The 63,238-nt window shown below is 40.0% G+C and overlaps 2 protein-coding genes across 2 annotated transcripts in view; one reads left to right on the top strand and one right to left on the bottom strand.

The window, feature by feature from the left end:
- Positions 1–4,268: 4,268 nt before the first annotated feature.
- DNAJC15 (DnaJ (Hsp40) homolog, subfamily C, member 15) lies at positions 4,269–22,853 on the top strand. The gene is made up of 5 exons (XM_010000852.1): positions 4,269–4,314; positions 6,208–6,281; positions 14,323–14,399; positions 19,599–19,669; positions 22,783–22,853. The coding sequence occupies exons 1-5, from the start codon at positions 4,272–4,274 to the stop codon at positions 22,851–22,853; spliced, it is 336 nt and encodes a 111-aa protein (XP_009999154.1). The 5' UTR covers positions 4,269–4,271.
- A 40,151-nt stretch (positions 22,854–63,004) lies between these two features.
- ENOX1 (ecto-NOX disulfide-thiol exchanger 1) overlaps positions 63,005–63,238 on the bottom strand; it is a 146,989-nt gene continuing 146,755 nt past the window's right edge. The window contains exon 14 of the mRNA XM_010000871.1: positions 63,005–63,238. This exon is cut by the window's right edge and continues 718 nt beyond it. The gene's annotated coding sequence lies outside the window, so the exon portion shown is untranslated.

The following is a 63,238-nucleotide window of genomic DNA, read 5'->3' as shown; positions in this document are numbered from 1 at the left end:
GAGAAAAGCCTAACTCCATATCCCTGACACTCACCTCTTACATATTTGTAAACATTGATGAGGTCACCCCTCAGTCTCCTTTTCTCCAAGCTAAAGAGACCCAGCTCCCTCAGCCTTTCCTCATCAGGGAGATGTTCCACTCCCTTCATCATCTTCATAGCTCTGCGCTGGACTCTTTCAAGCAGTTCCCTGTCCTTTTTGAACTGAGGGGCCCAGAACTGGACACAATACTCCAGATGCGGCCTCACCAATGCAGAATAGAGGGGGAGGAGAACCTCTCTTGACCTACTAACCACACCCTTTCTAATGCACCCCAGGATGCCATTGGCCTTCTTGGCCACAAGGGCACATTGCTGGCTCATGGTCATCCTCCTGTCTACCAGGACCCCCAGGTCTCTTTCACCTACACTACTCTCCAGCAGTTCTTTCATAATTGAAAGGAAGTATTTATGTATTTTTTAACCAAAATGGGAGCCAAAAATAGATGTGGTAGTAGTTGTATTACTGTGCAGTAAATAAACTGATCCCTTCCACAATGACAGTGAGTTGCCCTCATTTAACACTGACACAAAAGGATTGTATTTAGTTAATTTTTTTGCTCTTTATACTGTACATTTCAAAGCATCAGATTAACCTTGACTTACTCTTCTTAATAATGAACTGGATTAAGTGAGCAAGGAAGAGGAAATTGAGTCAAGTTTTACTTAAAGATTTACTAGTTAGTACTTGAAGTTGCCACTAGTTTTAGAGAGGCTGTGTCAGTAAAAGAGAAACCATACAATCTTTCTTGCATTGTTTCTGTTTTCATCACATGCTTATATTTAGGATATATCCACACCATAACAAACCTTCAGGGTGCTTTGGGATGACAAGTTATCAATTTTTATTGCTTCTATGTGGCAAGTGACTCTTCTCTAAACTACTCATAATGCACATAAGTTGAGTTACTGTAAACTAGTGTTTCTCAGCTTTTCTGGTGGTTGTACCTCACTTCAAAACGTGGGCAATCTCTCATGCCTCTCTGCCTTGACCTTTCCATCACTTTCACCTAGTTTTCTGGCTTGTCTTTATACTCTTGTGAATCCTGTGTACTGCTCCTATTCTAGAGCTCCTGCTATGCTTTTTCATCTGTTGTTTTCAGGCAGCACTAGCTTTCCACTAACTGCTAGTGCTTTCCACTGAGATTGAAATAATGCATCCCAGTGGACGCCACTGACTCCATCAAAGACCCTCTGGGGTCTCTACATTGTGCTCCCTGGCTACTAGGCAGAAAACACTTAAACTATTTCTGCACTGAACTGACAGAGTCCAGGTATCATTTCTTAGCCTGGTTTCTGTGCTTGTCCTTACCTGTCATGAGGTGTCTGCTGCTAGTGCATTGTTGCAACCTGCATGCCTTGTAAACTGCTGACTTAAACCACCTTTTCGGTGGCAAAACGAGTGTAACTTCATTTAGACAAGCTAATAAATATATTAATTTTTTTTGCAAGTGCGATCTATTTCACACATTGTCAAACTCTTAATTGACTGTAATCACTTACTAAAAGATTCTCACTGTCACTCTGAACACATCAAGGGAAGTCTCTTGAGTATAAAACCATGGTCACAAACCATAGAATGCTATAAAAATTTCTCTAGGGTTATGACATTTTCAGAAATGTTGTGGCTGTTTCTAGTTAGTGTCTAAATAGAAGAATTAGGAGTGTTTTAGATGGCTTGAATATTGTAAAATTGGGGAAAAAATTAAAAAAAATTGGGAAAACCAATTTGTGAGAACAAATGAAAAGAGTTTTAGTTTTGTGAGGAGATAAACTATTCTTTTATGTGTTCTACCATTTCAGGTAATGTACTTGCATTTTGTCATGGTCTAAAGATGAGGGGAAATTTTGTGGAACTGAGAGGATCAACAGACATAAAACTAGTACATTATTTTTACATTTAGAAATGAATGGTAATATCCAGACTGAAGACTACACTAAAATGGAAGAATTAGGTTACTGAAATAGGAGAGACAGGCAGCTTTTTAAGGCCAAAATTTCCCCAGTCTTAACTTCGGAGCTCCACTTTCAGTCTGTTTAGAGAATGTTTTTTTTTCTACTTGAAACCCCTAGGCAATTGTAGTATTATGTTATGCAAATAGCTAGAATAGCCCCATCCAGGTAGAAGAGAAGTAGGTACTTCATTAGAATGTATAGGATCCAGAAGCTGGATACAGAGGAATACAGCTGCTTCTAGGTGAGCCCAGAGAGGGCTGCCCCTTTTCTGTACTGAGCTCAGTACTACAGGCAGTGGCCACAACCACTTGCCTTCTGAGCTGAAGCTGTAGCGGGAGCCACTGGGTGTGATAGCAGTGCCTACACCTTGTACGGCGTCCCTGTTTGCTGGGAGAGTTAGTGACCTGTGTTCTAGTGCCTACAAAGCCAGCTCTAGAAGGCTTTAAAAATGGTGTTTCCCAACTCTTCCTTTACTCCCTCGCTGTCCAGAAATGAGATCAGGTACAATCAGGGAGAATTTTAACCCCAGGAGTCTTAGTAGCAAAGGCAACTTAACTCCAAATCCAGTTACTAGGGCACTCACATTGAAATTTGGGGTTTAAGTCCTGCTGTCAGGCTTGTTTGTAGGACATGTATAAACCATTTATTGGACAAATGTGGAAGTAAGACATAGATACAAGTCTGGTGATAAATGCACCTTCATTCCTTCATTGTGATTATGTTTTGAATTCAAGCTAAGCAGACCTAATCTGTTTTCTTTTGTTTTTTGGGGGAAAGTTCAAGACATTATTTAACCATCATAAAATTAGGCAGGTACTGTCACAGATTACTTTGTAATTTGTTTCAAAGATTACATTTAGGCTTTTCAGAAGCGGAGAGATGCCTCCAACCCTTGCAATGCTTGTTACCCTTCTTGAATTCTGCAAACATGGGACAAGTCAGTCCCTACTTCAAGGTTTACTACATTATCTTTCAGCAGCTTCTTGTTCAACATGGAGATATTTCTTATTTCTTCTTGAGTTGCCTAACTTTCTTCAAGCACTGTATAAGAAAATACACACCTAATCTGGGGGTTTTGAGCTAGTAAAAAGTAGGAGTTACTATTGTCTAAATTAGATATTCAGGTCTCTTTGGTGGGTTCAGTTCCAAGGGCCAAATTAGACTTAAAGCAAATTTTAGCTGATAATGTACAATGTCTGAAATCTATCCAAAGTCTGCCTACTTACAAATACTTGTACTGTAAGAGTCCATTCAGTGATTGACACTAAGTAATGGAAAGAGGTTACTGGGCTTCTTGTCTTGCCTGGGGCTTCCGTGAGTCAAAGCCTGGAAGGTGGAAGACACTAACGTATATTTGTGGCCATAGCATTTAAGTTAATATTCCAATATAATTTTCAGCCAATGTCATTATGAGATTTCCAGTGAAGGACTTTGCAAAACAAAATTCTTTTAGCTCTCCAACGGAGGGCTACAAGGATGATTAAGAGACTGGAACATCTGCCATATGAGGAAAAGCTAAGAGACCTGGGGCTGTTTAGTCTTTAGAAAAGAAGACTTGAGTGGTTTATAGACATTTATATATGTATAAATATCTGAAGGGTGGGTGTCAAGAATGGGCCAATCTCTTCAGTGTTGCCCTGTGGTAGGGCGAGGGGAAATGGCACCAAGCTACAACACAGGAAGTTCCACCTCAACATGAGGTGGAACCTCACCCTCTTTACAGTGAGAGTGACATAGCACTGGGACAGGCTGCTCAGAGAGACTGTGGAGTCTCCTTCTCTGGAGACTTTCAAGACCTGTCTGGATGTGTTCTTGTGTGATCTGCCCTAGATGTTCCTGCTGCAGCTGGAGGGTTGGACTCAATCTTCAGAGGTCACTTCCAACCCCTATGATTATATTAGTAGATGGATACTTTCTGGTTTGTACTGTATTGAACTAGTCTGTACAAATAATTTCAAGCATTCCTGAAAAGCTGCCTGCCTTGTGTGTTTAGTTCTCTATACTCTGAGTTTCCTTGTCAGCATTTGTTCACTGATTTGCTAATGGGTGGTTCCAAATTAAACCTGATCCATTGGCATGGGTTAATGGGTCTGAACTGTAAAATCTAAATGTAGCCTGTGGAATACAGAACTTACTTTTATCTTTCTTGTAAATTATATATGAAATTTTCATGTCATACATCAGAAATACTTGCTTTGCTCTTAAAGCAAAAGGTGCATATCAAATTAGAATTTGTATGTTATTCTGACTCCTGTTTTTTTGCTTTAGGCCAGAACTATGATAGCAGTTGGGCTTGGTGTTGCAACTGTTGCATTTGCAGGTAAGCTAAATTACCAGCTGCATGTGGAACTGTCATGTGTGACCTGCCATTTCCAGAAGGGTTAGTGTAGTTTTTAGGAATAAACATAGTAGAGGGATCGCTTGAGAGTACTATGGAAAACTGTGTCCAGTTGTTGTTCCTATCCCTTCAAAACCCTTGACATATTTTCCAAAATTATTTTTGAAAAGTCACAGCTGGAGAAACTAATTTTATGGGCAGCAGCTAAAAGGTTCCATCTGCTTTTTGTCTGCAAAATGTAATGTGAAAAGTTTACTTTGTTTATTTAATACCATATTTCAAGATGGAGGCTCTTTACTACAGAGAAGTGCAACAGGATCTTGTGATGTGGTGATGCTCAGCAATCTCACAAGCTCAAATAGAAGCTTTTAGTAGCTACAATAATTTATCATACTAAACATTGTTTGTTAGCTGAACTCTTTGAATCTAGACTGTCTGAAAAATAGATTCTAGTCTGAAAACAGACCACGGGTTTAACATGATTTATACTCTGACTAGATAACTGTGGCCTGTTCTGGTTTTGAAAGACACAAATTGATTTCCATTATTTTAGCACACAAAAGCAACAACCGTGGTCAGCTGTGTATAAATGCATACACCAAGAATAGATGAACAAGTTGCACCGAACTTCAGCAGGTGTTTGCTGAGTACAGTTGTGTTAGTTTTAACTTTTTTTTATTAGGGGAAGGAAAGACAAGATCTTCAGTGATGCACACCAATTAAGCAGATGGCGTATCTATGTGTTTGTGTAGAATCAGAATAGGAAAGCTTTTAGAATTTCTTTTACTAGTTGAGCTGAATAATTAATAGCAGCTAGCAAAGAAGTGATGACAGAAAACATTAAGAAGAAGGTGAGGTAATAGTACATCAGAGGATATCAGCAGTCATACTCCTAGCAGTGGTTTAACTTCTGTGTTAACAAAATCACAGGTTTAGATGACAAAAATAAGCAACGGACACATGGCGTATTTTAAGAATAAAAGCAGGATGCTATGTGAATGAAAAAGAACCACATTTTAGAAAAAGTTTTTCAATTTATATAATAGTAAGTTATATTGATAATGAGTACTTAATCAAAACACTAATTGAGAAGAGGGGACTTACAGGGAAAATCCTCCAGTAACATTGCACAAATCTTGTTTCTGAAGTGGATAGAGTTGATTTGTACTTAAGAGAATGCATTCTAATAAGAGTTCCCTCCAGCCTTTCCTAGCTGTAGATGTTCACTCCTGATGGGGAGTTGAATGGCTCTGAGTCCCGTAAGATCCTCTGTTTGTAACAAAATAAAAAATGCAGTACTTCCAAAATGTGTAATTAAGCATACAACAACACACATGTAGTGCATAGATTTATTTTTTTTAAGGCATAACATCTGAGCAGTATTTAATAAGTAATGTATACCCAAAGCTTATGTTTCATACTTCCCTTTTTCTTAAAGTTCACAAAGCAGGTACCTTCATTTATCGTATTGAAATACATTTAAATCTATTTTGTGAGCAGACACAGTAGATGTTTGCAGTTTGTGATTAGATTTTTACATGACCTGACATATACTAAACTTCTTCCCTGCCCTCCCCCATTAGTACAAAGATTGAAAAATGTAAACTATAGCAAGTTTACTGTGGGACCTTGGTTGGGAAGGATCCAAAAATAGCTGTTGAGGGAACACACTGAAAAGCAGTAAAGTCCAGTGCTTCTGTGCAGCAGATAAATGAGACAGGAAGATAAACAAGGAAGGATTGTAATTTATTTATTTTTTTAAAACCAAAATTCTTTCTGCTGTAAGCTGCTAAGCATAAGCTGAAGCTTTTTTTTTTTTTTTTTTTTTTTTAGTGAATGTTGGTTATAATTTCATTTAACTTTAATCTTTTTCAGGTCGTTATGCTTTCCGCCTTTGGAAACCATTGGAGCAGGCAATTACAGAGACAGCAAAGAGGATTTCAACTTCAGTAAGTGTAGAGGTTACTTTATGTTAAATTTATGATTGTGTATTTTCTGATGAATACAGCAAGTGCCAGTTAGATTATCTTTTTTCCACAATAGAGGTGCTGCTTACTGTGCAGGTTCTGGCATATTATCTGGTATATCTTAAGTCCCTGTGGATGAAGCTCTATTGCAAGATGTTTGTGAGCTTGAGAAACAAGTCTCATTTTCCTGGTGATGTTCCATATTTCAGAGGTCTTTGCTAGTAAGCATATGAGAAGTTGTTGAAGTGCATGTTGAGAAAATAGCTAATTCCTAGAGATGAAAAAGTGATAACATGCAGTTTTATTTCAAGAAGCTACAAATGAAAGAATTTAGTAATTTTTCCTTCAGATACAGTGTTACAAATCAAGAACACAAATTGATAAACTCCTCTGAGAGGTTGCCATACAGCTGGGAGAGTTTGTTTTCTTGTTCTTATGTGTTGTCTTTTTTTTTCTTCCCCAGCTAATTTGAACTTTTTACCAAGTTTTTGTTCTTGTTTTGCCCTGCGTAATTAAAAATATAATGAGGTAAAAAATCAAGAGGGTAGGGTGTTATGAGAGAGGCATTTGCAGGAAATACCTCATAGCAGCCTTCCAGCATCTGACATGGGCATATAGGAAAGCTGGGGAGGGACTTTTTAGAAGGGCTTGCAGTGAGAGGACAAGAGTGAATGGCTTCAAAATGGAAGAGCTGAGATTTAGGTTAAGACATCAGGAAGGAAATTCTTCAGTGTGAGGATGGTGAAGACACTGGCACAGGTTGCCCAGAGAAGCTGTGGATGCACTGTCATTGGAAGTGTTCAAGGCCAAGTTTGATGGGGCTCTGAGCAACTTGGTCTAGTGGGAGGTGTCTCTGCCCACGGCAAGGGGGTTGGAACTAGGTGATCTTTAAGGTCTCTTTCAGCTCAAACCATTCTATAATATGATTCTGTGAATTTTAAGAGCATGTACTTTTTGCCTCAGTGGCTTTACTCTCCACTGGTAAATAAATAAATGCATTCCATTCCAGTTTGACTAATGTAATTCCAAATGGGGTAGGTGTGTGCCTGTGGCAGTGCACTCTTTGACAGTTCATAGCATGTGAACACTTACTCACAGTGGAAGAAATGAAATTCCCGTCTTGATGCTGATAGGTAAGGATGTTAATGTTTTTGCAGATTATTATTTTCTGAAAAGTGTATTAAAGACAGTCTTTTTTTTTTTTTATATATGATAATTAGCATTGTACCTATTAATGTGAGGTTGGTTGCAACACAGAGCCTGTCTACAGTATTAAAACACATGCTGGAGGTCCAAAGTCATTTGCCATCTGTACTTGTGTTCATGTGCTGAAGGTGCCTCAGGAGTGAAGGACTGTAGGCGTGGGCTGGTCCACACTTGTTCTTCATTATGAAGTGTATCAGCCAGAAATGGTGCTCCTGGATCAGTTTTTGCTCTTTTGAGAGCAACACCAATATATTTTTTTTCATTTTCACAGTAGATTTTTCAGAGGTTCCCTATTTAACTGCCAAAACAGCAGCAGAGACTGGGTACTGTGAATTAAATTGCTTTCACATGATGTGGATACAATCTTGTAGGCTTGCTAGAAGTAGCTGGCAGGAAGGACATGTGGCTTCGTAACAGGGAGTGCTTCAGTCTTCACTCTCCCTCCCCAGCAGTTCTACTCCAGCATTTCTTCTATTCATTTGTAGATATAGCTTAGCAAATCTAAATTCAGACATGTTCACATGAGAAAGCAAGCAGTGATTCTTTTTAACACATTGAAATATGACATGCTACTGCACAGAGATGTGTCTGTTCCTAGGAAACTGTACTACTCCTCAGTACTGGCATACTGACTGAGCCAAGCTCATTACAGGCGTATCTTTTTTTTAGCACAGTCACAGTGACTTTCAGAGTCCTGCAGAATTCATGAGCAACCATAAAGAAAAACTCAGGAGTTTCTGCATTCTCATTGTTCCTAGTCCCTGTAGCTGCATTCTCTTGTCTGCTTTGAAACCCTGCCTTACAGCCCAGAATTGTTTGTTGATTTCCAGTATTCTGCTATTCTGTTTCTGAAATTGAAAAAAACCCCACAAATTTCCAATGTAGGACAAGATCTGCTGAATACAGTAAAAACCTCTCTTCCTGTTTGCCATTAACTGTATGCATTTGTCAGCTTTCCATTTGTGAGAATAGTGATAGTATTTTTCTTCTACAGTTATTAACCAAATTTAAGACCCTTGTATAATTTTTAGCCAAGATTATTTATTTTTCACTATTCTATAGCTACTACTTTATTGTATTTCCATGTTTTTTTTTCTTTTCCCATAACAGTAATTTCCTATTTGTAATGTTTCTTTAAGACAATAGAGAAAACATGAAGAACAGAGATCCGATGTAAGTGCTTGAACAATAATAGTCCAAGCTTCTTATTTTAGTGGCTTTACATTATTTTTGTTTGGGGAATTCAAAGCTGCTGAGTATAATCTGTAGATGAGCACTTTCATCATGTTTCTTTTCAGCACATATTGGCCTCTAAACTATACTTAGAAAGGAAAGCAAGCAGTTAGAACTTCTACCTATGCTTACTGAAAAAATTATCTCGTGATATTTAATGGCTAGGCTTAGTGTTACTTTGCTGGTTTTATGTGGTGTTTGAAGATGCCTAACTTGGTCACTATAATTTTCAGTGGTTACTCTAGCTTTCTGGAATCAAACACTGTCCCTCATCACCTTTTTTTTGACAGAGACTGTGAAGCAGCCACCTGTTTTAAAAGCTAGCTTGTTTTCTCTGTAAGCCCCCACTCTTTCTCCTCCCATTTGCAGTTCTCTACTCCTTACTCTTGTTTCAATAGAAATCACAGTTCATGTTGGTTGCAGTCACACAAGGTAATTCAGATGCAGTTTATCCTTCTTCCTGCTCACTAATATATGACTTGGGTAAGATCACATTGAGCAATTATGATGTGATCATTTAACATGCTGGTTTACTGTTGAGTATCTTGAGTATCTTGAGTATATGACACTTTCTATTTACTTACCTAAATAAACAGCATGTACAGTCAACAACAGCATTTATTGTTTAGTCAAAAATAGTAAGTAAAGGCAAGTAAAGGTGTTATATTTTATTAGGAATTTCTGCCTCTCATTTAGCTTCTAACTCATTCACACCTCAGAATATGTATTCTACTGCTGTAAAGTGTAAATACTGCTGTCATTTAGTCCTGAAATTTTCTACCATCTTTTCTTTTTCAGTGGAGAAAGACATGAGTGGAAACATTGTTATTTCCTCTCTATGATGAGGCATAATGTTCATTTTCAGAGAAACCCTTTTTTAATTTGAGCCCGGTTTTGTTACTGGTGTCAGTCTGTTGTCTGTAGAAGGTGCACAGCACTAGGTAGTAAGTTGGCTTTTTTCCCTCAGACATTCCTTGATGCTGTTAATTATCATGTTAGTATTGCCTTAAAATGTGAATGAAAGAAGTTTTTCAGTAGCATTCATTACCTTTTTTATTGAATCAATATTATTGAAGGTTCAAAGATAGAAGATGTTAAAGATAGAAATTAAATTCTAGGCAAAATGAACTGTGAAAATATTCAGATCCCACAATCCTGAAAATTCTTCGTTACAGCAGAAAAAACTAATCTGTAGCAGTTTATTAGACATTTTTGCACTGTGTTTCTCTTATTGGATCTGACTCTGCTCAGAGTCATGGAGTTCTGAATTGAGAGTTAAGGGTAGCAACCATCTCTCTTGTCCTTCATTGAAAAGAAAGTTTCCACAGAATAATGCAAATTTGCAGTCCAGTTAGAAAAAAAGAAAAATAAAGTTAGGGAAATGAAAGTTCATCTTTGCAAATTATACTTTATATTAAAATAGAGTTTCTAAATAATTTCTTATTGTAGTTCATGTGTTTTCATTTTTACCTTCTCAATAGAGACTGTGTTGGTGGTGGAACAACATACAGACTTTTCAGAAAAATTCAGTACTTCATGTAATGTGATAGATGGCCTCAGTTACAGAGTCTCTAATTTCTAATTTCTAATTTCTCTAATTTCTAATTTCTGGCATGGAAATAGTGGTTATGCTTTCTTTCCCTGTGCTATACTAGGAAAAGTATCAAGGGTCAAGAGAGGTTATTCTCTCTGCTCTCATGAGGCCCCACCTGAAGTACTGTGTCTTGTTCCAGAGCTTCCAGTGCAAGAAGAACATGGAGCTTCTGGAGTGAGTACAGAGGAGGGCCATGAAGATGATCAAAGGGCTGGAGCACCTCTCCTATGAAGACAGGCTGGGAGAGTTGGGGTTGTTCATCCTGGAGAGGAGAATGCTCTGGGTAGACCTTGTAGCAGTCTTCCAGTACCTGAAGGGGCCCACAGGAAAGCTGGGGAGGGACATTTTACAGGGGCTTGTAGTGATAAGGGGTAATGGCTTTAAACTGGAAGTGAGTAGATTTGGGTTAGATGTTAGGAGGAAATTCTTCACAGTGAGGATGGTGAGACACTGGAACAGATTGCCCAGAGAAGCTTTGGATGCCCCATTCCTTGAAGTGTTGACGACTAGGTTGGATGGGACTTTGAGCGACCTGGGAGATGTCCCTGTCCATGCAGAGGAGTTTGAACTAGATGGTCTTTAAGGTCTCTTCCAACCCAAACCATTCTCTGATTTCATGGTCCAAATGGTTTGGATTTTATTAGCTGACAGCTTTTTTTTAAATTTTTTTTTTAATTTGGAAGAGTAAATATGCATTCACAGAACAGGTCCAGTGTTTTCTGTTCCCCTTCCTGCCTCACCACCCCCACCCCAACCTATTAATAGCATTTATTTAGTAAGCAGAATTTGCTTACTCAATTTGCTCAACAGTAACAACATGCAAATAAATGAAATAAATTACATTATAGCCCCTTCGCTCACCCCAAATAGTAAGGAGAAATGGAGAGTTTATTTTGATGATTTTTTCAGTATGGAATTTCTTTGCAATAGATGAGGTTAATAAATAATCATGTGTCTAGAACTGCCTGCTCATCAAGGAGTTCTTATAACAGAAAAATTTCTTGAGTATTGTTTCATTTCACTGCAGCCATTACTCAGAATTTGCAACTAGGGAAAAAAATTGCTTTAATTTGGGTAGCATGCAAAAGCTGTTTCATTAGGGAACTAGAAATTTGCCAAGATGTTTCCTAAAATGAAGATTTAAAGTTTCTTCCTCTTATTTTAACCAATGGGGAAAATGGCTTTTATGTCTAACTTCATTTTGCATTAAATTCTATTTAGGATCAAGATCTCAATTTAAGAATTGATTATTCTTCCTATGTGCTTCACTTCTGAGAAGAAAATGTTTTTTCTTGATGACCAGTTCAACAAACTGTTTTTGTTTATGTGCCAAAGAAGACAACACAATTTCTATTTTCGTTCCTCTTGAAAGTGAACCAAATCAAGGCTTCCTGAGGTTAGAACAGTGCCAAGGAAGTAGGCTTTAAAAACATGAAGAAGTATTTCAGAATTTAAGCCTATAGCCATCCTTCCCTATTCTCTGATTTCAAATAGTATTTTAGATTAAATCTATGAAGAACGGAGACAGGCCACGTTAGAGAGAACTCAGATATTGCTCTTCTCTACACAAATAGTGAACCAGAGTCTGTTGAAGGGCAAGGAAGAATTAACCTTTTCAGAAATCCATCTGCACCTAAGCTGCTTTGGGAGAAGTTGGGGGAAATCTTTCAGAGGACATTAAAGTGTGCATTTCTCTCCTGGCTGTAGTAATTGTTTGGCATCATTGCAAATGTCTATGCAGTCCTACCTCCTCAAGGATGTTATCTGGTAGCCATTAAATCATTAGCATCATTTCCACTCAGAGGACTGGAGATGCCCTGTGTGTTCCCTTACTGTTACATACTCTAACCTGTAAGGTTGATGTGCACTATTAGAGACTTGTTCTTTGTTACCCTGTAGCTAATAGTGGTGGGTCCTCAACAGGTATTTGTTGTATGCATGACATGTCCACAGTTGCTTCAGCTTTGATACCTGTAGTGGTTCTTTTGTGTATGTTTTGAGGTGGGAAGAAGGAAGACAAAATTAACTATAGATCATAGCAGCACACCAAAAAATCTTTGCTTCCTGGTGACAGCAGGTGAAGAATTTCTGAACCACGCTTTTGGGTGAATGTTGCTCTACAGCTTAATTAAAGGCTTTGCTTAGATGTAGACAGAGCCCTTTAAATGCTTTAATGCTTCTGAAATTACATGAGAAAGTTTCTGTAAACATAAGGCGAAATTCTTACTGAATATGAATGGATATATTTAGTTTTAGAAGCATTTCCTTAAGGGTCTGGCACATACTTACTTTGGGGTAAAATGAACACTTAACAGTTATATTGGTGCTCAGCCTGTTTTCCCCAGTTGATAGGTTTTGCATTAGCTAAGGAGCTTTAGTCTTTTTGAGTGATTTCTGTGTGCCAGTTCCCCAAGTCAGGCTGTCTTGGAGCTACATCTGCTGCCTCTGGGACTTGTACAGCTTAGACTATTATTTGTGTAGCAATGAACTAGTCCCTAATTCTTCTTATGACAACATTTGCATTGAGAATATCACTGCTAACCATCGGTGCTTGTTCAGTAATTGTTTGGTTTAGTTTAAAATCTATGGTTGACAAATATATGTTCAACCCATTCTATATGACAATTAATCATCATAATGATTTACTGTCATCTACATCTCCTTTTTAATGTTCTTTTCCCACTCGTGTTTTTCTCCCATTCTTAAAACAGTGGCTAAAGTCTCACATGCCAATGAGTTTAAAAAAATCTAACTCCATATCCTGTATTTAATCATCATCAGTCATTGGTGTCTGGGGAAGGATGTAAAGGCAAAAGTTGGTTAGGATTTCCCCATATGCTACTTCCCGGTCTTCTCCATCTCTGTGATTTCCTGAATCACAGAATTACCAAGGCTGGAAAAGACCTTTAATCAGGTCCAGCCTATGACCAACACCACCACATTGGCTAGACTGTGGCACTAAAGTGCCACATCCAGCCTTTCCTTGAACACATCGAGGGACAGTGCCTCCACCAGTTCCCTGGGAAGTCCATTCCAATGTCTAATCACCTGCTCCATGTGGAAGTACTTCTAATACCCAACCTAAACCTCCCCTGGAGCAGCTTGAGGCCATGCCCTCTTGTCTTGTCGCTAGTTGCCTGGAAAAAGAGCCCAGTCCCCACCTGACTACAACCTCCCTTCAGGTAGTTGAAGGTACCCCTGAGTCTCCTCTTCTCCAAGCTAAACAACCCCAGCTCCCTCAGCCTATCCCTATAAGATTTGCCCTCTAGTCCTTTCACCAGCTTTGTTGCTCTCCTCTGGACCTGCTCCAGCACCCCAATATCCTGAAGTAGAAGTTGTGTCTTTATGCTAAGCCTTTTTGTTTGGTTCAGGTTTTTTATTTATTTTTCAGGGTTCGTTCAAAGAACTTGTTATATTTTTTGAACTAACATTCCCTTCATATGAAAAAAAAAATACTGACTCTTCATCATTATATAGTATTTAGCTTATCTTTAATATTTGTATTGCTGTTTTTGCCTACTTTATTTGTAGAAATAGCTGGACTTCAGAGTGATTGACCATAATTCCCTGGATGGCAAAACACTGTGACTTTTGCCATTTTTCATTGCAATGGTGCCAAAGCTGTTCTGAGAAAGGTTTCCCTTTTCTCTCCTGTTTTCTCCTCAATACATGCACTGTACCACTTGATGCTAGTAAGTACTTTGATTCTGGACTGTTGCCTGAAGGCAGGATTTTAATGGTTGTAGCCATTAATACCTCTTACTAGCAGTAGAAGATTATAAAAACACCGTTAGTTATTTTTAAGTCTGTTTCTCTATGTGTTAACACTCAGAAGTCCTTTCCTATTATCTGGTTTGTAGTTATTCCATGCCTTCAAAATAAATTATAGATGAATTTAATGCTCCGAATGAGGTCATATAAATATGATTTAGGTCCTGGCACCTTGTATATCAAATTAATTATTGCTTGTTTTTCCCTTCTTCTTTTTAGAGCCTTTCATCATACTATAAAGGAGGATTTGAACAGAAAATGAGCAGGCGAGAAGCTAGTCTTATATTGGGTGTAAGGTAGGTGTGTTGCATTCATGTGATTTTGTTTGGTGAGTACTGAATGAGGAAAATGCATGTTGTGAATACTCTTGCCAAAACCATAACTTTTTGTAGAAGACTTCTAATGGCTTATAAACCATTTTAATATTCGGCTTAAACTAAAAAGTAAACAATAAAATGCTAATAAAACATGCAACTTGTGTTTGGCTTAAAGGCATGGTAACATATTGCAGTGGAGAATTTGTGCTCTAGAAGTAATCAGAACAGCACATACTGTGCTAATTAGTATGATCACATGGCCTGGTCTCCAAAACCCCCTAGAGATTAGTAATATTGTAGATTATATTAATTAACGAGCAAAACAAATCAATTTTGCTCATTTTTTTCATTTCAGTTAAATTAATTTTTTCTTTCTCCACTCGAATTTGTTTGGATTTAAAAAAATGCAACATATGCCAAGCAAAAATACTTGGGAAAAGTTGTAATTTAGAGTAGGAATGGGAAATTATTTCCAGACTGAGTATTCCATGGATATTTCAGTGGATTTTTTAAAAAACATTTGGGTGGCCAATGGTAGAACATACGTTAGTGTTTTCAGTAAAGCAAGCAGTGGATTTGATGGCTTTTCAGATGAGAGGAGCAGATCTGACCTTAGGTAGTAGATTTCTTAGTTATGGTTTAAGAAATTTCTGAATTTAAGGTTAAAAAAGATGAATAAATTGTGAGGTGGATGGTTTTAATTATCCCCAAAAGAAATTATTTCAGATAGTGAAAACTGGGTTTCAAAATCTTGTTCAGTGTGCTGTGTTTGCTTCAAACATAATAGATACTATGCAGATTTATCATTAACTTTAAGAAATTATAAAATAAAAGATTACACTTATTTGAAATATTTCAATGCTTGCACACTTAAGATAGAATGGTCTTCAGAAATAATTCCTTTTGCCTGTAAGTTTGAGGATATATTAACATTTTCACTTTTTAAGGGTAAGTTCAATGATATTCCAGAGAAGCACATGGCAGCTCATTAAAGTGTGTTTACAGTGGAAAGGCCTGGCCCGAATAGTGCTCATGTACATGTCTGGAGTTCCATCACATGTGGAATTTGTCCCCTTTAATTCTAATAGCTTGAGTCTGCACTGGCAACAGTGATGCTGCTTGTTGTGTTTGCAAGACTGAGTCTGAATGTGAGCCAGCAGTGTGCCCAGGTGGCCGAGAAGACCAACACCATCCTGGCCTGCATCAGAAACAGTGTGACCAGCAGGACCAGGGAGGTGATCGTGCTCCTTTACTCCGCCCTGGTGAGGCCACACCTCAAGCACTGTGTGCAGCTTTGGGCACCACACTATAGGAAGGACATTAAGGTGCTGGAGAGGGTGCAGAGAAGGGCAATTAGGCTGATTGATGGTCTGAGAACAGGTCTTATGAGGAGAGGCTGAGGGAAGTGGGGCTGTTCAGCCTGGAGAAGAGGAGGCTGAGGGGAGACCTCATTGCTCTCTACAGCTACCTGAGAGGAGGTTGTAGTGAAGTGGGTGTTGGCCTCTTCTTCCTAGTGACTAGCGATAGGACAAGAGGAAATGGGGTCAAGTTGCGACAGGAAGTTCAGGCTGGATATTAGAAAAAATATTTATTCGCAGAAAGAGTAGCAAAGCATTGGAACAGGCTACCCAGGGGGGTGGTGGAGGCATTAAAAAAATGAATGTGAATGTGGTGTTTCAGGAGGTGGTTTAGTGGTTACGGAGGTGAAGGGCACCTTGATTGTTGGACTTGATGCCCTTGAAGGTGTCTTCCAATCTTGATGGTGGTTCTGTGATTCTATGATTTTTGCAAATATCAAGACTTTATCAGATTTGAGGAAAGGTATTAATGCTTAAAGGATTGAGCCTTTAATTGCATAGAAGCATGGCTAACTTTTTTATAGCAAATTTTCATGTTACTTTAACATGCTTTACTAGACCAGTTTTAAGTCACTGCTTATTCTATTTTCTATATAGGTAAAAATGCCAACAAAAAAACTCCTAGTGAGTTTGAAGGTGTTATGGAAAATGCCAGGATATGCACAAATACACAAACTAGATCTGTCTAGGCCCTGATCATCTTATTGTGACACTTGTCATCTGTGTCATCACTTCCAAATAATATTAAATTCTGAGGCAAAGATTTTCCTCATTATTTCAAGTGCTGAGTATGCATGGGCAGTATCAGTAATAAATACAAGCTGTGATAAAGGTGAGAATTTAATTGTAGCTTTGTAATTTCAAATATATTGGCCCATTAAACATTCCAAATGTTATTATCTAATAACCATCTTGTAAGATTGCAGGGGTTTTGGTAGAAATGTGCATGTGCATCATTTAAACGATGTAAAAGGTATCCAAAGCTACAAAGTACTGTATTGGAAATATTGACTAATTTTTAAGTTTTAGTGTTCTTACATCAGTTGTTATGAGGCAGCACTGATTACTGGCATTCAATATAAACATAGCAGTAATATTGACAGCTCTGTGCTCTGTAGAAAGAAATGCCGATAGGAGAGATGGGGCAATGTCTGAGGTGTCACAGAAGATGAAAATGTCAGAAGTGTTTGCTGAACATTAGACCAAATAGATGCTAGCAAAATATGGCTACCAAATCCCTAAGGCTGAACTTCTGAAGTTAGAAAATATGCCTGAAAATAGTAAGGTAAAATTCTAGCTAAAAATGAAAAAATTTCCTTAATTATATAGTTTTCCCTATGAAACAATGTGCATACTTTTTCTTTCCATATTAAGTATTTGTTTGTGAATGTACAAAAATATATATAAATTAGTTAAAAGTGTTTAAATCACAATTCTTAAACATAAATGACACAACAAAACCAAAAAGGCTATTATATAAAGGAACATATAGCACATTTGTAAAATGTAGAGACAGAAAAATGTTTAAGGTTTCATCATTGTGGCATCTGTTTTACGTTTTTTAACATACATTTTATTTCACTTTCAAACACAGCTTACTGCACAGGTTTATTATATGCTCATAAGACCACTCAAATTTGGAGGGGTCTTAGGATGTCTTTATTCCTACCTGCGGCTCAAAGCAGGACCAACAGTGGGGTCAGGTCAGATTACTCAGCAAGTTTCAAAAAACTCCCAAGGATGGAGAATGCACATCCTCTCTGGGCAACCTATGTCACTGCTGGACTGTCTTTGGGGTGAAAAAGCATTATGTCCAGCCCACACCTCCCTTTTTAATTTTTGTCCATTTTCTCTTGCCCTCACACCAAGCATGACCATGGAGATCCTGGACCCATATTCATTATGACCTCCCTGTAGGTACTGGGGAGGCTGTCAGGAGGTCCCCTTCTTTTTTAGGCTTAACAAGCCCTGCCCCCTCAGCTTCTCCTGAGGAGGCTGAGAGCTCCAGCATCCAACCATTCTGGTGGCCTTTGCTGGACCTGCTGCAGTTGGCCAACGTCTTTCCTGTACAGAGATCCCAAAACTGGACACAGCAGCTCAGTGTGGTTGGCCAAGTAGAGAAGAACAGCTGCTTCTGTTGAGATAGTGACCGTGCTCCTGTTCATATGGCCCAGGAGGTTGTTTTCCTTGGCTGCTGCCAGGACACGCTGCTGGCTCTTGTTCTTGCTGTGCCTCAGGTCCCTTTGAGCAAAGCCACTTCCCAGCCTGGCAGTCCCAGCCTGTAGCACTGTGAGGGCTCCTTCCCAGGTGCTGGGCTCTGCATCTGTTCTTGTAGACTTTTGTGAAGGCTTCCTGTCAGCACATTCCTGCAGCCCCTCAAGTCCCCATCAATGTCAGCCCTGCCCTCTAGTTGGTGGTTTTAGGAGGCAGCATGATGTTGGTATGAGTGAGGCTATGAGGCTCTGTCTGTTCAACAAATATGTGATATTAACATGAAAGGTTTTTTTCATAGCAATTAAGAATTTTTAGGGACTGGTATGACTGTGGGATAAGCAATACTAAGCAAATACGGTATAAAACACCATTTTCAGAGTTACTTCTTGGAGCAGAGCTGCATCATTTTCTTTGATATGCAACTGCAACTTTTCCACATCAGATGCGGAAAGAAGCTGTGGCTTTGGCCATCTGAATTTCTAAATGTTGTATATCAACTTCCCTTTTTATTAAACAACAGCTTTATATATAAAAATATAAATTATTATTTTTAGCTGTCTGATAATAGTTTTGTTTTCCAATTCACATAGTCAAGGCCTTTCACCCACTGTTTAGTTCTTATTTTCTGGGTTACTTTCTGTTCCACTGAAGTATTTTTTTCTTATGCAGTTCCATGAACTGTTTTTGCAACACACCCTGATTTCCCTGTGACAGAAGAATAATTGGAGGTTGTTTACCTCAGGAGTGTAGTTAGCCTGATACCTTGCATTCAAACTCTATCTACAAAAAGATTAATTAATTGAATCATCACTGATTAAGAAGTCACCTGAAGTGGAAAACAGTGCTTCATTTCTGCATGCTAACAAATTAGGGGAAACTAAACCATTCAGACTGTCCTTCTGCATACAATAGCTTTATTTGGTTGGCATACTGCATCTGTAAGTGGTTATTTGTCTGGTAAGGTACATATTTAATTTAGGCCAAGTACATATTTTATGTATCTGTCATTGAAGGAAACAACATTATGTAGCTGTTGTAAATCAGCATGTCCCTGAATGTAGCACATGGAACAGCTTTGCAAAAATAACAAATGCAGGGTTTTTTTCCAGACTCCAACAGAAAGATTTATTTATAGCAGCTATAAATACATTTACAGTAGAAGAAAATGTGATAATGTTAAATATTTGTTGTTTTGTCACTGGTCATACAAATACCTATTTTCTAGGAGGAGAAACAAAATGTTTTCTGCTTTTAATGGTAAGAATAAGAAGCTAGATACAGCCTAGAGCTGCTGGTGTTCTCCTTTTTTTTCCAGAATAATTTATTTTAAATGAGCGGATGTATTGCATTTTAAAAAAAACAAACAACAAAAAACAACCCTGAAAGATATTTTTGTGTCAAATGCACAGGCTTTTTAAAAATGTCCTTCTTAGTGTGTCTTAATGTGCCTTTGTCATTGTTACTTCCTCAGAGATGCAGTTTTATATTTTGTCCACAAGATGGTGAAAATTTCAAGTTTTAATTATTTTTGAAGCCAGTATAAACTGTTAATTTATTGCCTGAGTGCAGTGGCATTTATGGTAAGCACTTCAATTTCTTTTTGCAGTCCATCTGCTGGCAAGGCCAAAATCAGATCAGCCCATAGAAGAATCATGATTTTGAATCATCCTGACAAAGGTAAATAGTTATTAATTTTCTTAACCAGAGCTGGAAAGGAAGAGGCTTAAATGAGATCCTTTTAAGTTTACTTATTGTGTAAATTACCATACTGAGTGCAAATATATGTTGTGTATTTATAGATGAGCTTTTGCATGTCTTCTCTCAGATGAACTCGGCTTTATGAACCACAGTTTTACCCATCTTTCTTTAATGTTGTCTTCTAGACTTCTTAAGTTAAAACTGTGAGCTCAGGGACTAGTCTTCCACACTTAAAAAAAACTTACTCAGAAGTAAGAAGAAATTTTTTAAATCTATAATATTTTTACATTAAGCTGACATTCCTGTTTTGAACTGAGTTAGATCAGTCACATGTATGAATGTAACTTTCAGTGGGGAAATGTTCTGCAGTTACTGAGTAAAACATTGGTGAATTTCAGACTTCCTGGAATTTGGGCACTGTTGCTTTACTGACCAGGTTTTTAATGTAAATTTATCTTGCTTTCAGAAACGCTATTATTATAACTTTAACTACACTACAGCTGGTTGAGAAAGAAAGCCCATATGTTCATTGCTGTTTCTACTTTAAAATAACAGATGGTGAAGAGTTGCACTGTATTTCGGAAGTCAGAAGGGGAAATTGGAGGGTTTTTATATCTTTTTGACAGGATTACAGGGCTTCCTGCCAGCACCCTGTTTTAAGAAAATGAAAAAATAACTGTGACCACTGACCATGGGAGGTGTTTAGTCCATGCTTTTCTTTGCTGTCTTCACCCCTCAGTTTAATTCTGAAGTTGTCTTGCTTATTCAATTTCACGCTTTCCATTTTTGCACTTTTTGTAATATATAAGCTGCACAGATATAGAAAAGAAATTACCTTCTGCATTTCTAATATATTATGATGGCCAAGGCCTCTTAACCACTAGACTACCTATTAGGTAAAAATTTTTTGGTAACAAACTTAGAAGTTTATTGTAACAATCCTTAGAGAGATGCGCCAGAACCATGAATCTCCACGTGGATGTTGACTAGGTCTAAAGAGGCAGTTCCTTCTATTAAGGTCATACATTTTAATGACCCACTTTTACAGCCGTAATGCACCTGCAGCTGGGCACATTGTAGGCTTGGATAGATGTAGTGAGCCCTCCTGTGTGCTATTAAGATGGAGCATTTTCTCAGTAGGAAGGCCAGTTGAAGGGATTTGTGCTTTTGTGCTGCCCCTTCAGCTCTTCTGGCATGGCTGGAGAAAAAAAGTCTTGTGTAATGACTTCAGCTGCAGAGCTAAGGCCTGGAGTAATCTGGAACATGTGGCATCACAGAGAGACTTGTTTTCTTATGTATGTATCTTGATTTCTTCTGGCTGTGGGGAGCACAGATGTGCTTTTAAAATTAATAGCCAACATTGGAATGCTGTTTTAAAATAATATCTTAACAGATGGAGTTGATAGAAGAAAGGGCAATAATTACAGATTTTTAAAGTTACACATCTGAGATTTCAATTATAAGAATAAGAAATATAAAGAAGCTTGCAAAATAACATGCCCAGTGAGGGCTACTAAAATGGTTTCTTATTAACCTTTAAAAAGTTTGGTTTAAAAGTGTTTTGATATTGATGTATTGTATGTTAATTTATCAGTTGCTAATTTTATGAAAGAATATTTGCTGACAGGAAAAGAGGAAGATAGAAGCCTTTTGGGCTTGCTCTAATTATAAACAAACACTTAGGCAATCGGGAGATTGAATTTTCTCTCATTGGAAGGCTACAAAATTAATATGGCACTTGAAGATGTAAATGTAGTGAAAACACTTCCAGCAGATTTGAATTTACTTTTAAGATCCTGCACTCATGTAGAAAATCAATGCGTATTTATAAATTACTTGATACATTGTATATTGCAAATTTTAGTCTTTACTGTTTGTTTGATCCTCTTGACTACTTGTGGAAAGAAGCAATGCTCAATGAAGTAAATTCTGTTGCTAGCTAAAAAGACAATTAATTTTAATAAAAGGAAAATATAAATTCATTTTCCAGAAGCCATTTGTTTACTTTTCCTCTGCTCTGCCTTACTTTCCTCCAGTGTGTCTTACCTATTAGGGCTTTGTTCAAACAAAACCAAAACATGAACAAGACAACACCATTACTTTTTCCAGTTGTTTTATTGCACTATGAAGCAACTTTGTAATGGTTTGGATTGCAGCAATAATGTCCAAAATAAGTCTTTAGGCAAGCCTTGCCTTTTTGTTTTTATTTACATGTGTCTAGAACTAGTTCTGCGTGTTTCTTCTGTCATCTTTTCTGATGAATAGAATAGAATGAACGAAATGATGAATGAATGAATGATTGAACAGATGTCTTGGAAAAGACTATTCAGTGCACAGTAGTGCTGCAGTCACATTTTCATGTAAAAATATAGGTGTATTATGGTAAGCAGTAAGTTACTGATACAGACTTCGTAATGTTGCTTTTGGTGACTGTAGGCAGATGGTTGGCACTCAAGGGGAGAGTTAAAAAAAAAACCAAGCACAAAAAGACCGCTGAACTGTAATCAGATTGTTAGATGGAGCGTAAAGCAATGAGAGTGTTCAGGACTGGAAGTTAGAAGGCATAGCATGTTTAAACAGCTTTAATGTGATGGTTTCTGGCTGGTAATGCTGGGCGTCTAGCACAGGAGAGGCTTGAGGGTGTGGGTGGGTGTGTGCACACTTAATGATTCTTTATCAAAATTATTTATCAAATTTTACCTCTTAGTTCTTGAGGTGAGTTGAAATAGCAGCTGTTGGCTTTGAATGGATGGTCAAGATGGGTGACCTTGTGTACATTTGCAGCAGAATTGCACTGAAAGTCTGAATCATTTCAGTGTAAAGTGATTTCAGATTCTGGTCTTCTCTGAGACAAATTGTTCAGCATTATTCTTCAGTTACCTCAGTTGTAGTTACATTTGATTACATTTCTCATGTTTCCTTATCAATTAGTTTAATTCATATCAGTGTAATTTTTTTAAGCAGTTGAACGAAAAAGATCTATTTTGGAAGGAAAAGCTAATAAAAGTGAATAATAAGGGGATGCTGCAAGTGAAGTACTTTGATACTTAATACTCGTGTAAGTGGTTTTCCTCTCTCCTTTTTCTTCTCAGGTGGATCACCTTATTTGGCAACAAAAATAAATGAAGCAAAAGATTTGTTGGAATCCAGTGTCAAAAACTGAAATCTGAAGCCTTGGGTCATAGGAGATTCAGCAGATACACTGTGCAACAGCTTTCATATCTACTTGCTCTATAGAGTTTCTTAACCTTGCATTGACTGTTCCTATTTATAGTGACAATTAGAGATTTAAGATTATTTAAAAGCAAACAAATATTTTAAAGTTATGTAAAATTATGTACAGTTACGTTCCTGCAAGTAGCAGGGAGTTGGACTTGATGGCCCTTATGGGTCTCTTCCAACTCAAGAGACTCTGTGATTCTGTGTCTCAATTTTAGTTTTTTCTAACTGAATTATGATCCATTACAAACTTTGGAAATGTTTTTTTTAATGTCTACGTTTTTCTTCAGAAGTAGTTGCTTCTTTCATTAAACTGTTGGAGCTTTTTAAAATTTAAAAAATAGTCTTAAATATAGGGGGTTTTCTTCATTGATACAGACTTCACCCTTGCCAGAAAATCTGTGACAATTCTTTGAGTCACAGGAAGTGTGGCAGATCCTGACCAGCAAGTTTTCAGCATTGTCTTCCACTTGATTCTGTTCATTTGTGAAACAGTAGGGTTTATTCATGAGTGCAGTTTGAGAGGTGCAACTCGGAACAAAATGACTAATGGGACAACAGAGTGCAGTTTTCCTTTGCTGTATCTGGTGTGGAGTCTTCTTCTCTGAAGACTTTCAAGACCCATCTGGATGCGTTCCTGTGTGATCTGCCCTAGGTGTTCCTGCTGCAGCAGGGGCTTGGACTTGATGATCTTCAGAGGTCCCTTCCAACCCCTATGATTCTATGATCTGTGGGGCTTGGATACATAGAGGAAGAGTCTTGGGTTTGATTAGTTCTTTAGCATATTAAAAGACCTCTGGAATTATCAAATAATTATTTGGACACACTTTTACTTAAAGTCACCGAGGACATTTACTCCACATCAGCGGAGTAAAGCAGAGAAGGTAGGTCCATGTTTATAGGCTGTGGTTGTCTAGGTCAGTCCAGTCATGTCAGCCTGGTGTAGGACTGATACAGCAGGGAGCAAACAGGACTGTACCCATGATGATGGTCACTTCGGTTATGGCTCTGGGTGGACTTACTGGATTAGTTCTCCAGTCATTCTCACATCTGCTTTGTGCTCCATTTCCAGTAGAACCATACACACCTCCTTATGCAGCACCCTACCAACCTAGTCCTGGCTTTGGGGAATACTGAAGCTGTGGATCTCTGACCTTGAAAAGAACAAGTTTTAATTGGCAGCAGAGAGTAGATGCTATTTGGGGCACTTGGCTGCTATAAGTTCCTACCAGTAGTTTGGCTGCAGATGATTTAACTTTCCTAAGAGGATGATGATGAGTTGAGACAATCTAGGGGATTTATTGCAAGACTGAAAAGATTTCTAGTATCCATTCCAATTTGTATAAGTTTGAGGTGCAACAAGCAACTAACTTGCTGAAGTGCTACAAATATAAAATTTAGACATCCCATTTCTTAAGTTATTTAGCCAGAGGAAAATGACTATGAGTAGTTAAATAATTAAAGCATCCAACCTCATATTTATCTATTCATCCAGTGGTGAAAGTCCAGATTATATGGATTTTTTCCTTGAAAGGAAGAAAGAATATGAATCATTTTTTCTTGGGTTCCTCTAGCTTTGTCATAATTCCCTTACTTTCACTAAAGAAAGATGAAAAAAGTGAAGTTGACCCTGAAAGAAAATACTAACTTTTAGGTAAGAGACTCCTTTACAATTAGATTGGCAAGACATATGATAGAACGTGACTGGATAAAGCAAAAAAAGGCTGCAGGGAAAAACCTCCCTGGGGATAGACATATGCTCTATGAGTACTACACTCACATCATTTAACTAATGATCAAATACAAGAAACTTTAAATTAAAGATAATGTCCTTTATTCTTATGCACTAGCCTTAATTGTTATTGTGATTTTATTTTTTTTCTAATGAGTAGCCACCAATTAATGCACTCTTAAGGTTAGATATTCCTTTCACTGGTGTATTGTATGTATTAGCAGAAGAAAAGAAAACCATACTGTATTTCTACAAGCTGGTGTTTTTTTTGCAGATGCATATTCCCAACCTTTTTTAAATGAGAGTATAAAATCTTCTGGAAAACAAAAAATGGTCGCTGCTTTTTAGGATGTTGCTCAAATAAACGTTTTAATTTGGAAATTATTAAAATACACTTTCATAGTTTACTCTCTCCTGTTTTGTAAGTTTATTCCCTATATTGGGGCACTGAGTAGGAAGGAGGAAATTTTAATCATTATCTGATGTCTTACTGACTGTTGGCAATACACAAACTATGAGGTGAGAACCTACTCTCACAAATAATTTGAATTATCAGCCTAGATAGCAATGCTCCTATTTCCTTTAATATTAGGAAATGACAAAACTATATTTAGAATGAGAGATATAATTTTGACAATGGTGACATCATTCAAGTTATTTTCTTAAGATTTTTCAGCAGTTAGTTATGATACACAGAATAATTGCTGTACAGCTTCATGAAACATTGAAACACTCCTGCTGTTTTATTACAGCTTCCTTATTTAGATAATAACTTAGAAGGAAAGGTTAATTAGTTGTGGGTTTTTTAAAATACTAGATATTGCATCTAATAAACTAGTTTTAAATAGTGTTGAAGTTCCTCTCCACAATGTTTTCTCTTCAACATGGTTGTATGATTTAGACACTGAACAAAACCTGGTTCTGGGTGTAGTGATTTTTTTTCCTGACTGTTGAAATTGATGTGGGCGATGTGGAGATTCCAAATATCTGGCTGATGAATGAACAGTGTGTTGCAAAGAATGGTAGAGATCCTGAATGCTGCAGTGAATACAATATAATGAAAGAAACCTAACCCAAAATCTAATTAGCAACTTCATGGGTAAAACATTTTCCAGATGGCTGGGATCTGGAGGCATTGGTGAAGGAGTTATGCTCTTCTCAAAGGCTGGTCTTCCTGGGATGTTTCCAGTTGAACATGCTTGTCAATGACCTGGAGAAGGAGACTCTCATCAAGTGCAGTCACATGAAGTTTGCAGATGCCACCAAATGGCAGGAATCAGGACTAACATTGAGGGAGACTGGAGAGACTGCAGGAATGTGCTGACAGGAAGCCTTCACAAAAGTCTACAAGAACAGATGCAGAGCCCAGCACCTGGGAAGGAGCCCTCACAGTGCTACAGGCTGGGACTGCCAGGCTGGGAAGTGGCTTTGCTCAAAGGGACCTGAGGCACAGCAAGAACAAGAGCCAGCAGCGTGTCCTGGCAGCAGCCAAGGAAAACAACCTCCTGGGCCATATGAACAGGAGCACGGTCACTATCTCAACAGAAGCAGCTGTTCTTCTCTACTTGGCCAACCACACTGAGCTGCTGTGTCCAGTTTTGGGATCTCTGTACAGGAAAGACGTTGGCCAACTGCAGCAGGTCCAGCAAAGGCCACCAGAATGGTTGGAGGCTGGAGCTCTCAGCCTTTGAGGAGAAGCTGAGGGAGCAAGGCCTGTATCAGGGAAGTGATATAATTGTTTCTATGGGCAGTTTATAAAGTCAGAATTACATCATTTGTGGCCTCAGCTGAACTTACAAGCATAATTAAAATAGTCTTGAATGTTTGGAGAGCTGGGCAAAACAAAATATTGGTATTTTAATACTGCTCTGTGGTGTCCTGGAGCCAATGCTCTAAAGGACTCTGAGTCAAGTCTTGGTGTCACTAGTCACAGAATCACAGAATCTTAGGGGTTGGAAGGGACCTCGAAAGATCATCTAGTTCAACCCCCCTGACAGAGCAGGGTCTCCTAGAGTACATCACACAGGAACACGTGCAGGTGTCAGTCCTTTGTTTTCGATACCTGGTGATGGGAAGCTGCCTAGTCTCTGTTGGGCCAAGAGCAAAGACATTCCACCTTGTGAAACTGCCAGTGGCCTAAACAGGGAGAAATACCTCCTTGAGTAATGACCACCTAGTTAAAGGGCTCAGCAGCTGTCCAGCCTGTAATTGTTTAGTGGTACCCTTGCTGGCGTCAGTGGGAATTGCTGTGGTAGGAATTGCTGCAAGGGACAAATTGATCAGCTCAGAGCGGCTTAAAGATCTGAGCGCAGATGTTACTGACAGCACTTCAGGTTTTCTGAGTTAAGTAGAGGGCTACAAGATTCCCAGTTAGATTTTCTTTACTAGCAGCTGGGCAAGAAGCAGTGGGATTCTCTTTTGAGAAAACAGTATTTTGCAAGCTCCTATTTGTTATGTTTCTCTCCATCTTAGTGTATTATTTTACCACCAACCAACATTGCTCTCAACAGTGCATAGATACCATTTCTTCAGAGGCCTTAAATGCCTGGGAGAGCAAGCTGGAAGCCAGGTGCTGTGCCACAGAGCAACATCTGCAACTTGCTTACATGCTCAATTGGCATCTCCATATGCTGATACTACACAATTAAATATTTCAGTCTTTGGTGAGTCAGCTTCAGTGTTTTCCACTACTTCCTTCATTGAAAATGCAATCCCACAGATGTTTCTGGGGCTCCTGTCCTCCCTTCAAGCTGTCTTCTCAGTAGTGGTGAAAATTCACTCTCTATCCTTCTTTTTCTCAGTGCAGCCACCCTGCCTCCAGTGTTCAATAATTCATAAACTTGCAGGAGGTGCACCTAAATGATTTTAACTACCTCCAACTTTTTTTGGACAGAAAGATAATAAAAATCATTTCACAGTAACTAAAGTAAGTCAGTTCATTGGTGAAAGCACTTTAATATAACTTATTAGCTATTCAGGAGGAAGGTTTCACTAAAGGTACAATGCCTTTATGTATTAAAGTGCAGCTCAATGCCTGAAAAATGACTACATAAATAAGTTCATAGGATCATAGGATCATACAATGGTTTAGGTTGAAAGGGACCTTAAAAGATTATCTAGTTCCAACCCCTCTGCCATGGCAGGGACACCTGCCAGCAGGCCAGGTTTCTCAAAGCCCCATTGAACCTGGCCTTGAGCATTTCCAGGGATGGGGCATCCACAGCTTCCTTGGACAACCCATTCCATTGTCTCAGCACCCTCACAGTCAAGAGTTTTTCCTAATGTCTAACCTAAATCCACCCTTTTCCAGTTTTAATCTGTTACCCCTTGTCCTCTCACTACATGCCCTTGCAAAAAGTTCCTCCCAAGTTTTCTTGTAGACCTTTCAGGTACTGGAAGGCTGCTATAGGGTCTCCCTGGAGCCTTCTCTTCTCCAGGCTGAATAATGCCAACTCTCTCAGCCTGTCTTCACAGGACATGCACTCCAGCCGTCCAATCATCTTTGTTGCCCTCTGGACACCGCCCAGTAACTCTATGTTACACTTGTGTGTTGCTACTGATGAAGCAGCATTAGAGGCATTTGTTGAAGGAAAAAGGCAGGTGTCGTTACCCATGGCACATTCTGATCTCAAAACATTTTGAGTGTGATGTTTGAGATTAAAAGATCAGGCTGTGGTCCAGATTTGTAAGTAGAAAAAAATTGTTTACTGAGAATACCAAGATAAATTCACAAAATGTCTTAAACTCTTAATTTCCACTGGACTTAACAGTGTAGAATCATAAAATTATCTGTAAAGGTGCCAGTATGTCCAGCTCTTCTAATTTCCTAGTTTCATGCTCTCAGTTGGGCATGGGGCAGTACCATTAGTAGACTTAATCCTACCGATGTGCAGAGGCAAAACATGATTTTGGGGAACCAAAGGTTAAACAAAAAGCAAAACTGTAGCTGCAGTACTTCTCAAAACTAAAGTGAAGTAGCAGCTGTGGAGTGGTTTCTAGAGAACAAATCTGACTACAGACATCAGAATTCAAGTTTCTCACGTTTGGCTCCTTTTATCTATTTTGGATCTGGCCGTTAGCACCTTGGTACTTGTATACAAAGAATATTTGATAGCGCAATCACAAAAGCAATAAACAGCCCTACAGAGGCATAGATCTAAGGTGACTCCTTCAAGTGGAATCTTACTTTAAGCACAATTTCAATGTCACATATCATAATTGCATCTAATATTAGAGACTGACTTAGTGCAACACAATGTCAATGACAATATAAAGGCACTCACATACCGAGAAGATAACTTAAAAATGTTTGAGGGGATGGAAGGGAGGATTAGACTGCAATGAAGACTTCTGTAGATTTTACAGATCTTTTTCAGCAAACAGGGATCCTTTTTTTGATCCTAAGCTTCTGGACACTTCATGCTTGTTTGTATTTTGATACTGGAATCTGCTTGAAATCTCTAAATGTGATCTATTTTAGATTGGTGTTTTTTTCCCTTCCCTTCACATATGAATCTATCTACTGCTAAGCCCTGAAGTTGCATATGTAAAAGTGGTTAGCAACTTGATTAGATTACCGGCTGCTGAGAATTATATAGGAAAGGGTTTTCTTCTTCCCCCCAGCAACACCCTTCCTCGCCCTGAAGAGATGTGACACAAAAGGTGTGATGCTAGACTCTTTTGGCTCTATTGGAGTATAAAGTCAGAGGGACAAAGATGATGAAGGGAGTGGAACATCTCCCTTATGAGGAAAGGCTGAGGGAGCTGGGTCTCTTTAGTGGGGAGAGGAGGAGACTGAGGGGTGACCTCATCAATGTTTACAAATACGTAAAGGGTGAGTGTCAGGAAGATGGAGTTAAGCTTTTTTCAGTGATGACCAGTGATAGGACAAGGGGTAATGGGTGCAAATTGGAGCATAGGAGGTTCAAGGTGAATATCCGAAAAAAATTTTCACTGTGAGAGTGACAGAGCCCTGGAACAGGCTGCCCAGAGAGGTTGTGGAGTCTCCTTCACTGAAGACATTCAAAACCCACCTGGACACATTCCTCTGTGATGTGCTCTGGGTGACCCTGCTCTGGCAGGGGGGTTGGACTAGATGATCTTTTGAGGTCCCTTCTTAAGCACAATTTCAATGTCACATATCATAATTGCATCTAATATTAGAGACTGACTTAGTGCAACACAATGTCAATGACAATATAAAGGCACTCACATACCGAGAAGATAACTTAAAAATGTTTGAGGGGATGGAAGGGAGGATTAGACTGCAATGAAGACTTCTGTAGATTTTACAGATCTTTTTCAGCAAACAGGGATCCTTTTTTTGATCCTAAGCTTCTGGACACTTCATGCTTGTTTGTATTTTGATACTGGAATCTGCTTGAAATCTCTAAATGTGATCTATTTTAGATTGGTGTTTTTTTCCCTTCCCTTCACATATGAATCTATCTACTGCTAAGCCCTGAAGTTGCATATGTAAAAGTGGTTAGCAACTTGATTAGATTACCGGCTGCTGAGAATTATATAGGAAAGGGTTTTCTTCTTCCCCCCAGCAACACCCTTCCTCGCCCTGAAGAGATGTGACACAAAAGGTGTGATGCTAGACTCTTTTGGCTCTATTGGAGTATAAAGTCAGAGGGACAAAGATGATGAAGGGAGTGGAACATCTCCCTTATGAGGAAAGGCTGAGGGAGCTGGGTCTCTTTGGTGGGGAGAGGAGGAGACTGAGGGGTGACCTCATCAATGTTTACAAATACGTAAAGGGTGAGTGTCAGGAAGATGGAGTTAAGCTTTTTTCAGTGATGACCAGTGATAGGACAAGGGGTAATGGGTGCAAATTGGAGCATAGGAGGTTCAAGGTGAATATCCGAAAAAAATTTTCACTGTGAGAGTGACAGAGCCCTGGAACAGGCTGCCCAGAGAGGTTGTGGAGTCTCCTTCACTGAAGACATTCAAAACCCACCTGGACACATTCCTCTGTGATGTGCTCTGGGTGACCCTGCTCTGGCAGGGGGGTTGGACTAGATGATCTTTTGAGGTCCCTTCCAACCTCTAGGATTCTATGATTCTATGAAAATGGCAGGTGTCCTTCTAAATGACTAGGAATCTCGGTTGGATTTTCTGTGGGGAAACGTTGCAGCAGCATGACCTGCTTGTACCAATTTAGCTGCACGTAGCTATTGCAGGCCCCCTTGGTTTCCACATGGTTCTCCCTTGCATTAGCACTTGTGATGGGGCTGTAATATCAGTGAACTACGTAACCACATGGTCTCTGGCTTGCACTCATGCAAATGAATAGGGGCACACAGGTGCTGGAGAGGACCACCCTGTGGCAGTGGCACATCTTAGATTTACTTATGCCAGTCACAAACTGACATCCTCCCTGTGCTTCAGGTTTGGCTGGTATATGATCCCTCCCTTGCTTTGAGCCCTCACCAGAGCAGTGGATCCTTTGACTATTTATGCTCAACTGCTGGAAAGGGTACAGCAAAGGGCTATGAGGGTGATTAGGGGACTAGAACATCTCTCTTATGAGGAAGGCTGAGGGACCTGGGTCTTTTTAGTCTGGAGAAGAGAAGACTGAGTGGGGATTTTGTCAATACTTGTAAATACTTGAAGGGTGGATGTCAGGAGCTGGGGGCAGTCTTTTTTTCATTGATGCCCAGTGACAGGACAAAGGTAAGGGGCACAATCTTGAACATAGGAAGTTCCGCTTAAATACAAGGAGGAGCTTCTTTACTTTGAGGGTGGCAAGGCACTGGAACAGGCTGTCCAGAGAGTTTGTGAAGTCTCCATGTCTGGAGACATTCAAAATGCACCTAGATACCATCCTGTGCAACCTGCTCTAGGTAAACCCACTTTAATGAGGGGTTGGACTTCATGATCTCCAGAGGTCCTTTCCAACCCCTATCATTCTGTGATTCTATGAAATTTTGAAGTGACAAAACTAGAGACAGCGCTTTACAAAAGCAAGCCAAAGCAAATTAAGAGCCTCTGCAGAGGTTAATGGACAGCAGAAATGAGAACAGCATGAGGGGTTAGGCTCTGAAACACTTGTCTGGGATTTTTCTAATAATTTAAACAGCTTCCCACCACTGCCAAAAAAACAAAACCAAAAAAACCCAAACCAAAACAAAACCACAAAACAAATCCCCCTCCCCCATTTAAAAAAAACCAAAACAAACAAATAACAAAACTAAAAACCAAAAGCAATAAAAACCCCAACACCAAAAACCAGCACAAAAACCCAGACAGCAGCAGTTGTACTCCAGTCTCACTGGTTTGTAATGAAGACAAATTGCTGGAGCTGAAGCTGGGGAAAGCTTTAAAGGTGACCCTACTGGAGTCTAACAATGCCTGATTTGTCAAGGTTTCCTACAATAGGCAAGAATTCCCTTTTTGTTTCAGTGGGCTGCAGCTCTAATAATGCTTTGAATGTCAGTACTGATAACTATTCCTAATTACTCCTTCTAATTCTGGGAGGAAGGAAGGAATCCATAATACGAAACAAATTCTAATGAGGGATAAAATCCTAAGAAAAAGTGCTCTGAGAGCTTCAGAGACTTGCCCCACCGGAACCTGGCTGACACTTTAGCTTAACACTTGAGAGTTTATGCGACCCTACAGAATATAAATTAGCTTATGCTACTTCAGCATTAGCTGCTGAGCAGCTAGCGCTTGGTAAAGTTGACCTGTTTATTCAGGTCGACTTGAAGCTGAACTGAAAACATATTTTTTGTCAGATTGAGAGTGGAGCTGTGGAGGGCACATAATTCCATTCGGTATTTTTAATGTCTTGTTTCAAAGCCTGCTTATGGATGACAAGGAAGCAGAGAAAGGAGAGAGTGCTGAGGTGTTCTTGCTGCCTTGTCAGCTTATGGTTTCAGGATGTCCCAAGGTGAGGGTGTTGAACTTGACAGGAAATTACTTTTACAGCCCTGAAAATGAGCCTGCTGATACAAACTGTTGTTACAAATACCGCTTAATCAGTATGCAAACATAGTCTTTTAAAGCCCAGTTTAAAAGTTGAAAACATGACTTGAAAACTATTAATGAAGCCAACGGGTAGCCTGTGTGATTCCTGATGGAAGAAGAAAAAAGCCATGGTAAGTGAGCACTTACGAAAGGGGAGAAGGGGGTTGTGGGGAGAAGGCAACACCATTAGTTTACAATATTTCCCAAAATTCAGCAAAAAGTATGAAGGTAGATGCTTTAAAAATTTTGAGTGACTCAGTGTTTTGTAAAAATATGAGGGCAAAATGATTTCACAAAAAACAAGGGCACCTTTTCCATTAAATAACTCATCCATGCCTGGAAAACCCACCCTCTGATTCACATTTTCCTCTACTGCATCAATCCAGCAGAGGTTGGTTATGATTCTTACCACAATTATCTGGTCTTGCTTTAGTCAGTAAAGGTTAACTGAAGAATGCAGGGCTTTTTTCCATCAACCTTGCTGCCTGCTTTTGTATCTCTGCTTGCATTTGTGAAAAAGCATTGAACAGACCTAAGTGCTCTTCATCTCTGATGCCTGGTAACCTATAGCTATACCGATGCAGCCCGGTGGAAAGAAGATTGTCTTGCTTTTGTTACTCTATGAAATTCTCTGCTTTTATTTTTAGGGCTTTTTCCTGCAACCAGCAAGTTGCTAGTGCCTCTGACTGGCAGAAAAAATTGCCTGATCTTCATTGCTGCAGTTCTGCTACTGATGCCCAGGGCTGAAGAGAATTTTTAACAGTATGAAATACAGGCTGAATATCACTAGGCACTAGATTTGGGGCTGTATTTTTTTTTTTTTCTGAGGACTTTGTTTCCCTTTCTTTCATGTCATATATTATTTGTAGGTTTGAGAGGGAGGCAAAAATAAGTTTTTTTGTGTTATTATGGTTTTTTTTTAAATATAAATTCTCATCTTGAAAAGGATTGACCTGATGAACCATACTTCCAAGGGAGATGTCTCTTCAGCTTTCTTTTCTTCATCAGCCTGCTGCACACCTTTGTGGAGGTTCAGAAAAGTTCTGTTTCCAGTTAAGCAGTGTGGCAACAGCTGCATACATCTGCAGATCACAATAATCCACTCCAAGTTTCGGAAGACAAAACCCACGAAAATTATCAGAGAATTAAAGCTGTAGTATCTCCTGTATCTCACATAATTTGAATGTGAATAAAGAAATGCAGCAACCATCACTCTTGACTGTATAATAAGTGTGTATGAGCAGGTAAGCACTTTAAATAAGAAATCTAGTGCCAAAGCAATCTCTGCTATAATGTATTCAAATTCACTGGAGTTAATAGTGGGGGTTAATAATTTGCTGAATAATGTTTCAAGACTGGAGGAAAAAAGAGTTAAAGTTTTCTCCCAGAAATTCCAGTGTTGAAGAGTTGAATGCATACTACTAACCATAAAGTTCTTAAAATAAACAAACCTCCTCTTACCTTCTCAAAGGTTTAAATGGATGTTTTTCAACCATTTTTCCTCTCTATGCAGTGGCTTTGCTTAGTTTAAGTTTTGCTAGCACAAACAGTTTAGAAAAATGAACTTTACAACCAGGTACAAGTGTTAAGAGGAAACCTTTTTTAAAAAAAAATAAAAATTAATAAGTAAACATTTGCATGGACTGTGCAAATATGTATATCCACTGAGATAGTGGCAATAGAAAAGCTATTGTGATTAAATTCAGCTAAAATATTCTGCAGTAACTACTTGCACAACTATGGAATAAAAAGAAACATTAGTGACATAAGTAGGAGAGGGGAAATTGCAGTCTGCTTGTAGATATATTTTTGAGAGCAAAAGTAGAAGCTAATTTGTACACTTGAATTATTCACTGTGAATTACTTAGATGTGGCCCACTATAATGGATTAAAGGGAGGAACTGATATACCATTGTAAAATGTGTGCTCTCACTTGAAACCTATTCCCATCAAAACTGAAGCATTTTGAATGTTTCTAAACATGTCAATTACAAAATCTGTGGCGGTTGCCTGATGCTAAGAGAGAAATGGGAAACCTTGATGATTAAACTATTTGTGGGTATAGTACAATAAATTATTCAGCAAGGCAGTTGCAACATCTATAAAGACAACAAGCCTTAGTTTCTGGTCTGATACTGTGATAAAGAAAGTGCAATCTTCTGTATTGCCCATCTCCTAGAGTTTCCTTTTTCATGACCATAATTGAAAAAATTACTGGGAATTGCTTTAGCGTTGTCTTTCCGGGATTGGGTTTTACCAATCTGCTGAATAATTTACACTGAAGTGAGTGGTTTCTCTGAATACTTTTGACCTTTCAGGTGAAATAACCCCATACATAATCTTCAACACACATGTTTACAGCTGCTAAACTATTTTCCAATGCAGCTGGCCATTTTTGTCTCTTGGAAAACTAGTAATGATACAAATGGTTGATTATGGTTTACAATGGCAATAAACCTCTCAGTATTGTTTGTTGCCAAAATAAACTGCCATTCTGTTAAATGTTAAATAACAAGTCATAAACTGCTGAAACAACCAATTTCTTGTGGATTATTGCCTGAACAAATTTTAGTAGAAATTGCATATCACGAAGTTGTGAGTAGCGGGTCAGGCCTAAAGAAACTTTTATATGTTAAAATGCTAAAGGATCTCCAGACTATGGTGCAAATGGTGATGATTATTAAACAGCCTTTTTTTTTTTTTTTTTTTTTTCTTTCCATTGTTTCTTCAGGCATTGAAAAACCCTATACATACTGACAGGTTGAGCCCGCCAAGAAGGCAGAAAGCAGCCTGTGTAGATACAAACCACCTGTTTGAGAATCTGCACAGAAACAAAAGGGTTAGTGTCTGCGTTGGAATAATTACTATTGTTAATCTTAAAAGCAAAAATCCTGTCCGGCATTTGTGGCACAGGCACCATCTTCCCAACAGTGAGTGACAGAAGACGTCTTCACCATAGCAACGAGTGTTATCTCCTAAGAATAACATTAACCTCCCTTGTTACCAGTTTTAAATCCTTGAGTACAAACAGCAGTTGCAAGGCATGTGTGCCTTGATTGTGCATTTTCATTACTTAATATGTACTAAGCATTCATTAGCTGAAGTAAGACTAAAAAAGACATCACCAGAAGAGCAAGCAATTAAAGGGCTGTAAATACAACCATTAATAATCCAGGCCTGAAAACATGATCAGGGAAAGGTCTCCTGCTCATTCTCATGAAAATCAAACCTCTCCGTGGAGAAGCCTGCCAGTTAGTGCTCTTCAACAGTAGCATCTTCCGCCTCAACCCTCACATTGGTTTTGAACATTGGAGAGTGGTGGGAAAAGAGAGCAAAAGGATGAAGGGAGAGAGGTTATTTCTGATTCTATCCTTCCTTTCTGCATCTCCTTCCCTGAACATTCCTTTCTCAGGTGAGGCTGGAATCCAGGAAACTTGAAGCAAATATTGTAGCTATTTTAAATTGCTACATTATGCATTTTTTTCCAGAATGTCACCAAAGGTTTTTCAAATAAAGAAGATGAAATTCCCTTCATAATAGCCCTGTAGGATATGGTGCTATCCTGGGACTGCCATAAAGATGCCATTAAGAGATGTTTCATTTTGGCCTCCGGAGACTCTGCACTTACCTGTTTTAACTTAAACTCTTCCATCTCTGCAAAAAGAGGAACATGACACAGGAGTTGCACAAAATGAACTCAGATCAGGGAAGGCAGATTGTTAAATTGAGACTTGCTTGAGTTAAAATATATTCTCTCTCTTAATCTCTTCTCTGGTACCTTTTATCCAAAATGGTATTGAGGAAGTAAGTTAATTGCAACTGCTGAGATGAATCTTTAGGAAATATCATTCTCCAGGGTCTTCTCTCTCCTGTTCCCCAAGCCCTGTGCTGCAGTTCTCTTTAAAGGCTTCAGGTATGAAATTGTTATCTTGTGAATTTTAAACTCCTTAGCCTCTCCTACCGAGCTGTTCAGATGGAGAAGGAAACTGTAGCTTTTCATCTGCAAGATTTAGGAATCCAGACAAGCAGAGGACAAGGGGGGAAAGAATGTGGCTTTTGGAATTCAAACACTCCATGTACTTGGCAAACTAAAGACAAAGATAAAAAAATAATAACTCTTGGTGGTAAAATATTGCAACTTACCCTTTGCCAGTATTCAATATTTTGTGGTCACTCTATTACAACAGAGCCTGTTGCTACTTAATCGAAAGAGCACAGGCATGGGCATTGTTTGACGACAGACAGAAATATAATCAATAGCTGTTGGGAAAGATCAGGTTATATCACACTCAGAAGGAGAGCTCTTCTCTCCCAGATAAGACAGATGGGTAGGGAGGACATTATAGTCCTCAATGTACTGAAAATTCCATAAGGCTACTGCTGGTTTAAATGACTATAGCTGAAATATGGACACATGGAACAACATTGAGGCAATCCGAGCTCAGATCCTTGAATCCACTGCTCTGCTACCACCCTGTTCTGCAACAGGCATGAGGAGATGGTATGCAGTGAGTTTCCAGCACTGAAATCTGCAGTGCTAGGCATGCTGTGTCCAGGAACCACCAGAATCACCTACACCCTGGCAGAGCTTCACAGGCCAACAACAACTTGTCAGTGGAAAGAGCAATGGATGGCCTCTAACCTTCCCCTCTTTCCTCATGAATGACCTTTTATCTGCTGTGATGCTGCCTCTTCTGCAAATAATATATCTCCTCTCTCCTCTGTGTCCTTTGAGGAAAGGGGAAAACCTCTAGAAAATCTATCTACAGAGCTGTAAGTTGCTGGCCAAACCCATTAGGTGTTTTGTAATAACAAGGGTCTTCAATGCTGGGTGTGCTCTGAGTATGGCCAGAGAACTAGGTGCTGCACAAAACGTTTTGGCAGGTGTGGATGTCTTGCAAAACAAAATGGGAAGTGTCCCCTTGATCTTTTCACGTTTACCTTCCTTCCCTTGCAGAGGGACTCAAGCCCAGCTGTTGCACATCTTTGAAATGTGCCCATATCGAGGAAACAGATGGAAAGTCCTGGCTTTTGTTCGCTGCTTCAAAGACTATTTGTCTAAAACACAGCATTGACTTTTGAAACAAGAACAGAAAACTCCACCACTTGAGGAAATACCTACCTCTCTTATTTGCATGTGTTATCTGCATATCACTCTGCTGTGCAAGGACCTACTGAGAAGCCCTGTCTGACCTACTACATGTGTTGGAGCTTCTCGACATGTGTTGTGGTTCTGCTACAAACAGTGTGTGTCTGCAAAGCATGATTGTGGCAACACACACACAAAAATAAATAGTGATATTAGCTTTAGTAAACCAGTAATAGCAAACTCCAGCAACACGCAGTGGAGTGGTTGGTGTGCATACAATGAGGTGGGCTCAATACAGCTTATAGGAAGCAAGAGGCCCCATCTGCTTTGACAACAAGGCAAGAGCAAACAATTTTTAACATTCTGCACATTTAAATCAAGTGAATTACCATCTTGCTGACAGCTTCAGCAGCAACATCAAACCTGATTGGATACAGCATCTGAATTTGTGTATTATCTGCTTCAAGATCCAAGTGATTTTACATTTTAATGTATCAGAGAAATGGATAAGAGTATGGACACTGAGGCACTTAGTGTGTAAGTGTCCTGATTGCTCAGGAATATGTTACAGTTAAGGGCATACGGGGAGAGAAATGCATTCCTAAACGTTTGTGTTATGTGGCCCAGAGAGAGAGTAAAAAAGTATTCAAAAGTACCACTGGATTCAGTGATCTAGTTTTTCCCTCTTTCACCCTGACACTGTGAACAGCACAAGCAGCAGTTGCACATACGAGCATCAGAACTGGTGGAAGGCGTGAGAACTGAGCAAGTGTCAAACACTTCACATCCATGGAGATATGTGTTAATTGTCTATGTGAGGAAGCACCCCCATTGCTTCCACAGCTCCTAAGTGCAGCTCTGTGAAAATAATATTTTTTTCCTAGTTGGCATTGTAGTTGGCATATTCACCTCCAGTGTCCATTTAGTTTTTTAACTCTAGTTGTATCTGGCATAGCTACTGAGGAGGCATTAAGCAGAGTATTATTTTCAGAGCATTGCTGGCATCCACAGTGATTTTGGGGAAGATTATGCAATTGTTGATAAGCCAAGCAAGATGGCTATCCACAAAACCAGCAACAGGTAAGGAGGGTGTGTGGGAAGCAGAAGAGAGGGTGTAGAGAGTCAGCAGCATGAGGCAAGAGAGAAGAAAATATTTTTTTAAGACATATTTTCAAAAGGAGAAATCAGGTTATCTAGCCTTTATTACAAAGAGTTTTCCTTTTGTTGTTTCCCTTTTTGCTGAGCATGACAGTAGAGCTTCATTGTGAAATTTAACAAAAGGAGTGAATTTTGCTTGACAGATAAAGGTAGTATTTTGTTTTGTTCTAAGACAGATTAGAGAGCATTAAATGCAGGCTCCTTTTGTTTTGGAAAAACTTAATCATAAAATGGTTTGGGTTGGAAGGAACCTTAAAAACCATCTAGTTCCAGCTCCCCTGCCGTGATCAGCCATGATCCCCTACCATGACACCTCCTACTAGACCAGGTTGCTCAAAGCCCCATCCAACCTGGCCTTGAACACTTCCAGAGAGGGGACATCTACAGCTCCTCAGGACAACCTGCTCTAGTTGGGGTATGTGTGTTTCCCACTACACATTAGCATTTTGACTGGTCAGTTTGCCATCTTCCTTCAGGGTTCACCACCCTTTTTATATGCCAGAATGCTCTTGTAACTCTCTTTTTACACCCAATCCAAGGTGAGTGAGAACCCTTGGAAGCTTGCACATCCAATTAGGGGCTCCTGGATTCATAAACACAGAGAACTCATAGGGCAGGTTCCCACCAAACTGATCCAGTGGTCCTCCCTTCCCATTCCCCAATGCATATTCTACAACAACATGCCAGACAAGGAGGGACCAGATAGTGGGCTTCAAGTGAGGTCCCAGTAAACACAGAGCTTTCCTTTGGAAGCCAAACCTCATGTCCCTTTTTCTTTTTTTTTTTTTTTTTTTTTCATCCCTTTGTTCTGTCTGTGACTGTTCTCATTTTCTTTCTGAATGCCCCGTTCCAATGCTCTGCTGGATTTCAGAGTGGCTATCAAAGAGGTCTGATGTGTCCTGAAGCACACAGGACAGGAGCAGGGATGTATCCTTGGGATCATTCCCAAATTATCCTCATTTTGGGAAGCTGTCAGAAACTGCAGTAATGGTCTTGCTGTGGAAAGGGAGTTTTGAATGGCAGCTTGTTTTATGACTCTTAATTTATCTCTCCTTCAGTTGTTGGTCTTATGACTGACTCCTCCTCCCCTCTCCCACTCATGCTGTGCCATGTTGTTCTGCAACAGCTTTCCTTACATTTCACTGTATGCAGCCTCATGATTTTTACCACTGTGAAATGCTTTGGCATACAGGCAGTGAGGGAAAAAATCTGTGTAATGAGCCTGATGCCTTAGAAATATTTTGTGTGTTCCTCTACAGAGACTAGAAAGTGTTTTTAAGGGGAAAGTATTCAGTGGAAGAAATGTATTGCTGTATGTCACATGAAGACTGAGTTAAAAATTCTTGTGCAAAATGTAATAAAAAATAATAAACAGCTCTCCAGTTAGCCAGCTACATGAGAAGCTACAGCTCAGCTGCCATGAGGGTTGAGGCTTGGTAGGAAGGAGACAAGGAGGAGAGAGGGAGAGAGCAGCTCAGACTCTTCCAAGCAGATGACATCCTGCCTTTCACGTTCATATGCCTGGACAGAGCATGACACAGGTATCTCTGCAAACACTGAACCTGCTCATGAATGGAGGAGTAGGCTGTGATGGGGGCACTCCTGCTTGGCCCTTTTCCAGGCTTTGCTTGGGAGAAGCAGACACAGCTGATGCTGAGCCAAAGTGGGATGATACTTTTCCTGCATTCCCTCCATCCACTGCATGGCCTCTCTGATGGGGCTGCCACTGTGGCCACCCTGGGATGGGAAGGAAAGCCTCTTTCCTACCTCCCCTCTTGCTGTGACAACATGGCCACCTTTCTCTGTACTGTAACACCCCAAATAGCATTTGCTTCAGAGAAAAAAAAGGTGGTGTGGGCAATGGAAGTGCCCGTGGGCTGCCTTTGAAGCCTCCTGAAGCTCTTAGTGAGTATATGTCTCACTCTCCTATCAAATGACAGGAAGAGGTGAAAAGAGCTCAGTGGGAAACAACTGCCAAGAATAGCAGATTCTTATAGATTAACATGCCTTTTGAGAAGGAGGAAGGCAGTGCAATTTTGATGAGAAAAGCTTCTTTCATTTTGGACTTAATCATGCAAGGTGCTGTGTGCCTTCAGTCCTCATTCATGTTGATGGGAACTGACTATCCTCAGGCTACTTGGCAGGCATCGTTGCTAGGTCAGCTGTCATTCCCCTTTCCCCTGCAGTCTGTCACTTCACTTCCTAAAGAATGTCTTATTTGATGTCATCTGTAGCACAGGGAATTAATGAGGTTTTCTTTCAGAGTCTTCTCATTTATCCCCAGAAAATCAGAGCAACAGATATTTCCCTTTTTTAGAAAATAAACCTCTAAGAAGATGAAGACAGAGAGAGTTGGTTGGTTGCTGATACCATCCCTTTCCCAGAGTGGAAAGGGGTTTGGACCTGCTTTGGGTCTCTGCAAGCTGCACCAGAAAGGAGGGGCAACTATTTTGTGTCTGGGTGCCCTTATGGGCTGTGGTTCTTCTTTCTTGTTTCAAAGCCATGCTAACACTCAGTGAGTACCTCTGAGCAGTGACCATGCAGTTCCTCAAGAAACGGATGCAAGGCACACTTAATGTCGATGGCATCTTAATCACATAGTCTTTGAGAAGCGAAAAGGCCAAGACAAGTACTTCTGTCAGCATGAGATTGATAGGATTTGATAAAGAGGGACTGCATGCACCTGGGTAAGATGCTCATATGCTGAGCTGTGCAATTCACAAAATGTAAATGGGGTGCTTATCAGATGGATTATTTTCCAAAAGCACAGGCAAAATTACAGTAATTACTTTTCCTTCTGCTACATTATCTGGATTCCCAAGAAACTTTATAACTTCATACAGAAGGTAAATAAATATTTACTTAAAAGATCAGAACAGCTGAATGAAGGTTCCCTTCACTTCCCACAAAATCAGCATTTCTCACAACAGAGAGCTGCTCTTGGCAGCACAAGGTTTTCACAGGGGGTGGGGAGGAACAGGTATTGAGCCAGCAATGTGCCTTTGTGGCCAAGAAAGCCAATGGCATCCTGGACAATGACATTCAATATGCATTAGAAAGGGTGTGGTTAGTCGGTCAAGAGAGGTTCTCCTCCCCCTCTATTCTGCATTGGTGAGGCCGCATCTGGAGTATTGTGTCCAGTTCTGGGCCCCTCAGTTCAGGAAGGACAGGGAACTGCTCGAAAGAGTCCAGCGCAGAGCTACAAAGATGATTAAGGGAGTGGAACATCTCCCTGAGGAGGAAAGGCTGAGGGAGCTGGGTCTCTTTAGCTTGGAGAAAAGGAGACTGAGGGGTCACCTCATCAATGTTTACAAATATGTAAGGGGTGAGTGTCAGGGATATGGAGTTAGGCTTTTCTCAGTGATGACCAGTGATAGGACAAGGGGTAATGGGTGTAAATTGGAGCATAGGAGGTTCAAGGTGAATATCCGAAAAAAAAAAATTACTGTAAGAGTGACAGAGCACTGGAACAGGCTGCCCAGGGAGGTTGTGGAGTCTCCCTCACTGGAGACATTCAAAACCCACCTGGACACGTTCCTGTGTGATGTGCTCTGGGTGACCCTGCTCTGGCAGGGGGGGTTGGACTGGATGATCTTTCGAGGTCCCTTCCAGCCCCTAAGATTCTAAGATTCTATGATTGTCAGTGGAAACTTTTTTCAGAAGATCACTAGATATTACTAAAGATTTTCAAGAGCCTACAATTTCCCTGAATTCAGACTTCTTTGACTTGCAGTTAGGTGAGAAATGAGTTATCCCTACTCTTCCTCAACTGAGTGCTTATGTCCAGCTTCTTAGATATAACCAAAGTTATTGCCTGGGAATGGTCAATATGAAGGACTCATCCTTTCAATGAGAAGTAAAGGTTCATCTGTTTTGTCAAACCACAGAATCTTGTTTTCCTTAAGCCTGCATATATACATTTGTTTAGTTTATTTTATTTTGTGATTCACAAGGAATAAATCTGCAGGACTGGATTAAAAGTAAAAATTCATCTGCTAGGGCTTGTTCAGCTTATCAACATGTGTAAGTCACTGTGTAATTCTATCACCAACTGGTTCTACATCATCCCCAAGCTCTTCAGACAAGTAATATGCAAACCTTTGATACTCCCCTATCCATCTCAAATGTAAGCATTTTAACCTGTTTTAATTGTTTTTTATTATCACATATGAAAACAAAAAATAAACTTCTTGGGAACTTCTGTCCTTTGTTACTCTAGCACACAGTCTTTAATGTGTTTATCCTCAAAATTTCTACCAAATGTGGTAGAAAGTGCTGTAGATTTGTTCTTTGTGAGTCACAAAATAAAAAACCCCAACACACGCATATGGGCAGGCTTAAGGAAAAAAGATTCTGCAGTTTGACAAAATAGGTGAATCCTTCTTTCTCATTGTAATGGTGAGTCCTACATATTGAGAAACTGAAGTGCAGGAAAGTTAGAATACTTTTCTCATAGCTATCTGGGGGTCAAGCTATAAGCATTCTCATAGCTATATTGTCATAGCTATAAGTGGTCAAGAACTCAAGCCATAAATTCATCTAGAACCTTCTCACTTTCTTTCAAACTTGTTTTTAAGGGTCATGGCAACTCTCACATCCCTGACCTGGGAATAATGAAGTGTCCTCATGAGGTTACACCTGGATATAAGACAACTTGGCTGACTCTACACTGAAACAGCCTCAGAGTGTTCAGCCCACTCATCACACTGTTTGACATGAGCTGTGAAGATGGGAACAAGCAGCTGGGTGGTGCTACACACTTCAGCAATAAACCACAGATGGACGTCTGTTCCCTTAGCGATAGCACCAGGATCTGAGACTATCTCTCATTCCTAGGACACTGCTTCAGCCTCTGAACGTTATAACCTTCTTCTTATAAAAAGTAAGCATGGACCATGCATGAGTTAACATACTGGAGCTTGGTAGCTGGGCAGAGATGTTATAGTGAGAGCTATGTTATCTTCAAAACACCCATTTGAGCCTGAGTAAGTAATCAACATGAAAGTTCAACCTCATCCAGTCCAGTCCATAACTTCAGTTTGAGGAGGTGTCATGAGAAACATTGATGTCCTGTAACACATGGGTGCAAATAGGTAGAAAAAATCTCAAAGGACAGCAGCTAGATAAATGAACATCATGACTGCACCACTGCATAAACTTGAAAGAGCAGCAAAGGGTGTAAACTGCTGATGGCGATTTCCACAGTAGAGTAATTTAGCTCAGAGGCAAAGAGAGTGGTGAAGTAGAGAGAGAATATCTGTATCAGCGTGGGAGAGGGTAAATTCATACGGGGGGAGTGCATTAGAGTATGTGTGAGTGAGGAGGAGGGTCAGAAGTGAGTTCCTCAGAATTAGGACAAATTCTGCATTCACAGTAGGACTTGCAGAGGAGGTGCATGTTTGCATATATTTACATATATATATTTGGGCTTGGTCATCTCAGCATCCTGTTGGGTTTTTTTAAGACCCTTCTCTGGAATATATTTCCAGTTCTTGTAAGTAGAGGAAAAAAAAAACCATTGAAGGTAGATTGACAACCAGCTGAAGATGCAAAACCCAGAAGTTGTAGCAGGGATTCAGAAAAAATACATATAAGTAGCAAGATTCTTTCTTTTTTCAGAGTGGAAAGATAAAGAGGGGGAGATGGCAAGTGGGAACTGTTGCTATAATTGCCTGCTGGAAAGAGTCTGGCTCATATACAGTATTTTTCAAAAGAGGAAATACAGGGTAGGTGAGTGCTCCAGCTCTAACACTGGGCAGAGGAAGATATGTAGAGGGTCCTGTGTCATTGAGAATAAGGAGCTAAAAATTGCTACAGATTCCCCTTTCCTCCCTCTTTCACCATACCAGGTGTTAAGGTAGGCAAAAAGATGTTTTTTGCTGTAACTCAGGGTCATTGGATGTGCGCAGGAGCACCCAACTTCTGAGAAATCAAAGGCTGAACAAGTGAGAAATTATGTTCTACAGCATCTTGGTAGAAAATATCCTTTTATTGAGATGTGCAATGAAGTAAATCCAAGGTCTTTATGAATACTGCATCTCTCCAAAATATATGCCAGGCAAACAGAATCAGATGTTTAGGCTCTGGTTTCTACTTATTGCTGGTTTCCCTGGTAATCCACTCTAGCAGTATTCCAGCTTTGAGACTCCTAAACACAAATTTTTGGGCTCATTTCCAGTCACTTATCTTTCCAGTGGGAACAGTCTATTTCTTACTTCTCCCACTTAGGCACAGCAATTTATACTTCTGATTCATGCTGAGGGGAAGCTTTTATCGTGGCAATACCAGTTGTCCCCTATCCCACAACAACTTTAAAGTGCTTAGCAAAACCTCAGAAGGTGTGGAAATGTATGACAGTAAAATAAAATGCTCATGTAAGTAACAGAATTGCCTTTTCCATTTTTCTTCACCCCCCAAAATCACATTTACAAAACCAAGTTTTCTTCTAATTAACACTTCACTAGGCTGGGATTTCACCTTTAAAGATGTTTCCTTTACTCCCATTTCTGAAAGCATCATGGAGTGAAGCAAATATATTCTCAGTGGTCATTGATCCTAGTATGTCATTGATCAGTAGCTAAAAGACTTTACACTCACTGCATTGATCTATGGGTGAATCTAACTTTGCATTAAGTTGTCTATATTTCCTTTTCCTTGCAGTTGTTAAGTGCAACATTATATCAGGAATAGTGTGGCCAGCAGGAAAAGGGAGGTGATTGTGCCCCTATGCTTGACACTGGTGAAACTGCAGCTTGAGTTCAGCTCGGGGCCCTTCACTATAAGAAAGACAGTGAGGTACTAGAACAAGTTCAGAGGAGGGCAACCAAGCTGGTGAAAGGTCTGGAGAACAAGTTGTATGAGGACTGTCTAAGGGAATTGGGATTGTTTAGTTTGGAGAAGAGGAGACTGACGGGACACCTCATTGCCCTCTACAACTACCTGAAAGGAGGTTGTAGGTAGGTGAGTGTTGGTCTCTTCTCTCGAGTGGATAATGACAAGAATAGAGGAAATGGCCTGAAGGAAGAATTTCTGTACTGAAACAATAGCAAGGTGCTGGAAAGGGTTGCCCAGGGAGGTGGTAGAGTCACCATCCTTGGAGGTATTTAAAAACTGTGGCACTTCAGGACATGGTCTAGTGAGACTTTTTTGGGAGGGTGGGGGTTGATGGTTGGACACAGGGATCTTAGAGGTCTTTTCCAACTGTGACAACCCTGTGATTCTGTGATTGGCTAGGGGTGGACAACATTTAGTACAGCAGTTTGTGTGGAATAGCTGTATTCCCCAAATCTTCCACAGTTAGAAACTCCTAGCACTAGTAGTCCTTTCAGCCAGTGTTAGGATCATGTAAGGGATTACGGACGCCCATCGTTTCCTTATTTTTTCCTTTTATGTTACTTCCCTAAGGGAAATGGAATAGAACCCTGAGATTTTGGCTGGCTGCATGCTGACCTGATATGGCACAGACAAAGTATAGGACATAAATGTTTATCTCAAGATGGCATTTTCTATCATGGCCTTCTTTAGCAGTGGAAACCATCTGGGATTGATTGTTAAAATGGAATTTGATTTTTAGAAGATTTACAGATTTACTGCATGCATGTGGCAATAATGGTAAAAAAAAAACTGTGTGGATTTTGTTTTACCAAGTGATTTAGATGTTTGCAATGGATTTCCACCTGTTCAAACTTTGATTGCTAATTCACTCTATGCAGAAAAAAAATAAAGGAAAGAATCAACATTGCATAACTGAGGTAAACACCTCTTGATCTCCTAAAAGCTGCTTAATTGGCTCCCATTGTTGGAATGTCCTCTTGACTGTGGACTGTCACAAACTCAGTATATGAATTTTCAAATTGGTTCAAAGCATTAGACCACAAGGTGCCAGCATCTCTTTGGAATAATTTAATGGTAATGAAGTTAAAGATAGCACTCTAAATAACCCCTTTAACATGCCAAATCATTAACACATACTTGCATAAATTCCACCTCTAAATGGAAGCTTTTACAAGATTCTGAAAAGTTTTACATGTTAGAACCCAAGTACATTTATGCACAACCCAGAGTGAAACTGTATAAGCTAAAGAAGTGACTGAAAATTCATCAAGGCTTATAGGCCAAAAGCTACAAGAATCTCAAAGCACTTCTTGGCTATGGATTAAATTCTTATTTTTATAGACTGCAGAATTAAGTGGGAATTCTGGTTCTCAGTTTCTACCTTGGCTCTGATGAGGAGGTATGGTCCACGTTAGCCTGAGCTAAATCTCACACGAATGAGCTTGTAGGTGACTGTGGTGAGGATGACTAAGCTGCTGTGGTACTCCTGGTGAGAGAAATCTGGGGAGCTTCTCAACTGGCTGGATACAGGAGTATCCTAAAACAGGCATCTACATCTGGGTGGCTGAATAGTCCTTCAGACTCCCCCAAACCAGGTTAGTGACTCAGTTTTCCCCTGCCTGTAATGGAACACAGGCTCTCTGCTCCCACCCCAACCTGCACTTTTGGGAGTCTCAGAACCTACAACTCACTGGGCCAGGTAAGCAAGGCTTCTATTGTTTCTCTGTGACCAGCTCCTTGTAGACACAGAGGTATTTGGAGATGACTTGAAGTCAGTTGTGGTGTGACAGAAACTGGATGCCATGCTGTGCCATCCCTGTGGCATGACTGCTTCTGTCCAAGGGATCACTAGGCATTAAGCTTTAAATACCAAGATCCCTTTCCAAGGAGGAGGGAAGACACAGACCTGAAAGGCTTTGTCTCAAGGGTGCTGAGCCACTCTGTGTTTATTTTCTAGTTTTGTTTAGGTGGGACAAGCTGCTCAATGCACATTGCTGAGCTGGGCTGCTGGGCCTGATACATCACTAGCAGAGCCTAAGAATTAGAGTGTGGATCTGTGTGTTTGGATCCTAGTTCTGCACTTCTGTGGGAGGATACACGAGTAGAAAACTGCAACACCTGCATTTTAAAAAAGCCTCACAAGATCTAAGTTTGGATTCAAAATTATTTTTCATAGAATCATAGAATTGAATAATAGAATCATAGGGGTTGGAAGTGACCTCTGAAGATCAAGTCCAACCCTCCAGCTGCAGCAGGAACATCTAGGGCAGATCACACAAGAACACATCCAGACAGGTCTTGAAAGTCTCCAAAGAAAAAGACTCCACAACCTCTCTGGGCAGCCTGTTCCAGTGCTCTGTCACCCTCACAGTAAAGAGGTTTTTCCTCATGTTGAGGTGGAACTTCCTGTGTTGTAACTTGGTGCCTTTTCCCCTTGTCCTGTCACAGGGCACCACTGAAAAGAGACTAGCCCATTCTTGACATTCACCCTTCAGATACTTACAGACATTAATAAGGTCCCCTCTCAGTATTCTTTTCTCAAGACTAAACAGCCCCAGGTCTTTCAGCCTTTTCTTGTATGACAGATGTTTCAGTCCCTTAATCATCCTTGTAGCCTCCATTGGACTCTTTCCAGCATATCCCTGTCTCTCTTGAACCCAGAGCTGGATGCAGTATTCCATCTGTGGTCTTACTAGGGCAAATTACATAGTTCTCTGAGTTTCTTTGTGTTTCCTGACCTCCTTTTGGCAGAAGTATCAACTGCTGGCTGGCATTGTACTTTCACGGGTGTTTTGTTTGCTTGTTTGCTTGTTTGTTTGTTTTGTTATTTTTGTATGTTCAGGACCATCTTTTTGTACCTGTGACATTTTGTTGGGGGACATTAAAGCTCTCTATGTCCCTTGCACATCAGTGCAGCTCTCAGCTTTGCTGTGGCTGGTTACTTGACAGGTTTCTCTGCTTACCTTACAGCAATCCTCTTTTTCTGTCACAGGACAGGTCAGTCACTTTGAGAAATGTTTTAGATTATATCTAAGGAATGGGAGAGAGTACACATGATTTGAGCTAGCACAGTATTGTCTAGGGTCATTAAACAACTATTTTTATAAACTATTTTCTTTAAAGATGCATTTACAATGTGCATCTAATCACTTTTACCCCTAAGTGTCTGGCTTTGGAAGCAATATGAAAAGTCATTTCATATTTGAAATACCATCACATTCTCCTGGACGATGACAAATATGGAATGTGACACTAGGGAAGTGGTCCTCTATTAATTTGATCAGCTTTTTCATTTAGGCTTGGTTTGTTGAGGTTGTTTTTGTTTTTTGCTTTTTTTTTTAATCTATCCCTTTAGAAATATTTTGTAACCCCTTGAACATAATTCTTTCTTTTCCTCCTCAGAGATCCTGAGATGATATTGAGTTACTTGGGAAATTAGATATGTCAGCTTTATTTCTGGTTGCTGTCTACATTAATTTTATAATTAAAATCCAAAGATGTGTGTCTAATATGTATGAATCTACAAAGAGCAGAAAGAGGAAGTATGCTTAAGCCCATACAAAAGAAGTAGTTTGACACGTGTCAACGTTACGTTTCAGTGCAAGAAAGGGAACATTTTTTGGCATAGAGCTCAGAGAACATGAAGGCAAATCAAGCAAAAACTCATGAATCTGAAAATTAGTCTGTGAAGTGTTTGCAGTCACAGTCAGTTTTTGCTAAAACACTCAAGTACAAATTATTGGATTGCAGATTTGGTATGCACTAGGTTTTTGCTTATTTATACATCTATTATATATGTTGCATTTTGTAAGTCTGAGATAGGGGAGGAGAAAAAAAAAGTTTAATCAGGGAACTCCTCTCCTATACACATCCTCTGAACTACATTTTCAGCCTGATTCTGATCATTCAATACATTTTAAGCAAGGGCAAGTGTATGTTTTTCCCTCCTCTATTTTATAATAGCAGACATTGTTATTTAGTTGGGCCTGTTTTGATAGGACAAGGTGTAATGGTTCTAAACAAAAAGAGGTAGATATAGACTAGGTATAAGGAAGAAATTTTGTACCATGAGGGTGGTGAAACACTGGAACAAGTTGCCTACAGAGGTGGTAGATGCCCCATTCTTGGAAATGTTCATGATGAGGTAGGATGGGGCTCTGATGAACCTGATCTAGTTAAAGACATCCCTGCTCACTGCACAGGGGTGGGACTAGATGACCTCTAAAGGTCCTTTCTAACTTAAGCTATTCTATGCTTATATGATTACTCATCACACACATTATAGCAAGCTTTTTACTTTGTCTGCAACACCATAACTTTGCGTGACTTGCCTCTTTTAGAAGTGTGGTGAATAAATCTCTCAGCAATTTCAGTGTTCTCTGCTAATTGATGCATTTCCAGAGTGATGCTGCTTCCATGGGGAAGCAGCAGCAACAAGGTGGTGCTCTGTAGATTTAGGAACACCCTGGGGAACAGGAGTTGCAGTCCATGCCACTGGCAACCCTGCTTCAAGTGATAGCATATACCAGCTGTCCCCTTGCTTCACTTAAATCAGAAGGCTCTAGTGAGACTGACAGACTACAGTCTAGCCTTTCCAGTGAGCCAGAGATAAAGATGCATCCATAAATTCAGCACCCCCTTAACAAGGTGGCACTGCAGCTACCTGGTCTGAGCTCTGGATCTGTCTGCTTGAGAGCCTAAACTGAGATGAGATAAAGTCACTGCCACAGACATGCTCCAGCCCTCTGTGTTTTGGATAAAGTAATAATTGCCTGGATTTTCACAGAATCATAGAATCCTGTGATTCTATGAATCCAACATGGTTGGAAAGGACTTCCAAGATCACAGAGTCTGATCATCAACCCCTCAAAATAAAAATAATTTAAATAAAGAAATAAATGCCCTGGCACTAGAGCATGTCCTGAAGTACCAAATCTACATGGCTTTTGAATACCTCCAATGATGGTGACTCAACCATCTCCCTGTGCAGGCTATTCCAGTGGCTGACCACTCTTTCAGTATAGCAATTCTTCCTAATATCCAATCTAAACCTCCCCCGCCTCAACTTCAGGGCCATTTCCTCTGGTCCTATCGTCACTTACGCAGGAGGAGAAGCCAACACCCACCTTCTTACAACTTCCTTTCAGGTAGTTGTAGAGGGTGATGAAGTCTCCTCTCATCTTCTATATTTTGTAACCCTTGATTTTCTTGCAGCTGCCTGCACTGAAGACCAAGCACAATTTCCCCTCTCTTTTTCCTCTTCAGCAAACAGCAATATCACACACCTTGTCATGATGCCTGAAAAGCAGAGTGTCCTGAGTGAAAGATGGCAGCTACTTCTCCTTTCCAGCATGACTAGACTGTGAAGGCAAGATCCAGTCCTGTTTGCATAGGACCTATTGAGCAAAGGCTGTATTCTGCCCCTACCTGCCAAATGCCAGAAGGAGGCTTTGAAGTTGCTTCCTCAGTCTTATGGCAGGAACCTCAGGTCACACTTGCTCTCTTCAATTTAGGTGCAGTAGCAGAGTCATTGTCTGAAGCCAGGTGGGTCCTGGTAATCCATGGACTTAGTCAAGTACTATAGTTCATGTTTGTTGTTTCTCATATTTTAACTAAAATTTAAATAACTTGTAACCTTTGCTCCATCAGATGGAAATTACTCTGAGAGCCTTTCGTCTTTTAGAACTGATTCATATTTATAAAAATATGCATTTATAAATATATTTATGAGTTCTCAGTTGCAATGGGAACTCATTGCTTGTTCCTTACTCCTTTGTAAATTGGACAGGCTGCCATTTACATGCAGATTTGCCATGTGTATGAGATTGTCATTAAAAGTACTTTATTATGTGGTTTGGTAGACATTTCTCCTTTGAAGTTCCCCTCTACCTACATGACTTCCAGTAAAAAAAACAGAAATTATATAACAAACATATTAAAAGGTGTGACGTGCTGAGGAAATAAAAAGCTGTAATTCTCATAAGTGGGCTTGAGACCTCACTCAGACACATGCACAGACCCATACCGATCTGTAGACAAGATAAGAGGGAATAAAGATCTGTATTGAGAAGACCTAAGAGAAGCTTCCTTAAAAGTCCAAGGAGAATGTCCTACACATCTGTGGAGAATAGTCCACAGCATCTGTGTGCTGCCCTCCAAGGCCTGGATTTCATGTGTGTCCTTAAGTTATACAAAATGCCAGTGAGTGACTTTTGAACTTTAAATTCAGAGGACCATGTTCTAATCATGGCTACATGAAGGTATGTCTCAAAGAATTTCCAGGAGTATCTGAAAACCCAACAGTGGCATTAAGAGTGCTGAGCAGTGAGGTGTGAATCCACAGCTGCAGCTGGTGGATCAGTCTAGCAGATATCCCCCATATATGCTGGATGGATAAAACTTTGCATGAAGCGATGGAAGATGGGACACTGTGACATCTTGCTTCTCCAACAGCACAGCAGATAAAGTGCTCAGCTGTACAAGGTAAAATTAGTCTCTGCTATCTGAACTAAAGCATTAAGATGTGAGTGCCTCCAGTCACAGAATATTTTGCAAAGCTACTTGAGTGGCTAAAATCTTTCACAGAATCACGGAATCTTAGGAGTTGGAAGGGACCTTGAAAGATCATCCAGTCCAACCCCCCTGCCAGAGCAGGGTCACCCAGAGCACATCACACAGGAACGTGTCCAGGTGGGTTTTGAATGTCTCCAGTGAAGGAGACTCCACAACCTCCCTGGGGAGCCTGTTCCAGTGCTCTGTCACTCCTCACATTTATGTGGAACCTCCTATGCTCCAGTTTGCACCCACTGCCCCTTGTCCTGACACTCGCCCTTAACATATTTGTAAACATTGATGAGGTCACCTTTCAGTCTCCTCCAAGCTAAAGAGACCCAGCTCCCTCAGCCTTTCCTCATAAGGGATTCTCCCTTCATCATCTTTGTGGCTCTGCACTGGACTCTTTCAAGCAGTTCCCTGTCCTTCCTGAACTGAGGGGCCCAGGACTGGACACAATATTCCAGATGCAGTCTCACCAGGGCAGAGTAGAGGGATAGGAGTACTTCTCTTGACCTACGAACCACACCCTTTCTAATACACTCTAGGATGCCATTGGCCTTCTTGGCCACAGGGCACATTGCTGGTTCATGGTCATCCTTTCACATCTTTAGCTCTGTGCCTAGATTCCAGTTGAAGTCCTCACACTAATAGCTTTTAAAAGTGAATTATTGGTAGGAAACACACACTGACTGGGTTTTGGGGTGTTGCTGAGTTGCTTTAATATCAGTGTCTGTCACAGGTCTCCTAGCTCATGTATTTGTTTGGTGACAGCTCTCAGATGTTCAGTGGTTCAGAAAATGAGGGAGGGGGCTGTGGCATAGCCTGAATCAGTGTGTTGTCATGTAATATATCTGTCATTAACACAAATTTTTAAGTAGTGAGTTATACCTCTATGGCATGGCACAAAGTGGTAATTTTCCAACATCTCTGCTGGGAGAAGAGCCTTGGTACTTACGTATAGCTTTAAACTTGTCTATGCCCTGCTCAGCTGCAAAACAGAGACTTTTTGTATCAAGAGTTATTTTCTTTGTTCTCTTAGCTATTGATGTGAGCTATTCAGCTGGGCTCTTGTGGGATTTTGTGTTGCTTTTTTTGTTGGTCTAAATGTTCTCATTTGGTTTGGTTCACAATGCACCAAACGGAGTTGATGAAAATCTTATTTTAGATTAGTTACACAGAAGAACAGTAGCATTCATCTTGGAATTGCCCGCAAGGGACTTTCTTGCAGCCTTCCCAAAACTTTGAATTACTCACATGACTTAAACTTTGGAACAGCTTTTGCTTTCTTCTGAATGTTGTTGCATGCCTGGATTAGGAAACCTGGGACAGGTATGATCCAAATTGATCTGGGAGCTGAAACCTTGTTCTAGTTATTTCTGGAAACCTTTTTCTACTTTATCTCCATTGGAAATTGGCAAATAAAACAATTTTGAGGCTTTTAGGAAATTTAGGAAGAAGATGTCCTGGTTCGTTTTTCAACTAGGATCCACCCACTCTTGTTGCATATAATTCATAGTCTTCTGTTGGCAATACAGCTTGTTAACTGACTGAAACATGAATTGAACTACTTAAAAATAAACTTTTCAGAAGAGACCATGTAGAAAGAAAAAGTCCAGAAGACAGCCCAGATGTTACCATATCACTTAACCCGGGAGCAGTAAGTGGAGTGTACTGAGCTGGGCAGAGGCTGTACAAACATAGCTACAGTGTCTTCTGTGGCCAAACTATCCTATTTACTGCTAGTCTGGATATCTCTGTGACTGCTGAATCATTAGTTAACCTTTGATTAGGTATCTTTGCCCAGATCCATCCATTGTCATCTCAAGGCTGTGTATGACAGACATCATTCCTGAAAGTCAAACAAAAAAGTCTGAATTGTAACATCAAATAATGGTTTGGATTGGATGGGACCTTCAAGGGCATCTAGCTCCAGCCCCCTGCCATGGGCAGGAACACCTCCCACCAGACCAGGTTGCTCAAAGCCCTATCCAACCTGGCCTTCAACACTCACAGGTATGATCCATCCACAACTTCCCCGGGCAACCTCTTACAGTGCCTTCAGCACCCATACAGTGAAGAATTTTCTCCTAATGTCTAACCTAAAGCTTCCCTATTCCAGTTTTAATTCATTCTCCCTTGTCCTCTTGCTACATGCCCTTGTAAAAAGTCCCTCCACAGCTTTCCTGTAGACCCCCTTCAGGTACTGGAAGGCCAATCTGAGGTCTCCCTGGAAACTTCTCCAGGCTGAACAACCCCAACTCTCTCAGCTTGTCTTCATAGGAAAGGTGCTCCAACCCTCAGATCATCTTTGTGGTCCTCCTCTGGACTCACTCCAACAGCTCCATATCCTTCTTGTTTTGGGGGCCCCAGAACGGAACACACTACTCCTGACATATATTCTGGACATGGAATCTTGAACATGGACAGATTTCTTGCTGGTTGCATGATCAGGATACATCATTCAACTGCTGATCATCTCCATGTGTTTTAATGCTATTAAAACAAACAAACAAACAAACAAACAAACAAACAAACAAACAGGTCTGCACTGCAGAAAAGCAACAGTTATGTGTTGCATAAATGACCACCCAGTTCCATTTCACCCAGGCAAGCACCTCCCGGTTTTTCTTTGAATGTTTGAGCTGCATGGACCACAAAATTCAAAGAAAGGCTGTAAATCCCATGTTATTCCTGCTCTTGACTGTAAACCTTTGAAACAGTAGGGATTTCAGTCTCCACTCTGAAATCTCTTCAAAGATGAAGCACAGTGAAGTGTTCATAAAAGATAATATGTTTTTTCATTGCTGCTCCATTTCCCCATACTAACCTCTGTTTTAAGAGCATCTCATGCCTATAAACCAGAGAGGGTTTTCTTTGGACTGAAAAATAATCTCAAAACCTTCTGTGTGAACGTAACATGAGTTCCTTTTCTGTCTTTCTAATATGATGAACCTCTTTGCCAGCTACACACTTCCAAAACTCCTTGCTCATTGTGAAGGTAGAAGGAAAAAATGGAGTCACCAGGACATGCTTCTTCATTTGTACTTCAAGAAACACTACTTTCCCATCCTCAGTCATTGGATAACTTTCTACTAGGATGATGGGGTATCCATTTTACATATCAGAGATTCAAACTCAGCCCCGAAACTAAATTTTTAACTAGAAGAAGTTCTGTGGCCTCAAATCAGGGTCAAATGTGCATTCTACAGAGGTCTTCTTCCTCTGTAGTTTGCAAAAATTAGTCAAGGTCTTCATAGGGATGGAAATGAAATATCAGGTCATTTCTGTGCACCTCTGCTGGGACAATCAGATGCCTTCCCTGTTCTACCATGTAGACAAATAAAACACGTATTTCCAGAGCTGTCATAGAATCATCAAATCACAGAATCATCAAGGTTGGAAAAGACCTTCAAAATCATCAAGTCCAACTGTTCACCCTACAACTCCTAACCACTAAACCATCTTCTGAACCACCTTGTCTACCTGTCTTTTGAACAACCCTGGGGATGGTGCCTCCACCACCTCTCTGGGCAGCCTGTTCCAAAGCCTCACCACTCTTTCTGTAAATAAAATGTTCTTAATATCCAGTGTGAACCTCTCCTGTTACAACTTGACCCCATTTCCTCTTGTCCTATCGCTAGTCACTAGGAAGAAGAGGTCAACACCCACCTCACCACAACCTCCTCTCAGGAAGTTGTAGAGAGCAATGAGGTCTCCCCTCAGCCTCCCCTTCTCCAGGCTGAGCAGCCCCAGCTCCCTCAGTCTCTCCTCATAAGACCTCTTCTCAGACCCTTAATCAGCCTAATTGCCCTTCTCTGCACCCTCTCCAGCACCCTAATGTCCTTCCTATAGTGTGGTGCCCAAAACTGCACACAGTGCTTGAGGTGTGGCCTCACCAAGGCTGAGTCAATCAAGAACCTCTCAGGAAATATATTTCGCAACATTTCTGCTGCTGAGTCACTGTCTGGCTTTCTTCTCTGTCAATAAGTTTTATGCAGAAAAATGGGCTTCCAGTACCATCCTGCAAAGCAGTTCCTGCCTTGTAATTCTTTATTAGACAAATCAGCCTTGGACTGGTGGCATGATATTTATCCATGGCTGGTAATCTTCTCAAGTCAAGAGTAGATTCCACCCTGATGAGACTTTAGCTTTTGTTCCATCTAACAAGTGACAAGTTCCACCAAGGTGATAGCCACTCAGAGTGGAAAGGTAGAAATGATAAGCTGAAATGAGTTCTGACTACCTGGCAAATATTTTCTGTCCAGGAGTAATATATGTTCTCTCTAGTCTTCAGGGACAAGAAAGGGTTGTTTTTCCTAGCATCACCATTCTCTACCAATCAGTGAACTCTAGAGCTAGAGCTGCACATTTTACTTGCATGGAGGCTTCTCTGCCATTGAAAGTCAGTATTATTTTAGTATCTTATTTCTGGTATAGAGCCAACTGCAGAGTGATTTTGGAAGGCTTCTTTTTACAGAGTCTCAGACAAAACACTTGCCCAAGGTGACTCGATAGGCAGAACCAGCTAAGGAAACTCACAAAACCTCCATCATATTTTATTATAAAATCTTCTCTCTTTTTCTTTCCTTTTCCCCTTCTTAGTTTTTAACAAGCTTCTGGGATATCCTGGGATTTGTTCTGGGTTGTGTTTTTTTTTATGGAACACCAGGTTCTAACAAAATCCCTCCAGTCTCTATTTTTAATTCTATTTTATGGTCTCATGTTGCTCCAATCCCATTCCTCTCACAAGTGTACCATGTCCCCCTCCTGTGAAATGCAAGTCAGCTTTTAATGTCAGTAACCAGATCAACAGTGTATGAGTGTTCTAGCCTCCTTCCCAGAGCTGAGGACGCTGATCAGCTGCTTCAGTAAGGAGCAGTGATGAAAACAGAAATGCACCAGAGGTTTAATGTTAAAATATAACACCTCTCATACAGAGGGTTGGGGGGGGGGGAAGTAAACTTACTTGGTTAAGTGTATAATACTATTATACAGAGCTATTTCAGGGTAACTACTTGAGAATTAATCTATTTCTGGTCTTAGAGACCTGGAGTAACTGTAGCCCTTTAAATTCATAGCTTGTCATCTCCCAAATTAACTGGTCTTTGCAGACAAGCCCTTGGCTAACTTATTCTGAAACTCTGAAATAGACAAACCAGTGTCAACACCAATGCCCAAGGGCCTAACTCAGCCAGCTTTTCACATTAAAGGCATTATGTTTTGTCTGCATCAGACTTTTTAAAATGTATCAGCTAATATGTGCTAATGACACACATTTAAACCCTAGTCTAGACAAAGCCTGTGCGATTGTCCTCTGAATGCCTGATGTGATCAGCTAACATCCTGACAGCAGATCTGATTACCCCATTTTAATCAAGTAAGTCTATAAACATTGTAGAATTATCCAGACTTTGTAGCATTATCCACTTTCCTCCACACAAAGAAAAGGCCAGGCATAGGAGCTAAGCCCTAAAACGCCCTAATTAGGTGGGACCTTTGCCCTCTCACAAACAAGCCTATCGGTGGGGTTTGACATAGAGAAACACATCTGTGAGGAGAAATCTGTTATGGCAGAAGGATGAAGATGATGACTTAACAGCAATTTATGTGGACTGCTGCTTTGACATCTGTGATTAGCTAATAGTCTGATAGGAATAGAAGGCAGAGAGAGAGCTGACTCAGAGCAGAGATGTGACTTTGTGTCTGTGCATAGCATTGATCAGACTTATTCACGTAACAGCTTTTCTCCGTGCATTTTAAAACAGGTGTTGAAAAATCGTCAAGGATATTGAAAAAAAAGGGTGCAGTGATTTGAGGCAGAAAAACGCTTTACAGCAAAACACTTAAAAGCTCGATCTGTTTAGTTTATGAGAAAGACTACTGAGAAATAGACTATAATATTTAAATATCTTCACAGAGTGAAAATATGCAGTACTAAAGGATTACTTGATCTTGCAGAGAAAAACAAAACTGTCTAGAAGAAGCCAGAAAAAATCAAGTTAGGACGTAAGGACATACTAATTTTGACAATGCTAATCTCTCCTAACAAATTATCAAGCAATAAAGTATATTTTCTATTACGTGATAACTTTGATTATGGCTGGATGCTTTTATGAGAGATGTGTTTTAATCCACCGTATGCTGTTGGGATCACTACAGAATTAACTGTAACATGGATAAGATTGAGCAGTCCAAGTGGATGATTATTATTTTTTTTTTTTATGTTTCAATGTTATATGTGTTAAAGCATATAAATTGACAAGAAGTATTTACCAGCCAGGAGTTTGAGCAAATGGTTATAGTATGGCTGTTGTAGGACTGCAGGAGTGCTCTCTGCTAGGTTTGAAGGAATACTTACTTGTTTCTTCTTGCTGTCCCCCAAATATCCCTTTTGAGAGGGAGTATGACATTGGAGTCAACCAACAAAGTCTGAACAAGCACAATGTTTACTATCCAGTGTGAGGCAAAATCTTAATCAAAGGTACTCCTGAGTATATTCATTTGATTTTGTTTATAAATGGGGACTTCCATGTATTCCATGTAATGGGTTTATGTAGTCAGAAGATATGCACCTTGTAAACATAATTTCCTTATTTGGCTGCTTCTTCAGTTGACTTATTTGTTTTTGAAACGCAGTTTTAACTCAGAGAGTAAACAGGCACCCTTTGCAGTCCATGCATTCACACTGTGCTCTTGGAAAGTCTGGGAGAAGGAATGGCTCTCTTCAGATCTTGTCCTACTTTATAGGCACTTACTGCAAATAAATGTAGGTAGTTTTAGTTTTTTCCTGAGCATCTCAGCAGTTGCTTCTATAAGAGAAGGGTTACAGAACCAGAAGCAATTTGCTGCTTCTACTTTCAATTTGAGGGAAAAATTTGGATAAAAGAGGTGCAGTTCTTATCAGGATAACTAGAGTGAAAAGTCAAGGGATAGGAAAACTTGTACCCTATCACAGGGAATAGATGATAAAAGCATCATTCAAATGCTGAACTCCAAGATGCAAGATTGGCAGAATACAATGCAAAGTGGGCATTAGTCCTGTATCAGACCCAGTTGCTACTGGCAGCTCAGAAGGCACATATCTCCCAAACCAACCCTTTCCTTCTTTCTCTCCTGAAATCTTGCTCCTTAAGTCAACTCACATCAGTGCAGAACATTTTTGTCATACTGACTGTCAAAGCCATTATGATTTTAAATAAAACAATGCTTACTAGACCAGAATTTTTACTTAGACAAACCACCCAGAATGCTCTTACAACAAATTTTCTAGTGTTACATTTCCACAGCATTTACCGTACAGGATGGGTAGCTAAATGTAGCATAGCTTGATGCAGGATTTTCTCTAAATCTCAGTATAACTGTTCCTTAAGGGAATATGGTGCTCTGGCAGTCAGGAACATGCAAGTTTCACCTGAAACATGCACACTTTAATAAGGAATTAGACTCCACTATGTGCAATGGCACAAGGAGATACTATAAATTTCCTTTTTGTTGTTTGTTGTTGTAATGGGGATAACACAGTCTTCATCAAATATTGCTATCTCTTGGAGGCACAAAGTACAGTTTAACAGAGAGGCTACACTCATCTACTTTGAATGTGCAGGGTGAAGTACACATTTGTCCAAGAGGTTTTGCACAGTGCATCTCTTCAGGCATCAAGTGGGAGCCAAATACAGTACCATAAGAGGCTGGGCCTCTAAACAGATAAAAGTCAACCCCGCCACCACTCCAAGACAATTCAAAGCCAAGAACGAGCTAAAAAGCTCTGCTGGGAGAACAGGAGTTCAGACCAGCTGAGCTTGTAACACCCTGCAAAATGCCCTCAACAGGTTTGGGCTGCTGGAAACCGAATCTTCTCTTGTTCCACTAGTCCCTGTTTGAGAAGAGGGGACAGTGCTATAACTTCCCACCGTAACCTGAAGTTGCATGCCAGGCTATTGCAGTCTCACCTTTTGAGCTTGTGGTTCACCTAATGGTGTGGGGTCTCTTTGGCCTGGCCTTCTCTTTTTTTTTTTTTTTTTCCCACTAATGTTTTGAGGTTCCTGCTAACTGTAAATAGATTTGAGTCTTTGCCAAATGTGTGTCCTACTTCAACCTGACTCGGCTGGAGAAACTTGCTTTAGGTCTTGCACTGCTTCATATCACTGAGTGCCTCTACGTCTTCCTCCTCTTTCTGGAGGAATGCATGCTGACTTCTGCTGCAGCTGACCAACCCTCTGTTCCAATCACCAGGATGAAGTGATATAGAGAAAGGCTAGTCTTCTTTTCCATCATACTGGTGACTTCTTTTACTGAAATTAAGTGATATCATCTCATGCCATTTTCACAAGCTGCTTTGCTGCAATGCCCAACGGCGCTAAGAAGAACTCCATCAACCCACAGCCATGGCTCCAGGGGTTTGCAGACATCTATCTTCCAGTGCTTCATATGGAATAAATCTTTCTGGGCTATGATGGAATCAGATTGACTGACATTACTAATCAGACAAGCTGGCTAAGGGGTGCACTGCCAGAATTTAAGGTTGGCTTGCAGAACGTCACTGTCTTCTCCATGTATCTGCAACATACCTCCAAGACATGCCTTTTAAAGGTGACTTCCTTGATATTTGCCCTATTGTAACAATTCAGGACCCCCAGCTGGATCCCCCAAAGCTCATCACAAGGACATTTCAGTAGCTGTGATGGAGCTAAGCACTTTAATCTAGTTTTCTCCAAAGTCAATAAGCACACAATGTTGAAGCCAGCTCCAGTGCTCAGCCTGATCCTCTTGAGGATCTCCACAAGTTTCAAGGTCTCAGCTCATATGCTACAACACTGCAGGATGCCTACATGCCATTTATACTTAGAGTTTATATCTTCTATGGTGGTATCTAAAGACCAGTGAAGGAGGTTCCCTTTTAGCTTTTTACTACACAAGGACTAAAAAGTCACTCTATCAAAGCACTAATAGTGTAGGCAGACAGGAAAAACCCAGGAAGAGAAAAAACACAGAGTATGGGAGAGGAGATGAGCTAAAAGGAAAAAAAAGGAGGACAAGAGAAAAGGGAGAACAGAATTTAATGAGTAAGTATGGCATGAAGAAAGCTGAGGTGAATGTTTTCTCTCATCTCTTTTCCCCAGCCTAAGTGCCATCCATACACATTTATGTCACAGTATTTAAATAAGAGCTGTCAGACCTAACACATTTTTGGCCTGAATTATTCATAAATCTGTATGATCGCAAGAGAAGAAAGAGTTGCTATTTAGATTAAACTAGTTAATTTTCATTAACATAAATGGCATATAATTACTAGTTTCACCTGAGTAACTTACTTTAACACAGGTTCTGTAGCAACCGTAATAGAGACATATGTTCTTTAAAATTATTTTTGTGCTGTAAGTATAATTTCCTCCCATAATAGACCTGCTAAGCCTCTTTTTTTTTCCCCTTTTGAACGCAATTAACATTTCATTTAGTATTTCTATATTCCGGGTAGATGCCAAAAGAGAAATAGGTCCTAAAGCAGTAATCATGAATAGCCATGTAGGGGAGTTCCATCACGACTAATTCCATTTGACACTAATTGCTGTTTATTCAAAAACCTGAGTGAAACATCACTGACATGTATCTGGATACTACCTGTGTCTGTTGCAATTTGCCATATTTCCTGCTGTTGGTGCCCCACATTATAAGGCCAGCTCTCTTGTGGCTGTAGAGGTGTGACTTGAAGGGACTGCTTTGTCTTACCCAGTGTCATGCTAAATGCTCTATTGATGCAGTTTCTTACAGCAGGGCTCTGGGAGGAGCAGTCTCTTTCATGCTCTCCTGTCTTGGTTGATACACACACACTTCTTTAGCTTTTGCTGACTCCTACAGGAGTGCTGGCATACTCTGTGTTTGACAGTAAATCATAGAATTGTAGAATGGTTTGGGTAGGAAGGGACCTTGAAGTTCATCTAGTTCTGACTAGACCAGGTTATCCAAAGTTCCATCCAACCTTGCCTTGAAAATTTCCAGGGAGGGGGCATGCACAGCTCCTCTGGGCAACCTGTTCCAGTGTCTCATTGCCCTCACAGGAAACAATTTCTTCCCAATATCTAATCTAAATCTACCCTCTTCCAGTTTTAAACCATTTCCTGTTATCCTATGCCCTTGTCAAAAGACCCTTCACAGCTTTCCTGTAGCCCCTCTTCAGGTACTGGAAGGCTGCTACAAGGTCTCTGCAAACGGAATCTTCTCTTCTCCAGGCTGAATAACCCCAATTCTCTGAGCCTGTCTTCATAGGAGAGATGCTCCAGCCCTCTGATTGTCTTCATGGCCCTCCTCTGGACCCACTCCAATTCTAAATGTTCATTTACATCAATGTCCTATTAAGGGACACCACCAAAAGTGAGTTATTCCTTTCTTTGGCTGGCCAAAGGCCAGAAGCATTAGCTGGGAGTTAGAAGGAGTAATGAACTGGATGCATCTCAACTACCCAACACAACACTCAAAATAAGAAATTTGAATGTGTTCATTTTTAACCCTCTTGCTTGTCTGAAAAATCAAATTAAACCTGTTCAGCTAAACAAAGGTCTATGCTGGTACTTCCTCTACCTATATTTAAATTATTCTAGACTTAGCTAATATTACAAGTTCTTTTTGGCTTCCTAATTAATTTAGGCAAGTTGTCTGCAATTAATACATCAGGTAGAAGAAAGATGAGTGCCAGGAGGATCTTGCTGGACTGATAAAAATTCAAAAATATCAGAAGAAAAAAGTTGTACAAACAATATGGTAGAAGTCATATTTATTGATAAAAATTAATATATCTGCTATAAAATTTGTAACAGTAATGCAACTGAATATTTATTTTGATGCATAAACCTGAATGTTACATACCAAATACAATACAGTAACACTGGTTTCCTCCTTATTTACATGTTTATGAAAATTGGTAGGCAATCCATGTTAAAAGAACTTGTAATGGAGAATAGTTGCATTAGAAAAATAATATTCTTGATAAAGC

The sequence above is a fragment of the Chaetura pelagica genome, unplaced genomic scaffold (assembly GCF_000747805.2).
Source record: "Chaetura pelagica isolate M959 unplaced genomic scaffold, ChaPel_1.0 scaffold115, whole genome shotgun sequence".
NCBI lineage: Eukaryota > Metazoa > Chordata > Aves > Apodiformes > Apodidae > Chaetura > Chaetura pelagica.
This window is presented reverse-complemented; position numbering and strand designations above follow the sequence as displayed.

What these genes read in the sequence shown, in the direction of transcription:
- DNAJC15 (XM_010000852.1), top strand. Translation starts at nt 4,272, where the DNA reads ATGATAGCAGTTGGGCTTGGTGTTGCAACTGTTGCATTTGCAG. An exon ending in CAAAGAGGATTTCAACTTCA is followed by an intron (nt 6,282 to 14,322) that starts GTAAGTGTAGAG and finishes TCTTCTTTTTAG; the next exon opens with AGCCTTTCATCATACTATAA. An exon ending in TTTGAATCATCCTGACAAAG is followed by an intron (nt 19,670 to 22,782) that starts GTAAATAGTTAT and finishes TTTTCTTCTCAG; the next exon opens with GTGGATCACCTTATTTGGCA.